Source organism: Sciurus carolinensis, chromosome 7, assembly GCF_902686445.1.
Source record: "Sciurus carolinensis chromosome 7, mSciCar1.2, whole genome shotgun sequence".
NCBI lineage: Eukaryota > Metazoa > Chordata > Mammalia > Rodentia > Sciuridae > Sciurus > Sciurus carolinensis.
In genome coordinates, this window is record NC_062219.1 from 113929875 (window position 1) to 113999003 (window position 69129).

At 54.7% G+C, this 69129-nt stretch overlaps 2 protein-coding genes across 3 annotated transcripts; both read left to right on the forward strand.

Annotated features, from left to right (window-relative positions):
* The first annotated feature begins 3131 nt into the window (after positions 1-3131).
* Positions 3132-9664, forward strand: LOC124988731 (gastricsin-like). The gene is made up of 9 exons (XM_047558460.1): positions 3132-3196; positions 4325-4475; positions 4811-4928; positions 5791-5909; positions 6261-6460; positions 7454-7576; positions 8060-8207; positions 8727-8825; positions 9474-9664. The coding sequence occupies exons 1-9, from the start codon at positions 3132-3134 to the stop codon at positions 9624-9626; spliced, it is 1176 nt and encodes a 391-aa protein (XP_047414416.1). The 3' UTR covers positions 9627-9664.
* Positions 9665-11304: 1640 nt separating this feature from the next.
* Positions 11305-58064, forward strand: Tfeb (transcription factor EB). Of its 2 annotated transcripts, XM_047558642.1 has the most exons (9): positions 11305-11471; positions 47689-47914; positions 47999-48253; positions 48941-49021; positions 50632-50752; positions 50848-50904; positions 51388-51463; positions 52031-52178; positions 53123-58062. In XM_047558642.1, exons 2-9 carry the CDS (start codon positions 47711-47713, stop codon positions 53600-53602), a joined length of 1422 nt encoding a protein of 473 aa, XP_047414598.1. In that variant the 5' UTR covers positions 11305-11471; positions 47689-47710; the 3' UTR covers positions 53603-58062. The 2 variants fall into 2 exon arrangements, with proteins under 2 accessions (XP_047414598.1, XP_047414597.1); XM_047558641.1 differs by lacking the exon at positions 48941-49021 and having other exon boundaries at positions 11352-11471; positions 53123-58064.
* The last annotated feature ends 11065 nt before the right edge of the window (positions 58065-69129 follow it).

Below are 69129 nucleotides of genomic sequence, written 5' to 3' on the forward strand. Positions count from 1 at the left end.
AGAAAACTATTTAGTTTGAATCTATCCCAGTTATTGATTTTTGCTTTTATTTCTTGTGCTATGGGAGTCCTGTTAAGGACGTCTGATCCTAAGCCGACATGTTGAAGATTTGGACCTACTTTTTCTTCTATAAGATGCAGGGTCTCTGGAATGATTTCAAGGTCCTTAATCCATTGTGAGTTGATTTTTGTGTGGGGTGAGAGATAAGGGTTTAGTTTCATTCTGTTGCATATGGATTTCCAATTCTCCCAGCACCATTTGTTGAAGAGGCTATCTTTTCTCCATTGCATATTTTTGGCACCTTTGTCTAGTATGAGAAAATTGTATTTATATGGGTTTGTGTCCGTGTCCTCTATTCTGTACCATTGATCTACCTGTCTATTTTGGTGCCAATACCATGCTGTTTTTGTTACTATTGCTTTGTAGTATAGTTGAAGTTCTGGTATTGCGATACCCCCTGTTTCATTCTTCCTGCTAAGGATTGCTTTAGCTATTCTGGGTTTCTTATTCTTCCAGATTGTAATTCTTATATAATATAAAATTGCTCTCTTTTTGGTTCCTACTTTTCTTGGACAATGTACAGTGTCAACAATGATTGTCTAGATGTTAGAAGTCATTCTTTAACTTGTACCCAACTAAGGTCCTTTGGAACCACTTCCCCTTCTGCTTATGATTTTACATCTCAGATGCTAGTGTGTGGTTTAAATCATAGCAACAGGCACTTGTGATTGATGGACTGACTGATGGTATAAAACCCCTGCAACCCACACTTGGGGCTGTTCTCCGAATGGCCCTTTTGGGCGTTGTGTGAGACAGTCAGCTGGCTGGCTGATGAAGACTCAAATTCGGACTTCACAGTGCTGATCAGTCCGTTCTTCAGTTGCACCCCACAACATGGGAAGAATCCGAGGATCTATGGCCTCTGTCCTCCTCTTCCAGAACTGGAGATGCCTGCCTCTGGGAACGTGCTCCCTACCCTGTCTTCTACTGCAGAGTCCCACAGGGCTGTGGGGACTGTAGGAGGAGGAGGTCTGAGTTGGCATCGCAACACCATCAAGCAGGGACCTCACTCTCTGGGATGGGCTGAGCAGACCCCAGTCCCTTCTCTGTCTGCCCCGTCATGGGGCCAGGGGAGGACCCACAGCTCTGGCTGGGCAGTGGGAGGTGGTGGCAGAGTGGAAAATCCCCTGCTGGCCAGATGCTTCTTTGGTTGGCAGGTGTGGTCCTGGCCTTCTGCCTGGGCCCACGGGCATGATAAATCTGTTTGGAGCCCTGAGTGCAGGGTACAAGGTGGCAGAAAGGTGCTGGCTTGGGGACTCTTTCCAGTCACCCCAATATGGAGAGTTTTCTGAGGCAGGTTGGCAGTCCCGGTTGAGGTCACCTCAGGCCTTGGGAAGTTTGTAGATGGGAAGTGGGGTAGGTGGTGGTGAGGGGGATGGGGAGTTGGGGGGATGGGTGTAGGACTGTGGATGATGGAGGGAGGGACAGGATAACCAGACCTAGGGGCCAGAGACGGGGCAGGCCAGAGCTCACCTGAAGGCCAGGGGGGCACAGAGTCCTTTCAGGAGCCGAGGTCAGGGCAGAGTTGTAAGTGGTGGAGAGGGACGAAATGAAGAAGGGGACAAGGACAGGAGTGGCCCTGTGGTCTCGCCTGCTCCAGGCTCCACTGCACTCTGCTGCCAGAGTGACAGCCACTGCCCAGGTGGCTTATCCCGTGAGTGTGTCCTGAGCATGTGGAGATGTTCAGAGATGGGTTCCCTGAGGGTGAGGACGAACCACGCCTACCCTACCTAGCCTCACCCGGCGGGCTCACTCAGGCTTCGGAGATCGAGCTCTGAAGGCACGGATCCAGTTTTATTTAGGGTTGTACAGGACATATATAGGCACATTATCCAAAATGTTAACACGCTCATTAAAGTATAACAGAGTCAGCTATAGGTGACCTGTACGTCCAGGGTCCAGGTAGTGTAAACAAACCAAGCATGCCCAAGCAATTCTGCCCCGTGACAGTCTGAGACCAAGGACTGGGGAATGGCAAGCTCCAGCACACAGCATGAGGGAAGGCAGAGCGGGCGAGCGCACATCACAGCTCTGTGCGATGCATGTCAGAACGAGGCCTCCCCTCAGCTCAAACTCAGCCTCAACAGCTGCAAAGACCTTCATTCCATGGCGAGTCTTCACCATGACCTCAGTTTCTCTGTCCAGACTCTTTGGCTGACTTAGACCATGGTGTCAGCGACTGCTGTCAGATAAGCCTGAGGAATGTTCCTGACGGACATGAACTAAGGTAGGATGAATATCTCCCCAAACACCCTATGGACCTTGAAAACCTCTGAAGACACCCCAAATCACAGTGACGCCACCACAAGCCTCCAGCCCCAGCTCCAGCACCAGGATTGCCTGGATCCCAACATGTCATAATCCCCACGTGAGCTACTGGCTTGGGACCCCGACACATACCTGATTCCCTCCCCTAAGAGATTGGGGTGCTGGGGACCAGGACCTGAGTCCCACCTCAGGGCATCACTTCAGCCCACAGTTCTCAATGATGTCACCCCTCCAGGGGACGTTCAGCAACCCCTGGAGACTTTCCTGATTGTCACAGCTCAGGGCTGCTCCTGGCACCTAGTGGGCTGCACCAGGGATGCTGTGGACCTGCCTGCAGTGAGGGGACAGTGCCCATGACAAAGAAGCATGGCTTCCCCCAGGTCAAGGCTGCTGCCGCTGCTGAGCAAGCTGCCTGGGGACCCTGTGCCCGTCTCTGTCTCCGCCGCGTTCTGGCCCTCACCCCAAACGCCCACAAAGCCTGTGGTTCCTGGCGGAGGAGCAGGCTTCGCCACCGCGTCCCCAGGACTTTGTTCTCCCTTATCGCCCGGACCTCCTGGCCTCTGGTGTTAGTTGAGAGGTCAACAAGTTGAGAAGTCTGCTGTGGCCGTGGTCCAGGGGAAAACACAGGAACAATGGCGCATGGTGTACCGGGACACCTGGCTTGGGGTCCTGCTTGCCAGGGCAGGGAGGCAGGGACTCGGCCACATGCAGGGAGTATAAAGGAGGAGTGCTGAGTCTCCAGTGCAGTGTGACTGAGGAGGTCAGAGTGGCGCTCCCTCAGTGACCAGCTGGCAGTCGGCATCATGAAGTGGATGGTGGTGGCCTTGCTCTGCCTCCAGGTCCTGGAGGTGTCAGCTTCAACTGTCAAGTGAGTGTGGGCCTGGCTGTGGGTGCAGGTCACTCAGGGAAGCCTGGAGGGCTGCAGGAGCAGCTGAGTCAGGGGACAGCAGCTGTGTGCAAGCTGGAATCCCTGCTGGGACCAGGGAAGGCTGCCCTTGCTGGTGCTGGGCAGGGCTCAGCGGGGAGCAGAGGAGCCTGGCCTCAGGGGCTTCTAGGGAAGGGAGAGGCACCATCCTCCCCGACTGAGGAGAGGAGGTGGTCCTGAGACAGAGTAGGGGGACTGTGCCCTCGCAGGCCCCTGCAAGGAGCGTGTGGTTTCTTCCTTCAGACAGAACCACCCTCTCCAGAGAAGGAGTAAGGCAACCCTCCTAGAAGTTTCCTGAAGACCCCAATTTACCAGCAGACACTCAAATCACATTAGCACCAACACCAATACCTGTAAATCTCTAGAAGAGGAGGTGGTGAAAATCAGGGTGGAGCAGGTGGGCTGGCTCAGGGGACAGCGGGACCCCAGCCTGCCACTCTGCCTGCTGTGCCACGGGGAAGGGTGCAGTGGGCCCTTCCTGTATGCAGCTTTATATCCACTCAGGCAGTCAACTCCGCATGGAAAATACTAGGGGCGATGCTGTTCCCTGGCTCCCTGGTGTGTCCTATGGGCTACCAGGCGCCAGAGTGTACCCGGGAAGGGACTCTCTTTGGGGTGAGCTTTGCTGACCCTGAGGTCTATTTCATTGTCCCATTTTCCTGGTTCTGGTGATGGCACCCAGGCCAGGCAAAAGGAAGGCAAAGGTCCTCCCACTGAGTCACATCCCAGACCTGAACCTGAAACAATGATACAACAAATATAACCAGAAGTCCTGGGAAGTGAAAGCCCCAGTGTCCAAGTCCCTCTCCCCTTCCTGGGTAGAATTTGCAGGCTGGTTGAGAGCAGAGGCTCAGGGCAGGAGAAGGACCCTGAGATGGGGTGAGGGCAGGCACTGGGGGAAGTTCCTTGTTCCCCGAATCTTGGGGCAGGCGCTGAGTGAGGTATGGAAGAAAGAGAGAGGGGAAGACAGAAGAGGAAATGGAAGAGAGGGGGCGGGGAACAGCGGGGAGAGAAGAAAGGAGACTGGAAGGTGGGAGGAGGAGGCCCAGCCCTGACACTCAGCCTCCCTAGGGTCCCCCTGAAGAAGCTGAAGACTATGCGTCAGACCATGAGGGAAAAGGGCTTGCTGGAGGAGTTCCTGAGGACCCACAAGCACGACCCGGCTCAGAAGTACCACTTCAGCGACTTCAGCGTGCTCTATGAGCCCATGACCTACATGGATGTGAGTGCTGGTGCTGCCAGGTGTCCCTGTTCCTGCTGCCCAGGGCTGTCCCTGTGCACCTACCCTGAAGCCACTCCCTTCTGCCAGTGCTGCCAGCCTGGGGGTCCCCACTGTGAGTGGCTCACTGGGCAGAGCATGGGGAGGGTCCCCTGGGGTCCTGGCAGCTGACTCACAGAGACCATGTGGCTGCCCTGGGCAGGCAGGCACCGAGGCCTGTGGGTTTGGGGCCTGGCTTGTGGTGCCACCCCAGGGCTGGGCTGTGCCTCCTGCTGTGCGCCAGGAGAAGCCTGGGCCTGCATCCCTCCCTTGCTACCAGCCTGCCCATGGCTCCCCAGGCTGCCTACTTTGGTGAGATCAGCATCGGGACTCCACCCCAGAACTTCCTGGTCCTGTTTGACACCGGCTCCTCCAACCTGTGGGTGCCCTCCATCTACTGCCAGAGCCTGGCCTGCAGTGAGTGCTGGGCTGGCCAGGGAGGGCCCGTGGGCAGGGCCGGGCACTGGCATCTGAGGGATGCAGGCAGGGAGGGCTGCTCACTCCTGCAGAGGACCAGGGACTTGTGCAGGACACAGGCCTCCACTAGCCAGAGGGAGGAGGCTGGCCCTGCCCTTGGGTGGCCCCCTGCCTTGCCCATGGTCAGGAAGCACCCCTTGCTCTCTGCCCCCACCTCACCCCTCCGGGTCACCCATCCTCCCTCTTGCTGGCTCAGGGACTGCTAGTCCCCTCCTGGAGACAACTTCCCCTGCAGGCCTCCCACTCCACTCTGCCATTCACTGAGTTCTCCCTGAGTGTCTCCCAGGGCCTGGACAGAGCTATGCTGGATCTGATCCCTGTCCCGGAGTCCTTTTGGGAGACAGAGGATCAGCATTTCCTAGCTGCCCTGGTTCCTGCCAAAGCCTTGTGGCAGACATCTCTGGTGCATGGGGACCCTCCTGGGGCACACCCATGCCACCTCCGCATCCAGTATGCCCATGGCCTGGGTGGATGGGGGTTGGGAATGGGTGGGTTCCTCTAGTTTCCACTGGGCTCTGTGCCAGGTTGTGGTGGGAAGAGACTGAGGAGCAGTGTGGGGTGCCCTGCCTCAGGCAGGTCATCATCCGGGCCTCCAAGGTATCTGTAAAACCTGGGCTTTGGGGCCAATGGCTTCCAGGTAGTATGAGCCAGGGGCCAAGATGTCAGCCCCTGCCTTGGTGACCCAGGTGGGTGCTGGAGCCTCAGGGTGGAGGACAAGGCAGAGGGACAGGTGGGGTGTGGCCGAGGAGCCTGAGAGCCAGGCAGCGTCGTCTCAGCTGGGACCTCCCTCCTCCCTCCGCAGCCACACACCCTCGCTTCAACCCCAGCCAGTCCTCCACCTTCTCCACCAACGGGCAGACCTTCTCCCTGCAGTACGGCAGTGGCAGCCTCACTGGCTTCTTCGGCTACGACACCCTGACTGTGAGTGCTCTGCCCGCCCCACCCTGGATGAGGGCTGAGAGGGCGGGCACTTCGGTGTGACTCCTCAGTCCCCTGGGGCCCTCCTGGGCCAGGCACGGGCGGCCTCCTGCACCAGACAGACGTGGCGCTCTGCAGTGGGAGCTGGACACCTGGATGCGGAGGTCTGGGCATGGTGGCAACAGCCAAGGAGGCTGCTCAGAAGAGAAGGCGGCTCAGGGAGCCTGTGGGATGTGGGGAGGGGCCAGAGGAGGAAGGACAAGGACCACGGAGGGGTGTCCGGGACATGGGGCTGGAGGACATGGAGGCAGTCAGGGGTGTCACCTCCCCTACACCTTGTCCTCTATCCCACAGGTGGAGAGCATCCAGGTCCCCAACCAGGAGTTCGGCCTGAGTGAGAAAGAGCCGGGGACGAATTTTGTCTATGCGCAGTTCGATGGCATCATGGGCCTGGCCTACCCTGCCCTGTCCATGGGGGGCGCCACCACAGCCTTGCAGGGCATGCTGCGGGTGGACGCCCTGTCCAGCCCCATCTTCAGCGTCTACCTCAGCAAGTGAGAGACGGCCCTGTGGGTCCCTACCTCCTGCCATGTCCCAACCTGGACACTTGAGGCCCAGTGCTGGGGGCGTGGAGGCTTCCCAGCAGTGGGTGCCTGGGCCTCACCTGTCCTAGAGCCTGGCCTCTGACTCTCCCGCCCCCTGCCCCTGTCCCAGCCCACTTGGACGTCCCTTTGCTCTTCTTGGCCAGGATGGTCCACACTTCTACATCCTGAACTTTCTTTTGTGTGTTGTTGCTCTGTTACCCCAGGTCTTGGGCCTGCCTCCTGCTCTGGGTCCTGAGAGCCCACTGCCTGTCCTGTGCTTCTCTCCATATGCTGACTTGCTGTCCCCTCTCCTCCATGTGTCTCTAGGTAGCCTGGAGTCTTCCTGTCTAGGCCCTCGTCTGGCACCTAACCAGTTTTCCTCCCTCCCAACAAGCAGGCCAGGTCATCAGTTTCCTGGACCTGACTTTTCTCCCTTCCAGTCCAGCATTCTTCCCCTTTACTGTCTGAGCCATTTCCATCTTCTTGCTGTGGCTTGGTGTCCTCACAGCAGTATGACCCTGTTACTCACACTCGGGACCCCTTGCTGGTGTACACTCCATGCGTAACCCCAGGAGTGCTCCCTTCTGCTACTGCTAAGAGGAAGCTCTGGAAGAATCCTGGCCTGCCTTGCCCTCCCCTCCACCAAGTCCTGCCCCTGTCCACTTCCAGCAGGAAAGGAACATGTTGGATTTGGGTGGGGCTCCTGGTGACAGGGTCCCCCATGTCATGAAATCAAAGGTAGAAGAGCCCAGTGTGTTGGGATGGGGCCGCAGGGAGAAGTTGCCCTTGAATAGTGTGTTGTGGGGTGCATCACTCAGGATTCTGGGGGGACACAGTGTCCTGTCCTCAGGGAACTCCCTCTGAATCCAGGGAAGGCTCTGTTTCCCTGTGAAGGTGACTGCTGAGCATGGACACCTTGTTCTTGGTCACTCCCTCACTTCCCCTTCCCTGTGTGTCCTGCAGCCAAGAGGGCTCCGAGGACGGTGGAGCGGTGATCTTCGGGGGCGTGGACGACAACCTGTACACGGGGGAGATCTCCTGGGCCCCTGTCACGCGGGAGCTCTACTGGCAGATCGGCATCGAGGAGTGAGTGTGGGGTGGGGGTCCCAGGGACTTTCTTGGACTGGGCTTCCTGGCACCCATGGCTCTCACATCCAAGTCTGCTGGGGTCTGGGACAGAGGACACCTGGGTCCTGCCCTTACCCAGATGTACAGGTGGTCTCTACAGAAGTACCAAAACTGGTCCATAGGAACGGGTGGGTGGGGGCACATCTGGAATCCCAGTCACCCGGGACCCCACAGATTAGAAACTGAGGTGTATGGGACAAGTAAGTTGTTCCACGTCCCCTTAACACACGATGGCCCTGGTGTAGAGTGCTTCTGGAAACTTCCTTCCCAGCCTATTTAGGGGGCCTTACATAGACTCAAAAGGAGTGTGAGGCAGGGGACTAGCTGCACTGGTGTCTGTGGTCCCCATCTGCATCGGGTGTGGCCGCCGCTCAGTGTGGGAAGATCTCCCCCGGCCGCCCTGACCTGGCTGGTTCAGGCTGCCTTCTTCTTGCCATTCAGGTTCTATGTTGGGGAGGAGGCTTCTGGCTGGTGCTCCCAGGGCTGCCAGGCCATGGTGGACACAGGAACCTCTCTGCTCACCGTGCCCCAGCAGTACCTGAGCTACCTTCTGCAAGCTATAGGGGCCAAGGAGGGCGAGTATGGACAGGTGGGTGTGGCACGGATGTCCCCTAGCCAGGAGAGGTCAGTCTAGTGGTGATATTGTTTCTGCAGTGTGGGCCCCTGTCAGTGTAATTTGGTGCCAAGCAAGCGAGCAACAAGGGACAACTCTTGTCTCCACATGGCCATGTCCTCTACCTCCCATGTGTCCTGGTGAAGGTAATGATCACATAATGTGCAGTAAGTGAGGAGTCCAGGTCCACTTTTCCTGTGTACATGGCTGCAGGTGTTTAAAGGACACCACGGGAAAGGGCAGTGTCCCCTCTCTCAGAAGGGCCAGGCAGGCAGGAGGAGCGTCCTTGATGTGGAACATTCCCAGGTCTCCCCACATGTCACCCACTCTAACTGCACATGTGGGACCCAGGAGGCGTCTACACAGCACCTGTCCTGAGCTGTGCCCTGTGGTCCAGAAGCAGGCCTGGGGCTCACGTGGGCCTGGGTGCTCAGCAGCTGCACAGCAGGTGCTCTTGGGAGGGAAATGAGGGACCTGGGCTGTTGTGCTCTGCAGTTTTTCGTGAACTGTGCTGACGTCCAGAACCTGCCCACCTTCACCTTCGTCATCAACGGTGTGCAGTTCCCTCTGCAGCCCTCCTCCTACATCCTCAACGTAAGTCCTGCTACCTGGGGCTGAGCCGCCTGGGCGGAGGACCAGGTGCAGAGAAACGCTCCCCTGGCCCTGTGCCATTCCTTGGATGTGCCACCTCGGATGATCCCCACTAGAAGAGCGTCCCCCATGATCACTCCGTATCTTAATTAGCGGTGAGGGGCTGTGTCTAGGGCTAGCCACTGTGTAGCCCGGGGCCTAGGGGCCTAGGCTGTCCCTCACGACGTCACAGCCTTTGATGAGGGAGATTCTCATTGTATTTGAGGAATGAAACCTTGGAGGTTCAGAGAGGTTAAATAGCTGATCCTGGGATGACAGATGATGAGGGGGAAGGGAAAGTTGCAATCCAAGTTAGCTTACTCTGAGCTTAACCTCCATTCTGAGTTGTTGCAAAGCAGGAACAGAAGGGAACTTTAGGAAGAAAAGGTACCCACCATGGGAACAGGTGATCCTGCAGAGGCCTCTGCATCCTGTATGTACCACTTGGAAATCCTTCCCAACCCCTGCTCTTGTGACAGACCAGCTGGTCTCTGAGTCCTCAGGGGCAGTCCTTGCCCTACGAATGTGTGACCCTGAACAGGACTCAGGTCTGAGCAGCGCTCAGGACAAATGTGATCAAATGAATGAGCACTCCCTTTGTGTGTTGAGCAGGAGGATGGCTACTGCTTCGTGGGCCTGGAGGCCACCTACGTGTCCTCAGGAAATGGCCAGCCCTTTTGGATTCTTGGGGACGTCTTCCTCAGGTCCTACTATTCCATCTTTGACATGGCCAACAACAGGGTGGGCTTCGCCACTGCTGCCTAGTGTTGCCCCTTGACATCTGCACTCCCGTCCTCCCTTGGCCCCACCTTGTCTGGGGCCCTCTGTCCTTCCTCTCTGCATTCTGCCTTCCTTTGTGGGCCTTCTCTACTAATAAATTGTATCCCATGTTGGTCAATCTGTTTTGTTTGGAGCTTTATTGTGGCCTGTAAGGTGTCCGTGGACTCAGGGAATGGTGAAAGTGGGAATATGGACATGTCTCACTGTGATAGATTGTGGGCCCACTAGGTTTCCTGGTGGGGTCACTGAAATTCTATTGGAAATGGGACCTACGGTCAGGCTTGGGGATTGTCACTGTGTCCCCCCACCCTCAATGGTTGGAGTGTCTTCACAGCTTCCCTCTAGAGAGGGTGACAGTGGTAAAGGGTCCCTAATCTAACAACCTGAAATGCTTGGTTGGTTCTCTTTACCACCTCCACAGCTGACTCTGACCCCAGGACCCACATGCACGTTCACTGGCAGTGTGACTGGGGGCACACTTCAAACTCGAGGCGTGTGTCTCCTCAGTTCTGAACCAACCTTGGGCAGAATTTTCTGAAGATTCTGGATACTCATGTGCACTTACAAACTTCATAGTGTCCTTGAGGGAGGAAGTTGAGCTTACTACTATTTCTAGGAGGGTTTCTGGAGGATGGGGACTGAGTTATGCTGACTGAATTTTACCGGGACTCCCATGTCCCAGGCCCTTCATTGGAATGAGTCCTCTCCTTTATCCACCTACATGATGGATATTTTATTGAGTTACATGGAATCAAGCCCACATGTCCTAATCAACTCGGGAAGAGGTGTTTCTCTCTGGACTTCATTCCTGTCACCCTTAGGAGTTTCCTAGCAAAACCCCAGATACCGGGGCAACAAAGTGTATGGAGGAGGGGCAGGGCAGGGTGGGAGAAGCAAGAAAAGTAGGGAGAGAAGGGGGAAGTAGGGAGGTAGACGGGAAAGAAGGAAAAAAAATCAAAGAATGATGGCTTAACATCCTCAATTTCCTAAAGAGTAAGGTGACGGACTTGACAGAAGGTCACAAAAATTTTTACCAGCACACCAGTAAGAACCAGCTGGTGATCTAGTGTAAATGGACATATAAGGCTGGCCAGGAATTGTGGAATCCGTTCTAGTCGTATTTCATCTCATTGAACCCAGACTTACCTCTTATGCTTAGGGACTAGTATAAAGGTCAAGATCCAGTTCCTGCAAACCCCTCCAAACCCGGAGGGGTGTGCCTTAGAAGGAGTTTCAGAGCAAAGTCACACCAACTGCATCCCCATCTCTCCTAGATTCGTGGAGAACCTACTGCAGGTCCCTCTTTGGGGATCAGACAGGTCATAGGATGTAATGCAGTGAGGTTTGGTTCGGGGCATCACTGAGCGTTGGAAGAAAACTGGTGAAAATGTAGACGAGGAACAGAAGTTCCAACTCTCCAACTTCCGCTCTGCGGAACTTCAAATCCCAGCATGCCTAGTAGATTGGCTGTAGCGAGGACTACGCTTCCCAGCGGGCGCCGCCGCAGGACGGCAGGGGGTGGGGCGGGGCGGGTGCAGGGCGGGTGCTGCCCTCTGCCGGGCGCGGCGGGAAGTGGGCGCGGAGTGACAGCCGGAGCCCGGGCGCCGGGCGCGGGGCTCGGTGACAGCGGAGGCGGCGGACGCGGGCGGGACGCAGGAGAGGCTGCGGCGCCGAGGGCGGCGGGAAGGGAGGGCGGGGCGGGCCTCCCTGGTGGCGCTTTGCCCGAGGAGTGCGGGAGCAGGCGGCGGGCGCAGCTCTCGGGCCGGGCACCCGAACTTGGGACAAGTTGCCGGAACCGCAGGCGGCGGACAGATTGACCTTCAGAGCGAGGTGAGCAGGGCCAAGGGGCAAGGGGCGCGTGGAGTGCGCGGGATCCCCTCCCCCGGCTCCTCAGCCCCCATCTCGTGGGCCAGGAGACAGGTGTTGGGGGGTGCGGGCTGGAGAAGGGAGCGGGACCGAGTGCGCCTCACCACCCCACCCAGCAGTTCGCCCAGTCCCGGGTGTTCGGCGTGTGGTCCGAGCGGCGCTGCCCGCTGAGTCGGGGAGCCCCTTCAGCCCCTCCCTTCGGGCTTGGGCCGGGGGCGGCTTCTCCGCGACCTTATGTAACCGGGCGGGAGGGGCCGGGGCGGGCATGGGCCTTCCCGGCCCGGGAGTAGGGAGTCGAAGTGGCGGGAGGCGTGGGAGTGAACTTGCAAGAAGTTTGAGGGACGCCTGGGCCCTGCACTCACCCCCCCACATACACTCCGGGCGACACCGTTGGGGCGGGTGATGCGGGGGAGGTGGTAGGAGGTAGGGGAGGTGTGCGGAGGCCGAGTCCGGCTCGGCCAGGCCCAGCCTGGATGGTCCGGGGGAGTGGGAGGGCCGGAGTGGCGCCACGCCCCGGGGGCTGGGCAGCTGCAGGGGGGCGGGTGGAAGTACCATCCCTCCTTCCCTTTCCGTCCCTTCCTCCCCCTTGGTCTCGAAGTCTCCCAGCCCCAATACCCTGGTGTCTCTGGGCAGTCCTTTTCTCCCCTTGCATTTTTTCCACTACCCTAGGGAACCCCAACCCCGGAGGGCACCGACCGCGCACCGCACTTTCTGCTTCCCTCGGAGCTCCCAGCCGTCCGTCCGCCTTCCTGAGCAGCGTCCCCCCTCCCCACTACCCCGACAGCGTCTCGGTCCCGAATCCCGGAAAGCACGTTCCCTTCCCTGTACCCCAGAGTCCGCGCCGCCCGCCCCCGGCTGTCCAGCCCCCCCGGGTCAGCGCTCCCATCTGCCCCTTCCAGTACCCCGAACAGATATTCCACCTAGCGCGTGCGCTTGCCTCCGCGAAGGGAGCGGATAGATGCCACCTTGGTACCCGCCCCTCGGCCCCCTCCCGGAGCGGGTTCTGGCTTCACGCACGGCTGCCCCGGGCTGCCCCGGGCTGCGCGAGCAGGTTCGCGCCGCAGCCGCCTGGCGCACCCCGGCCCCGCGCTCTGGGGAGGAAGGGAGGGCGCCCGGGCGGGGTTCGTCTGCGCCAGTGCCTGCTCTGCTCAGGCCCCCGCCTTCCATTCTCCTCCTGGGGCTTGACGCCGCGTCCTTTCCCGAACCCCCATCAGTTCTAGCCGTCGTCTTCTCACTTGTCTGTTCTTGGGGACCGTTCAGCGCCAACAGTTTCTTTCGGGATTAAACTTGAGCGCAGATTTTTTTTTTTTTTTTTTTTTTTTTTTGGGCTTAGTACTCGTTCCCTGGGGAATTGTCGGTTAATTACCGCCCGCTCCCACCCCTAACGCGTAGTGAGGGGGTGCTTGATCTTTCAGGGAAGGAAAAAAAAGGTCTCAGGGACTTGGCTTGAGGCCCCCGCACCCGCCCTGGCCAGATTCCGCTGGTCCAAATCTGGCAGTCTTGGGCAGTTGGGGTGAGGTGGAGGCTGTCTCTGGTTTCCACTAGCGTGGCCAGGTGCAGATGCACTGGGATCGAAGGCATAGGCCTGGCTCCTTGGCCTATTCCCTCTGAGACAGGTTTTTTCTCGCTTGAGAGACAGCCCCCAGGTCCTGCCCAGTCTGGGGAGAGGCAGCCAGCAATAGTTATTGGCAGTGGAAGGGGAAGTGCTGCCTTGGGAGCCCTGCCTGACAGTCTTGGGGTATGTTTTTATCATGCCTCAATTTCCCCAGTCCTGGGGAAAATAGCGACTCATCTGGCCTCTTTCTGCTGGCATCCTGGCTGAGACAGGAGAGCTGTGAACCAAAGGGTGTACTGAAGAACAGGGCTGTTTGGGGTGGACTCCATGCTCTGCTTCTTCTGGAGAGGAGTAAATTGTTGCTCACTGTTTACAAGGCCTGTTACAACTGCAGTGCTATTTTCCCCTAAACTCAGATCTGTTAGGTAGAGTCAAATGATGACCCAGCTTTGTAGGTTCTGGGTTCCATGGAAGGAGTATAGGGACAGGGCAGAGAATGTCTCAGGTGAGCCCTGAATCCAAGGGGAGCCAATTGGGCTTTTGAGGGCTAATGACCAGGCCATTAACAATCAGAGATTGGCCATGGGTTGTCCAGAGCAGGCAGGAACCCATTCAGGGTCCTGGGATGGTGGAGGTACCCGATGTGCATGCCCACTGCCAGTGAGGCCCCTCCTTTCATCTTCTTTTTGGGAAGTTGGGAAATAGGGGGGAAGGGACTCTACCCCTCTGGCCCAATTGCCCTTTGAGGGTATGACTTCTGGCCCTGATCCCTCCTGGGGCTCTGTTTATGGCTGTAATTGCATCATTAGCCAGAGTTTATAGAGTTACTTAGCACCTGCCCCCACAGGGAGTGGCCCAGCCACCCCCAGGCTTCTGTCTCTTCCTTTTCAAAGTCAACTCCATTTCTGCAGGCAGCAGGGGTTTCCCCAACTGAAGCTGGCATGAAAGCCAGGTTGGGCCTTTGTCCTGGGGATGGAGGGCAGTCAGCACTTGGGGCCCAGCTTGGGGCTGTCCTGGAGATGACAGTGGAAATTGGGTTGGCCTCCTCTGATTGGGGGTGGTGCAGGAGGGTGTTGAGGTTCCCAGAGCTGCCAGAAGTGTCCATATCACAGAATGCAGCAAGCCTATATGCAGATTATGCACCTCCTTATCTGAGAGGAGGGACTAGAAAGACCCTTACCTCCCAGGCTGTTGTAGGATTAAGGGCAGAGCAGTGAGTGAGGTGCACGGTGAGTACACACTGTTGCTCTTTAGGTTCCTGTGGGGTTTGTGCAAGGGATGCATGCTTGTATGTGTAGTTATGAGATTCTAGGTATTTAGGTCCCTCTGTGTAGATGAAGTGTGCATACATGTGTATGAGAGTATAACAATAACAATATTATATTAATAGGCTATTCATGTCTTCATGCTATGCTAGAGCAATATAACAAAATTTAGTTACAAATAATAGTTGCCAACATTTATTGTGTGTTAACTCTTTATATTGAGGTAGGAATTATTGTTTTTATTATACCAATTCAGAGATGTTAAGCAAGTTGCTGAAAGTCCTAACAGCCTGGGCATGGTGGGACTGGGATTCTAACCCAAGTCTGATTCCAAAGGGACCCTTAAAGAAAACCACTTCAGGGTTTCCCAGGAGTGCTTTCTTAAAAGGTTAGTATATGATAGTTTGAGAACCTTCTTTTTCCTGTCCAGGATGTATTTTCCTAGAACCACACCTGTCTCCTCACTTCTGTTCTAAGCTGCTGACACAGGTGACCAAAGATACCTGATGAGATCTTGTCCTGCCAGGCCAGGTGAGGAGATGGTTTCAGACTAAGCTATCTGGGACTCTTTGGAAACATCAGATGGCTCAGGATGGGAGCAGAGCATCCCATATTGACCCTTCTGGATGCCCAACTTTGTGCTATGGACTTCATGCCCATTAACCTACAGTGACGCCTTCAGAACTTTCTTGCTTAATCAAATATGGAGGAAAGGCTGTGGGACCTTTGAATGAGACCAGGACAGCAGTGAAAGTCATAGGGCACTGGACTGGGAGTCAGAGACTGCAGGCTGCCTCAGACTGGCCCTGTGGCTGGGGCAAATTTTGCTCTGCTCAGCCTCGGTTTCCATACCTGTGAACCCAGATTATCTGTGGGGTTCTCTCCAATGCGAATCCTTTACAGAACTTTTTCCAGTGTGCCAGGTCAGGCATCAGGGTTCAGAAATGGAGGAATATAGGGGTGTTTGGGGGGACTACTGGAATCCATGGGATGGAAATTAATGAAAGATTGCCCTGGTGAGGCAGTCAGGAGATATTTTGGGATCATAACTATAGCCACCATGTATTGAGCTCTGGCCCAGGTGTAACCTAGTCTCATGGAATTGTTCACACTGTGGACTCTGGGGCCTGGCTTGGAATCCCAACTCTGCCACTTACAATGTGTGACCCTGGGCAAGCTGCTTAGCCCCACTTTGCCTCAGTTTCCATACCTTAAAAAACAAAGATTATAGTAGCACCTACGTGGTAGTGCTCTAGTATACATATTGATGCATGAAGCACATTTAACACTTGGAGTAATATCTAATTACTCTTTTGGGTGGCAGAGATTGAACTCAGGGGCACTTTACCACCGAGTTACATCCCCAGGCCATTTTATTTCTTATTTTTCTGAGTTGCTGAGAGTCTCATTAAGTTGCTGAGTCTGGCCTTGAACTTGCGATTCTCCTGCCTTGGCCTTCCGAGTCGCTGGGATTACAGGTGTGCACCACTATGTTTGGCTATGATTAACTCTTAGAACTCATTTATTTCTTCACTTCTCATTTTTAAGTGAGGAAATAGAGGCATAGAGAACTCCAAGGAGGGAATAAAGACCTGTGGGTTCAGTCAGCTCTTCCTGTGTGTCTAATGCCTTCATATGTAATGTTGAACATGGAAACTTGCAGGCTCAGTGGCTAGAGTCCCATTCCCTGTGGACCACCCCAGCCCAGTTTCATGTAATCAGATGGTAGGAGCCTTGGCTTTGCCTGCAGCATCTCTGCCACCCACACATTGCCCCTTGGGCTTCCTTGGAGAGCATCCAGCCTAACCACTTACTACCCCCTCTGAGGTAGGACTCTCCCCTGGCCTCCTGGTGCCTCCCCCTCCTCCATCCCCTTGCCTCTGATGACACTGAGGACAAAGATAAAATCTCAGTGATAGAGGAGGCTCTGGAACTTATGGTACCCACAGGAGATGCTTTGCTGTGGGCTGACAGGCAGTGGGTGAGATCAGAGGGCAACAGACAGGGGCAGAAGCAACAGGCAGGGTCTTCACCAGCTTTCTGTCCTGGCTCTTAAATGGGAGCATAAGGAGGAGAAGAAATGAGGTGTGGTCATCCCCAGGCCTTGTGCAGCGTAGTCAGGGGCAGGCAACTTTATTGGGTCTTATGCAGACTGTGGAGGTCCCAAAGTTAGATATGCTGCTAGGAAGAGTGATCCAGGAATTCCTGCTGACTCTGTCTGGAAACCCAGGTCCACATCCCTCCTCCCAGCCCTTGTTCCTGCAGGTGCCTTCTGCCTCACCTGCCCCTGCCCCTGCCCCTAGCCAAATCTTTCTCTATCAAGACACCTTTCCATCTCACTGCAGCCTGGCTGTATGTTAGGATTACCTGGGAGCTCTTAGAAAATACCACTGCATCCAAACCTCGGTGGGAGGGACCTAGGCATCAATATTTTAAAAAGCCCCAGATGATTCTGATGCCATTTCTCTAGGCAGTGATTTTCACATGTGAGTGCATGAGAATCCCCAGGAGGAGTTGTTAAATCCCAGATTGATGTCCCCACCCCAGCGTGTCTCTTCCAGCAGGTCTGCTAGTCTAGGAGGTCTGGAATTGGAATTTCTAACAAGTTCTCGGGTGATGCCAATGTTCCTGGTCCCCAGAGCATGCTTAGAGAACCATTGCCTTAGGGACCTCTTGTCTTGCCCCTGCCCAGGCATCCTGGCCATGGTGCTGTGGACTGCTTTGGGCCAGTTAGGTCTGTGTCCATTTTGAAGGCAGGGACCATTTCTGAGACCATTTAGTGTCGCTCCCTCCCCCCAACTCTTACCCCCAAATCCCATGTAGTAGCCTATTTCATATTACTCTAACAAAATACCAGAGGCTGGATAGCTTTATAAAGAAAAAGTGTTTATTTAGCTCATAGTTCTGGTCAAAGGCCAAGAGACCACATCTGGTTATGGACTTCTTGCTGGTAGGGGTGGTACAGGGCATGGTAAGAGACACTGAGCACATGTGTGTCCCTTCTGGACTCTATCCCTCTTCTTATAAAACCATCAGTATTCAATCATGAGGGCCCCACCCTGATGACCTTATCCTAAGCACCTCCCAAATACCCCTGTCTCAACACAATAGTTTCTACCTTCTTCATACCTCAGAGCGGGGATTAAATATCAACATCTGAACCCTTAGATAACACTCAACCCATATCCCGACCTCTGCATCCCCTTAAACTGGCTGCTGCTTCCTTACATGGTTCTTGGTCCCATTCTTTAAGACAGTGCTTAAGAAGTGTGTGCTGGTTGATGAAGGCCAAGTAAGATGGACAAAGAAGGCTGATGCTAACCAGAGGGCATCCGAACCTGTGGCAGGAGCTGAAGCTGCTGCTCAGGCACTTGGGGCTGCAGGAGCCTTGTTGGAATAGGGGGCAGGTTCCAAAGCAAGCCTTCAGATCACTGGAAGGCCGCTGCTGAAAGACCTATTGGGTTTCCCTCTCACCCACAGAGGGCAAGTATTTTATCACTGTTTGAATTGCATTTCTTATTAATAGCACAAATAATAAAACACACACACACAAAAGCCATTCTCTTCTTTTCTTGCCCACACATAGGTTGGGAGGGTGGATGGAGGATCCCTGTTGGAGGTAGCTGTGTCTCCATCATCTTCTAGGAGGTCCTGGGCCTGGAGGGCATCAAATGGTCAGGAGGGCCTGGCAGCTCACCCTGGAGTTTGTGGGGGTAGAGCCTTGGAAACTGGAGGGAGTGAGGGTGAAACCCTGTGGGGGTGAGGAGGGTGGGGACAGGAGATTGGAGGGAAAGCTGGGAGTCTAAGCCAGTAGGTACATGGAACACTCCTCTGTCCACCCTGAGGTCAGAACTCTGGCCCTTTTTGCTCCATGCAGTATCACCTGGAGCCTGGAAGAGAGCCTTGAATATGGTGGCTACTCAGTGTATATTTGTGGAATGAATGAGTGAATGTAAGTCAAGGCACTATCATGTGCCCAGAAATGAGGACCCAAAAATGCTTGACCCACAATCTCCACCCTGCAGATGCTTCCCCATCTAATACCCAGGACCTTGTCCACAGCCGGACAAGGTCCTGAGCTTTCTGCCTCTGCCCTGCCCCCTGCTGCCCAGATGCAGGCCCAGGCTTCCTGGCTTAGGGCTCAGTCTGTTCCTCCCCACAGAGATTGCCAGCAGCCCCTCCACCCCTGCCACCCAGTTCTCCCAGTGGGTCTGTGGGGCGGGGCTCTGGTTTGTTGGCTCCTGTTTGCCAAGGGAAGTCACAGCCTGTCCTCTGCCTTGTTTATAATTGGTTTGGGGACAACACCTGCTCAGCCCCCTATAGTCCCTGAGGGGTGTGGAGTGGCCAGGAGGTGACACACTATACTGTCCACCCCCCTGCTGTCTCTCATCTCCTCCCTGCCCTGGCCAGGTGCGTTCAGCTGCTCTGATGGCAGCGCTGACTGGCTTTGCTGGGGTTGATTGGAGCGGTAGAATTGAAGCCCTAGCAGCCAACCGGTGCTGTCCCTATGTTGTTGAGAGGAGCGAATTGAGGCCAGCAACCCAGTACCTCATGGATCAGCACCATTTGGATCAACAAGTGTGTCCTGAGCAGCTCCTCGGGTGGAGAGGAGCAGGAACTGGGCTCTGCCTCTCCAGGGAATCTCAGTCACTGCAAAGGACAGAGATAGGTGGAATGACAGAAGGTAGAGTCAGAAGAATGTTCCAAGGGAACACAAACGGGTGAACATAAGCATGGCAGTGACTAGCCCTTTGCTCCCAAGTGCTTGCTTCCTCTGGGCTCTTGCCAACACAGGGAACTTGACTGTACCCTTCCTCTGTCTGGACCCCAGAAAGGGCAGCTCGACAGCTCCCTGGGTCCTTTCATCTGGGGACACCTCTGCAGGCCCAAGGGACTTTCTTCCTGGACAGAGTCCTTTCTTCCAGGAGTTCTGGAGGCTGCCGATTGGGAGGGAAGGTCCCTGAGCCACAGGCCTGCCATTTGGAAACCCTGAGACAGAGGGGTTTGTGGACCTGCCCATTGCTGAGTCCTAAGACTTGGACCTGGGCCCTGTTTCCTGCACCTCCAGCACCTTCTCTGATCCCTTCTTTCCTTTGCCCCATCCCCACCCTCAACCCTCTGCCCCTCCACCAAGTTCCACAGTATCTGGAACATCAGTCCTTAATGTATGTGTCTCTCTCCTGCTCTCTGTTCTCCCTTTTCTCCATTCGCTATTATTTCTTTTTCTCCTTCCTTCTTTTAATGTGTTCAGGGGGTGGCTCAGATGCCTTTCCCAGAGTGCACCTCCAGGTTTCACTCTCAGGGGCCCAGAGGTAGGATGAGGTGGCCTGCAGGTGCCCAGACTACTGCAACTTCAGGCCTTTGGCCCGGAAGGGGTTGATGGTGGCTGGGACATCCTGAGTGGGGTGGTAGGTGAAAGAGGCTGTGGTAGCCAGGTCCTGGAGGCTGAGGCACAGCCAGTAACCTGGGCCAACTAGTGGAGGGCAGCCTCACAGACAACCCCAAACATCACTGTATACTGCAGCCCTGTGATCCACTGGAGGCTCCTGACCAGTTGGGGTGCCTAATTACGGTGTTCTTCAAAAACCAGGCGCGGGAAGAAATTAGAACTTCTGTTTATTTATATCTCATCCTTTTCTTTATTATGAAATATAATATAGTTGCCAAAAAGTGAACCCCTAGGAAACCACCACCCAGATGAAGAAGCAGAATGCGGCTTGAACTCCAAGATCAACATATTCCCCTCCCCAGGGATGGCCACTATCCTGACTTTTATGATTATCATCTCTGTGCGTCTCTTTATCATGTAACCAGCAGTAACCACTATCCTGACCTTTATGATAATCGGCTCCTTGATTCTCTTTATCATCTACCCTCCTGTGTCTGCAGCCCTTAGCAATGGGGCTTGGCTTTGCGTGACTTTGAATTGAATACAGATGAGTGACCCTGGATATGTTCCTGCCAGTTCAGATGCTTTTCCCACTCAATAGTGTATTGGAGAGAATCATCTGTGTGTGTTGCCCTAGAGTGTTCTTTTTCCTTGCTGCACAGTATCCATCCTGCCATTGATAGACATTTGGGTGGCTTTTCTTTCTTGGCACTAAGAACAATAGTGTAGGAAAACCCTTGTCTGTGCTTCCTAGTGCATTGGTACATAGATTTCTTCAGCATGTATCTAACTGGGAGTGGGATTGTTCAAGCACAGGGCACACAATGCATGGTTCAGCTTCGGTCAACATTTTAAGTGGTTGTATCAATCTGCTCACTGGCAGCTCCCTCGAGTTCCTGTTGCTCTGGATCCTTGTCAACACTTGGTGTTGTTGGACTGTTGAATTTCTGCCATGCCGGGGGGGTGGATAACAGTAGCTCACCATGGGTTTAATTTACATTTCCATTGTCATCTGTTTTATAGATCTATTTTTGTTTATGTTTGCTCACGTGCCTAATATATTTAAACATTCATGGATATACATTTGGTCCTCTATATGTATGGGTTCAGCATCTGTGGATTCAATCAACCTCAGATAAAAATTATTTGAAAAAAAGTTATCTTTTCTGAACATGGACAGATTTTTTTTCTTGTCATTATTCCCTATGTGATATAATATTACAACTATTTTATATCATTAACATTGTAGTAGGTATTATAAGTAATCTAGAGACGATTTAAAGTATACGGGAAAGTGTATATAGGTTGTATGCAAATGCTGGACCATTTTATATAAGGGGCTTGAGCATCTGCAGATTTTACTATCCAAGGGGAATCAGTGTTTCAGGGATACCAAGCGATGGACTGTATAAGCAATTTCTAAAGGTGTATATTGAGAGTCCTAAAATTTTTTACTGATAGGAGTCTATGATCAAAATAATTGAAAGACCTCTGTAATACTGACTACCACAAAAGGGGCTGGTGTGTTGCTTGAGAATGGGAGCGAGACGAAGTGGCAGTGTCTCCCGGGGCAGCTTCTTCCCAGAGATCCAGAGCTCACAAAGTACCCAGCAACCTTCAGGCCCGCCTGCCTGAACATCTGGCAGGGGAGCTGGGGAGACTCCAGGGCTCGAGCCTTCCGCACATGTAACCTTCCACTGAGAATTGGCAGGTGTCTGTCTTAACTGCTTCTAGGGTAGTAGTTCTCAACAGGGGTGATTTGGTACCCCCAGGGGATATTTGGCAATGTCTGATGACAGTGGCTAGGGATACTACTAAACATTCTAAAATTCACAGGGCATCCCCCACAACAAAGGATTATCTGGCCCAAGCATCGGTGATGTTAAAGTTGAGAAACTGATCTAGGAAAAGAGGCAGGAAACCGAGATTTGCCATAAACTTGATGCATGGCCTCAGAGGAGTCATTTAAGTGCTTTAAGCCTCAGACTCCTTATCTGAAAAATGGGAGTAGCAAGGGTAGCTGCCTCTCCCCGTAATGGGGCTGTCATCAGGATGGGGAGATGGTGGGTGCACTGGCATTCGGGAAGCATTCCTGCAGGGGCCCCGTTCCAGGGGAGGAGGCTTCCCAACTCTGACTATTTCCTTGTCTGCCGAGCTAGAGGCCTCAGGTGATGAGCTGCGAGCCTTGGCCCTGGATCTTCCTGCTCCGGGGGCTGTAGGAAGCCACCCTGAGGGCCCCTGCCTTTTGATGAGGACTGCAGAAACGAAGGTCTCTCTGGGAACCCTGGGGCCCAGGCAGAACCACTTCTGACTCTGTCCTTAGCTGGACAGGAGTCCAAGGTTGTGGGGTGATAAGAGGTGTTTATCATGTTCCTTATCTGAGGCCTCATTGCAGGTCCAGGGCTGCGAGGGGTGGGAGTCAGAGGTCAGCACTGGGGGCTCTGTATACCCAGGCCAGGCTCCTGCTCACCTTTTATATCCTTCCAGAGTTTGCTATCCCAGGGAGGGCCCAGATTGGACCAGAGTTGGGGCTGGTCCTCTCCAGGCCTCGCTGAGCTCCCTGTTCTGGGACTTGCCTCACCTTGTTGGAACTTTTGCCTTCTCCAGGAGCCATGGCCTACTCTTCCCCTGCTGCACTCTTCCTTCCCGAAGCATGCTCTCCCAAAAGGGCCTAGTAAATCCATCCACTCGGAGATGTAGATGACTGATAACAGTTTAATGGCTGCCCGCCTTCTCAGCACTAAAGATGGGAAAGCCTTACCCATCTTACCACCAGAAAGAAGCACTAAATGCAGCCTCTGTCACATCTCTTTGACAGTGCATTTGAGAAATGTTTTGTGGGTCAAGGAAGCATGGAAATCACATATACAGCAAGAGTTTCCAAGTGAAAAACTCATGGCAGCTTGGATCTTCCCAGAGCCTCACAGAGTGACATTTGGTCTCCCATTTCAAAGGGGTCTAGAGAAAGACCATGAACGGGTGCCCAGAGCCAAAGGTGGTAGGTGTGTGGTCAGCCAGGAAGGTGGTGAACTGTGGTGTTCTCTGGGAGGGACTGGCAGGAGACGTAGGTTAGGGTTGGACCATTCTAGGTCTGGTGGGATTCTGACTCCAGTAAAATCATGGCCCCTCTGTGTCTCTCCCTCTCCATGACTGGGGACCTTGAGGCCAGGCTGAGGTGGAGCAGCTGTGAGAGGCTTCATCTGGGAGGTGGGCTTGCTCTGAAGCCTGGAGCACCCAGCTGGTGAGATTGGAGCCATCCGCCTCGGGTAGGCTTGGGGTGTGTGTGAGAGGCCTTGGGGCGTGCGGTTCCCTCTGTACTGTGAGTAATCCTCGGCCACATTTGCAGCTCCCAGGGGATTGAGCAACTTCCTCTCGGGCTGAGGTGTAGGGGGCTGGGTAAGAAACAGTACCGGGGAAAATGAGGAAACTGGGGCCGAGGCCTGGGCTGGGGTAGGGACGTGGCCCTTGGCTCTGCCCTGCCCCCCCAGAGCCGAACCTCCTTCCAGGGGCCTCCTTGTAGGACCCTGCCCTCTCCCAGGTATGTGCAAATGTGTGTGGTCTTCAGGGAGGTGGGTGAGTGGGACCAGGCCTGCCGGTTGCACTGGCATCAGTGAGTCTTTCCCCGCTGGCAGGAGAGGCCCTGGCAGGAGTACGGCTGGGAGTAGGTAGGGACGAATGGAAGAGCAGGAGGTCCAAGTGCGCAGCCTCAGAGAGGAGCACAGGGCGGTGCAAAGCACGGGAAATTGGGAGGAGGCCAGAGCCTGCCTCAGCTTCCTTACCTCCCCAGCTTGTTTCAAGGGTCAGGTGGAAAGGTCACTTAGCATGGCCAGGCCAGGCCACAGCAGATCCCACTTCCATGGGGCTGGGAACAGACCCTGTGAGGAGTTGGCGATCATCGTGCCTACCTAGTGGATTCTTCCTGTGATTGGAAGACAGCTTACAGGAAGTGCCTAGAACAGAGCCTGATCTCCGCTAGGTAAGCACTCTACCCAGGTTGACATTTTACCTACACGGAGTATGCTGGTGTGCAGGTGGCAAAAACCACCCAGGCTCTTGGCAATTCCTTTTTTTTTTTCTTGCAGTGCTGGGGATGGAACTCAGGTAGGCAAGTGCTAGAATGTAGGTAGACAATTACTCTGCCCTGAGTGACATCCCCAGCCTGGAAACTTTGGTGGTGGGGGTCTGAGTTGGAGCTGGGAATCATGGTACTAGGTTCTGTCCCATGCCAAGTGCTGTGCCAAGTGCTTCACCTGTGTCAGCTCCTCCCTGCCTCACAGTTGCCCTTGAGGTGGGTACCATCACCCCTAGTTTACACAAGGGGACAAGGAGGCACAGAGGGGTCCAGCAGCTTGCCCCAGGACAGCAATGTCAGTGAGGAGGAATGGAAAATGGTGCTCTAGGCCCTCCTTGTGGACCCCCCACCTTGCCCCTCTCTGGGTTTAGCTGGAGTTGGCGGGTTGGGGAGCAGGGCTAGCAGAGGGGAAGGGAGACTGGCCTGGAAGCCCTGGGATTTATGTGGCCAGCAGTGAATATGATTTAGCTCACAGTGAATATGGGTAGGAACCAGGGCCCAGGGCTCAGCCATTTCCTCCTATTGCCACAGCTCTGGGAGCCTCTTGAACTTTCTCCTGTCCTCCAGAACTGCTGCCCCTGCTCTGGTGGGTCTGGCCTGTGACCCGGCTCTAAGGCCTGAGCCCTGTCCAGGAGCCAGGAACCTTTCTACCACATGGGTCCTTGCCCTGGCAAGTGCTTACTTCAGTCACGGCCTCAATTTCTCCATCTGTAAAGTGGCCAACCACCCTCTGGGTGGCAATGCGCAGCTGTGACCTAATGTGAGTGAACCCGCTGCAGGAAGTGGTGTGGAGAGCTCTGAGTGGGTTATTATTGTCGTCTCTAAGTCTGGGAGGGCTGGGGAAGGTCATGAGGACATCAGCTGCCTGACTGGAGAGCCCCCCTGTCTCCCCACCCGGTGACCTAGGGCAGTGGGAGGAGCAGTAGGGAGAGGCCTATGACCTGTGGCAGGCTGGGGATGTCCCTGATTCTAAGAAGAGGTGGCCTAGAAAGAACTTCAGAGGATGACATTCAGGTCTGGCCTCGGTCTGGCCTAGGTGTGGGAACTCCCAACCTCCAGAGCTGCACCCTGCATTGAATCCCTACAGAACCCAGCTTGGGGGCCTGTGCTGTGTGGTGCAGGGCAGTGCTCCAGCACTGATTGGCAGGGGCCTGTTTCCAGGAAGCCGCGGGTGGCTTCCAACCGGCAGGGCACTGCACCCAGAGGCTCAGGCATGACCTCCTACCATATAACGCGGTGCTGAATGAAAGGTCAGGTATACTGAGAACCTACTGTGTGCTAGGCACTCTGCTAAGCTCTTTTGTATATTTGCAAATTTTAAACTGAAGCCCAGAGAGGCCAAGTTCTCAACCAAGTTTACTTAGCTAGTGAGTGGTGAAGCTGGGCTGAGTCTGGAGTTTGGGATTCAGACTACCAAAGTTCAAATCTGGATGATTATTAGCTATGGGACCCTTGAACAATGACTGAGTTTCTGACTCTTAGTTTCTTCCTCTGTGCCTTCTTCAAAGGTTGGTTGTGAATAGTCAATGAGATGAGGTCTGTCAAGTACTTCAGTCATAATAAGGGCCTAATAAATGGGACCCACTTTATTTCTCTCCTGTAGCAACAGCCTGCTGTGGAACTCTGGGCGGGTTGTCTGCCTGCCAGGCCCCAGCTTTCTTAGTTGTGTGATATTGGGTGCTGACCCTTTCCTTGTTCCTCTTAGTAGGGTTATTAAGGATCAGATGAGATCAAAGTCCTGGAAGGGCCTGGGGGGGAGTCCTTCAGTAGGACCAAAGAACTAGACTGCTTGAACCCCCGGGGCTGCTAGGAACTTTCCAGGGCTTGCAGCGAACTGCAGGTCCCAATGCCCTTTGTTTGGACCTGTTTCAAGCTTTCTTATCTCCTCTTAACCCCTGCAGGCATTTGAATTAGTGACCCTAAATCCACTCCAGGGTTCCCAAGAATTTTCTATGTAAGGGTTTGGTGGTTAAATAGGTACAGGAAGGTGGCAATCACCAAATCCAAACCCAAAATGGAAAATAGGGGTGGGAGGAATGGGGAGGACAATGGTCAAGGTGCAAAGCCCTCAGTTAGGAGAAATAGTTCTTTTTTCTTTTGAGCTATATTGCACAGCATAGTGAATGTAATAAACAGTGTGTTGTGCATTTCACAATTGCTTGAGAGTAAATTTTGAATGTTCTAACTACCAACAATGATAAGCATTTGAGGTGCTGGATATGTTAATTAGCTTGTATCTGATATTAATTACATCGTATCCATATATTGTAACATTCCTTTGTACCCCATAAACATATACAACTATTTTTAAAAAGCAAAATGAAATCTGGGGTATATAGCTCAGTGTTGGGGTGCTTCCTGAGGGTTCTGTATCTCTTTTCTGGCCCCCTTCCTCCATGTCCTGATCCCTCGGGCATTGCTGGGAGGTGGAGCTATGCCCAGTGCGTGGCCCCTGGAAGACACTAAGGCTTCATCCCAGTAGCAGAGCCACAAGCAAGTTACTTCTGTGTTCTGGGCGGGGTCTCTTCGCTTGTAGAAGAAAGCCCATCCTGGTGTGTGTCTGCTCTAGCCTTTGGGAGGCGTGTCTCTGACACCATGTGTGAACACTCTGTTACTTTTCCACCCCTGTACAGGTGTCTGTTAGGCTAACAATTCTTGTAACTTCTGGGGGCTGTGAGGACATGCAAAAATGCTGGAGGCCCCGACCATGGGATCTAGTGTATTAAGACTCCTATTTTGGATTCACCCCCACGTTTGACGTATATTGCTGCCCCTCTCTGGTCTCTCTTGCCTTGATCACCTCTGGGGTGGCCCAGTCAGGCTGGCTCTGGGGACTTGTTCCACATGTGAGATGTGAGGCGTGATGTTGAGCTTGTTCTCTGCTGAGAGCTGGTGTTAAGAGGCGGGAGGAAGCTCGTGTCCTGGTGCCTCAGCTCAGCTCTGCTGTGAGAGGGTGGTCTTCAGCTTCCGCTTCTGGTGCTCCCACCCTTCATGGAGGGGTGCTGGCTGCTGGCTATACCAAGAGTGCCCCATGCCCCTGGGGTAGGACTGCTCCAGACCTTCTGCTGGCTGTGGCTGGTGGCCGGGGGGCGCTCCCAGGGAAAGGCCAGGAGGTGCCAGGCTGGGTGGGGAGGTGGGAGGAGGTGGTGCCTCCCTGGCAGAGACTGTCCTCTCCCGGAAGGCTGTTTGCCCACGTTATTCTTAGCACTGACTCATTATAGAGTCTATTTTTAGTTCTGTTTCTAAGTGTCACCAACATCTGGTGCAGCCAGTACTGATGGGGATGGGGTGGCAGGGAGACCCCTTTGGGTATTTCTGGGGACTGAAGGAGAGTGGGGACAGAGTCTTCTACTTCTTGCACCTGCCACAACTTGAAGCTCAGCATGCAAGAGGTGCCCTGTCCATGCTTGGGTGTTGATGGCTCCCTCATGAGCTTGTCACTCCAGCTGCAGCTCCTGAGTGGGGGAGGAGATGCCGTCCAGCTGGAGAGCCTGGGCCAAAGGTGTTCACCCGATAGGCTTTCCCATGTCCTGCCCGCTTCCTTAGGTGCAAGGCAGAGATTACAGCCCTAGGCCATAGGCAGGATGTACACTGGACCTGAACTCATGAGGTTTATTGGGAGAGCGCTCTTGCGTCCCTTTTCCACATGTGAGCTGGGTGCCATTGCCTTGGGAGTTGTCAAGGACAGCTTGGCCTGAAAGTTTGGAGGGGCCAGGCTGTGGCTGGCCCTGCTCTAACTCACCCCTGCGAACCACAGGCCTTACGTGCTCCCTCTGGGCCTCTGAAACTTCAGGAAGCCTGAGAAAACTGTGGTCTTCAGACTCTCCCTCAGAACCCCAGGAGGTGACTTGATGACTGTCTGGGAGTGAGAAGAGGTCCCACCTGGGGTCTCGGTGGTCTGGCCCTCCATGGAGCTGCTTCATTCTTGTGTCTTACATATCAAGGTTCCCGGTACATTTTGACTGAGAACAAGGTTCTGCTGCTGGAACCAGCCTGGGATTCTGGTGGGTGACTTCCCATTCTCTTTGTCATTCTGTTCTGTGCCCTCCCCCTGAACACTGACTGGATCGTGTGTGGGCACTGAGTGCTCGGAGTGCCAGGCCCCCTCGGGGTGTGGAGGCCTGGAGGAGGCTACTCCGGGATAAAGCTTTGAGTGTGGCCCCTGTCCTCACTGCACTCTGGGGACTGGGCTGCCCTGAAGACAGCAATCGTCCCAGAAGCCAGGTCTTACACGAGGAGGGGTGAGACCATCACATCCAGCATGTGGATGGTGCCCAAGAAGTATTTGAAATAAATGAACGCAGTGGAGCCAGGTGTGGTGGTGCACGCCTATAATCCTTGCTGCTCGGGTGGCTGAGGCAGGAGGATCTCTAGTTCAAGGCCAACCTGGACCACTTATCAAGACCCTGTCTAAAAATATAAAATAAAAAGATTGGGGGATGTAGCTCAGTGGCAGGATACCCTGGGTTCAATCCCCAGCCCTGCAAAAGAAAAGTAAAAAGGATAAAGTGATACCAGCTCAGCATGCCTGGACGCAGTTCCTCTGAGCCGGTGGCATCTGCCCCGCCTGCCTCCTCTCCCCTCCCGACCCCTCCCTCCTCCCCTGTCGCCGCTTTGTTGGACTAGCCTGAAGCTCACTCAGTTCTGGGTTCTGGACTCGGCCTTGGTCACAACCCTGAACAATGACCCTTCCCCAGTCTGAGTCTCAGCTTGTTCACCTGTGACATGAGCTTCTGAAGGCTCCTGCAGCCTCCCACAACCTCTGTTCTCAGGGCACAGGGTGATTTCTGAGGGTGGATGTGGACACAGTCCTGGCCTGACTGGTCCTCTTCTCCTGACGGAGCAGGTGCCCTCAGAGCCAAGGCATTCTGAGACTGCACCGCTCGGTGCCTGCAGGATAGAGCATGGCCCGTTGTGACTGGGGAGCTGGGGTTGTGGGTGTCAGGGGATGGGTGGCCATTCATCTGTGTCCACTGAACTGAAGTCACCACTATGACGTTTAAGTGTGGCCTTCAGGGAGCATGGGCAACAGCCTGTAGTGCCACACAGTTATGTCGCTATGACTGGGTATAAGGGAGTGTATGAAATGTCATCAAGCCAACAAGAGAGCAAGGCTGTTAGCTCCTGTTGCCAGGTGCTTCCCCGAGCTCTGAGGAGAATGGAAAGTGATTTCAGCAGAGGGGCCTTCCCCGCCTGGGCCACAGTCTGAGGAACGAGTTGGCTCTGCTCCTCTGTTTCCCTGTCCTCCTCCTCCTTTGCCTCAGACCAGCCTCTCACTTGGGGTGAGGGGCTGCCTTTACCTGGAATTGGATGCCCCTCAAGGGCATTTCAGAGGGTTGGGCTGACCCCACCTGCAGCCAAAGGAGTCAGTATGGGGACCAAGAAGGCATCAAGCCCCCAGATCCTGAGACAGGGCAATCCCTGCCCCAGCGGAAGTGGCTCACTGGAGCCCAGGCCGGGACGCTGTGCTCAGCACCAGATACCAGTCCAGTGGTTTTCCAGCTTGAGAAGATCTGCCAAGGAGGGGTGAGGACAGCTCCACCTGCCCACCGATCAGCCGCCATCCTGGCTACAGCCGTCTGGTGACTCATTCCCCTGGGGAGTGAGCCAGAACCCTCCTGGGGCACCCAGGGTCCCCGTGCAGGCCGGCTGGCTAGAAGTCCTGGGTGCCTCAGAAAACCTGTCCTGAGCCCAGGGCCTGCTGGGGAGAGAGGAGGGAGGCCCTTTGTTCAGGGGGCAGGGGCCGGGAGTCTCAGCCAGGCTCCTCGTATCTTTTCATGCCCCTGCAGCCTTCACCCTCCCTCTGGTCACCTGGGAGGCTGCAACCCCAGATTATGTAATGGGTCCAAAATGCCTCTCTAGTGAGCAGCCATGGGCCGCTAGACTCAGGAGTCCCCATTCCCCGGTGGCTGCCTTCAGGGCAAGTTCCTGTCCCTCTCCTCAGGCGCAGAGGAGGAGTGGGTAGTGCTTGCCCACCCTTGGCCTGCCTGTGCTGCCTGGGAAGGGGTGGGAGGCTCTCTCCAGGGAAATGAATTCTTGGCCTGACCCCAGATGCCAGCCTGCCCAGCCCCGCTCCAGGGTAACACTGGGTGCACACACAGCCCCATTGTGTGCCTGGGCCCTGTGCCCGCCGCAGGCCTGGCACCAGCTCTATCAACAGCAGTGGCTCCGACAACTCCTCAGCAACCCCTGCCAGGGACTGAGCCCTTGAGCCCCTGGTGAGGAGGAAGGAAGGAGACCGGTGACTGGGGGGGAGTGTCCTGGGTGAGGGGCCAGGACCACTAGGATAGTTAAGAAACTACCAGCTTGAGAGGTAAGAGCAGGGAGACTCACCCTCATCCACAGAGGGGGAAACTGAGGTATCAGGGCTTTAGGAACTTGCCTGGGCCTTGCAACTAGCAGAAGAGCTGGGGCGGGACCCCGGCTGCCTTGAGCTCGGTGCCCGGGCTCAGACGCCATCCTGCTCACTCAGCCTGCAGGCCAGCGCTCCTGAGAAGGCAGGGCTCCTTCTTCCCAACAGTGGAAGCAAGTCAGGCTTCTTTCTGGGATGTCCGCATCCCCAGGGCAGAAGGGGACAGAGGAATGTAGGGTCTGATGTCCCCGTGTGCCTGTGTGAGTGAGGTAATCAATGTTCACGCATGGTACTATGACTGAGCAGGCAGGGCAGACCTCCACAGCAGATCAGCCTCTGTGCCTGTTTCCCTGCTCTACCCACACTGTGTATTCCCTGTGCCTCCTGGAAAGAATCGGAAGGTAGAGGTGTGGTCAGGGCGGGGGCTGAACCCCTTGCCTAAGCTCCACAGGCTGGCCAGGAAGCCCCCTTCTCCAGCTCCAGTGCCCCAGGCAGGAGCGTGAGGTTCCTGATGCTTCTGCACTGAGAGCTTTGCCTGAGCTGCCCCGCCTCCTCAGCCTGAAGGGGTCTCTGTGTCAGTGAGTCTGCCAGCGGGCAGCCCAGCTACCAGCTGCAAGGATCCCACCTTTGTCTACTGCCCTGGGCCAAGGAGAGGGTGCCAGGCATGACCCTGGTGGGGTTTGCCCTGATTTTCCACTTTCCAGGCCTGACCTACTCCAATAGCCCTGACTCTCTAGGACTCGGCGGAGCTGATGGACTCCTCCCGCATCTCACCTTGCCATCCTGCCCACCCGAGGACTGAGGCCTGGCTCCCTCCTTCAGCACCACCTGAGCCCTCTTAGCACAGGGACGGGGCATTCTGTAGAGACCACAGGATTGTGAAATGCTGGGGCTGGGCCAAGGGAGTGGTGGGGAAGAGAGAAGCTGGAAGGGGACACCAAGGCTGGCTCCTTCTTAGCCCATCCTGGAGCCTCATCTCCTCCTCCAGGTGACCCGGCTCATCTTCCTCCAACAGCCAGTCAGTACCTCTTCCACCAAGGCCATGGGTGTGGGCATGGTGAGCCCAGAAAGGGCCCAGAAAGGTCACATGTGAGTGCCCTCTGCCTGAGGCTGGTGGGAGGTGCCCAGGAGAAAAAGCAGGGACAGTTTGCTAGCTAGAAATCCAGACGGGCACTCCCTGTGCCTCCGTTTTCATCTGCAGCATGGACACTCTAATTGAGTTTCCTCCTCCCAGGCTCGTTGGGAAGGCACATGAATTAATCCACGGTGCCCGCAGGAACCGTTCCTGACAGACAGCTAAGGGGTCAGTGCAGGCTTCAGCGGTTGTCGTGGCAGGAAGAGTGGCCCAGGGTAGAAGGACAATGTGTGATGTGGGTTAAGGATGTTTTTCCAAACTGAGGCAGCGGCTGCCTTTCTCCTTCTGTATTCCTGTGCCAGGACAGAGCCTGGCTTAGAGCAGATGAAGCAATGTTCCCGATCAGAGGAGGGGGAAGTCGGGGTAGCTGCCTGTGCAGGAGCAGGTCCTGGAGCAGCACTGCAGGGAGGAGAAGCCTGGACGGCCTGGGGAGGGCCAGGCTGGTGGGCTGAGAGTGAGAGGGTCCTTGGCTGTGCCCAGGGCTTGCTGGGGGAGGCTCCTGGACACCCGAAAGGCTCGCCTCAGGAGTGAGGCCTTCGACTGGAGAGTGGTGGGGAGCCGTGGGGGTGATAAAGCAGGGAATGACCTCTCCTTGTTGCTTGGTCCATTTTGTTTCTTGGTCTTCCAGGGCTATTTTTTCTCCATTTCTCCCAAGACAACACATCCTTCTCTGTAGTCTTCTTCCCTTCCATCTGAGGCTTGCTCCCACCCAAAGGCCCCCCTCACTTCTACCCCTGCTCTCTTGGCTTCCTCTCCTTGCCGGTGTGGCCTGTCCTGCTTTCATCTGGCACCTCATTCCTCTCCTGGCTCCCGACCCACCTCTGAAGTTGGAGTTGGGGTGGAGCTGGACTGGAGAGGAGGGGAGTCTGGCGTGACGTCACCACATGCTGGGAACTGGTGCAGTGGAGTCACAGCCAGGAAGATCCCCATTCTAACATAGCCCTGCATATCCTTTAGGGAGGGACCCTCCCCCAACAGCATGACTAAGCTCATTAGAAGGATCTTGCTTTACATTTGTCATCCTGATAAATGAAAATATAAGTTTCTGTAACAGATAAATTAAGAAGTCATGGAATGTCATTTTTTGCTTATAACTTTAGTGGAAAGGAATATTGAACCAGATAGAAAGCAGACTGTAGACGATGAATGTGTCACTTCCTTTTCCTTTGAGACATCCACCTATCTATGCATCCGTTATTCATTCATCCATTATATACGAGCACCCATCCATCACTACATTCATCCACCCAGTGTATATAGCCATCCATTCATGCATCCATCCATTATTTGATATCCTCAAATAATTTTTGACCACCTATCCCATGCCAGACACTGGATTAGATAATTTACATTTAATCACAAAGAAACTCTCCAAGATGACCATTGTTCTCATTTTACACATGAGGATACTGAGATCTTATGAATTTAAGTAAGTTGTTGAGGGTGACACATCTAGTAAGTGACAGATCAGAGATGGAGCTCTACCTTCAGAACATGTGCTCTTAGTGTTGAGTCAGAGGACCTCTGTTGATGTCCCCAGTACCTCCTTCTGAGTGTGAAGCACAATAGGTGTGTAATAAAATGAATGGGGAATGCTGGGATTCTGTAGCTCTGCTCCGGAGCAGCCCCGGGGTTGAGGCCAGGCGGGCCTTCGAATCCTGGTCAAACCCTGGTAGCATTTGGTTTCTTCTCCACACTACTTGCAGCCCTGGCAAGTCCTGTTTCTTCTCCCCACTTCCCCAGCTCTTCTTCTGAGGGCAGACTTCCCTTCCCACAGGCAGGAAAGTTCTGGGTGCATATTTGGGCCCTACATCCAGCACCCCCATCTCTCCTTATGATTGCTCCCATGCTGCCTCTCAGCTTCCCCACAGGTGGGCCAGCTCCTCTTCCCCTACCCCCCTTTTAATGGGGGGGTACCAGGAATTGAACTCAGGGGCACTCAACCACTGCGCCACATCCCCAGCCCTATTTTGTATTTTATTTAGAGACAGGGACTCACGGAGTTGCTTAGTGCCTCGCTAGTTGCTGAGGCTGGCTTTGAACTCACAATCCTCTTTCCCCAGCCTCCTGAGCTGCTGGGATTACAGGCGTGTGCCACCATGCCTGGCTCCCCTGTCCCTTTTATAGGCTGTTCTCTAAGCTGTTAGTGTTAGCTACTCAAATGGGCATTGCCTGCTCTGCCCCCAGTGGCCAACACAAGGATGTGAGAGCAAATAGTTTATTTGGGGGTTCCCCCAGGGAGCACCTGCTATAGCAGGATCTGTGAGACAAGGCAGGGGAGGGAGCCATGAACTGCATGTTGAGGAGAAGGTAACTGCTGTGGGCACCCTTGGCTCCTTCTCCCTGGGGGTCTCACAGGACATGCTTTAGAGTTCCCAGCAGGATTGGGATCTTTGCATAGGGGGTCCAGGGTGGTATTCCATCAGCCTGGCAGGTAGAAGTGCTGTGGTAGGCAGACTTGGGACAGTGTGTCCCGGGGATGTGTGTGTGTGTATGTGTGTGTGTGTGTGTGTGTGTGTGGCGGGGGCTCTGATGGCTTCTACTGTCCTCAGCAAGCCCCAGCCTAGTGGTCTGACCAGCCCTCTCCCTACAGCCCCCTCTGTCTGTGTACAGAAGAAGGCTTCCCCAGGCAGACCTTCCTCTCTGGCCAGTCACCAGGCCCACAGTTATGTGTTCAACAGATAAGGGAGCATCTCCCAGGTGCCTCGGACAAAAAGAGGAAGCCATAGGACCTTCCTCAGTGTGTGAATGTGGTGCTCCCTGCCTGCCCGGCGCCACTGCCCTTCCAGGCCGCTGTGCTCCTTCCTCTCCTAGGAGGTGCCCACGTGCTGGGTGCACAGCCTGGAGCTATCGGTCCTGTCCAACTCCAGCGTCCTGATACCGTGATTGCAGCGGTTTTCTGACTTCCTTTCCTTTATCTCACTGCCCATTTCTTCCCCCGGCCCCGTGGCTACCATGTGGCTGCCCATTACTCAGTCGGGAGCTGAACCTTCCGGTGCCCTCCCTCTGTGTCTCCATCGGAACCTGGTGCAGTTCACAGCATCCTGGGGGTCAGCTTATGCTAAGACACCCCTGTTTGTCCCCAACGGGAGCTCTGCCAATGCCTGCTTCCTGGAGAGGGGCCTCCTTCTTCCCTCCGGCTCCACCTGCTTCCCCCCAGACCTCCTAGCCTCATACCACAGGTCTCCCACCTTCTGGGGCGGAGGGAACAGCAAGAGTTAAAAAAGAGGGAAGTGGTGTAGGTAGGGCCCCTGTGTGAGGGCGGGTGCGGGGGTGGGCCAGAGCCCCTGCGTGGGCTCTGGTGGCATAGTCCCACTGGAAACTGCCCTGGGCAGGGGCAGTCATGCTGGATCCCAGTTGCTATGACTTGTCTCTCCAGCTGCCACCTGCTGCCTTTCCCCTTGACACTTCTACTGCCATACCAGGTTTGGGCAGGGCGCGTGTACCAGGGTGGCAGGGCAGGAGGGTGTGCCTATTCTGGCCAACCCCATCGCTTCTGACGTTCTCTGCAGCTGACTAGGAGCATCCACTCCCACCCAGGTGGCAGGGCCAGCATGCCACCTGTCTCTTGCACCCCACTTGCATAAAAAGGTGGCTGTACTTATTGCAAGGTGGGATGTTGGTGCGACCGTGGGAGGGACAGAAAGCTGGGGCTGTCCATTCTTGCAGGTTCAAACTTAGGCATCTAGATCCAGGAAGGAGGTCCGAGGCACCTGCTGCCCGAGTTTCACCACTGTGGGGGAAAGTAGAGCAGCTTTGAGCCTTGGAGCTGGGGAGACAGAGGGCATGCAGATAAAGGTAATTACAGGGGAGAGCAGAGTTACTGACTCTCTGCCCCCATCCAGCACGCGCGCTCCAGGTCCTGGACTCTTCTCTCTGTCTTGGTAAGGGCGAAGGTTTCTTGTGGTATTTAAGAACAAAAGTGGGGGGATGTGGAAGGGTCCACAGGAATTTTGGGGAAAGACCTTCATGTTCCTCTCGTACCTGTGTGTGCCCTGAGGAGGTGGTGGCAGGTGGTTGGCCGGGATAGATCGCTGGAATGTTGCCCTAGGAGGTCAGTTCTCTGGGGGGTGGGGCAGGGGGTGACTTTCAGGGCAGGTGTCCTCAGGCTTCTCTGGCTGATGGGGTGGAGAAGCCAGCTGAGTGTCCCCAGCAGGGCAGGAGCTGAGCAGAGTTCTGGGTCTGGGGGACGGACCTCCCTGGAGCTGGGCGTGCTAGGCCTGGGATGGCACCCAGGCACTGCAGCCCTCTGGGCTTGGTGCTGCTGTTGACCTCTCTCAGATCCCAGCTCCTGGGGGGCAGGGCAGGGAAGAGGCCCCGTGGGGCAGGGGTGCCCAGGGAGGGGAGAGAGCTCCTCAGCGGGGAGTTCTGGGCTACTGCCTGTGGTCGTCTGATGGCCTCAGCCTGCTCTGGCCGCCCAGGCCTGCCCCCACCAGGCGTGAGTCACATCGAAAGCAGAAGCTGCCAGACACTGCGCGGGGTGAAGCGAGGCAGAACCAACTGTGCTATTTTGGAAGCTGGTTAATTCCCCTCCTGTCCCTCCGCCTCCCTGTTCTCAGGGCTCCCACCCTCTCCTGTTCTCTGCATTCGCCGTCCTTTGGGGACAGTTGGGATGGGACTCAATTTCCCTAGCATGTATGTGGAGAGGGCACTAAAATCTCCCCTTGCCATACCCTCCTCCCTGGCCAGCAGGTGCCTGCTTCTCGGGGAGCAGCCCCTGGCGGGTGTTGGGGGGCAGAGTGCCCCCTCCCGGTGAGAGCTGGCGGGCAGGGTGGCCCTGGCAGATGATGTCCTGCCTCTGAGCACCACCCCTCCCCCTGGCCATCTTTGGCCACCCTCGGACCAGCTGTCAGCTGTTTCTACCAGAGTGTGAGCTATAAGAGCTTCAGGTGCTCCCAGCAGTGAACCTCAGAGGGTTAAGAGGGATTTCCGGACCTTGAGGGGAGATATTTTGGGGCCCAAGGGCCTTTCCAGAACCTGTGAAATCATATGCCCTACAACAGCCACAGTAGATCCCCTAGTTAATGACTCTTTCTGGGGCATCCTAGACCTGCCTGGGGTTCTGGCCTCACATTTTAGGGTTTCTTTGGCACCCACATGAGCCTGGGGGCCTTGCAGAGCAGCCTGCAGCAGTGACAGGGTGACAGAGGCCCATGGGTGTGTGTTCCTGAGCTGGAGATGGGATGTTGGAGATGTTGGAGAGCCACCACTTGTCCAAGGGCAGCGTGGACAAGGGTCCCTGCCTCTCCTGCAGTTGTGTCGTTGGGGATAGGGAGGGCTTTACCAGTGTTGGGTGGGAGTGTTCTTGAGAGTTGGGCACAGCCTCTGCTGTGTGTGGCCGTGTCTCAGGGCACCCTAGAGTCAGAGCACTACCTGGTCGTTTGTACCCCTGTGATGTAGTAGGTGTCTGTTCATGCACTGAGAAGGAGGAGTCATCACCTGGTGACCAATTAAAATCGGGTCCTTGCCAGCCTCAGGTGAGTGGGCCTTGGACTTCTCATTGCTTGGATGGAGTTGGGGGTATAGCAAGTGGGAGGGAAGGGGAAAGCAGTGTGGAGAAGAGCCTGTCACAGGGGCTTCGGTGTCCCTGAGCCTCCTGTGTGTCCCCCACACACTGTCCTTGAGGTTGGCAGACCTCCCTGGGAGCTGTTCTGTGGAAGGCAAGCCCAGGAAGATGTACATGTGACAGGGAGCATCTCTACGTGCAAGAGATGGTGTGAGAGTGGGTGTGTCTCACTTGGCCATCTGGGTGACTTTTCCAGTGGTAGCCATCCCAGCTTTTAGGCTGTTCTGCATAGACATCGACTGCTTCCTCCCTCTGCATGGGCAACAGCCCGGTGCCCAGTGAGGCCACCAAGCACAGAGCCAGCATGCAGCCCTTCACTCCAGTCTCCACTTAGCTCTTCTTGGGCCCGAGAGGCAGGGCTCTTTGCTCAAGTTCACTATGGGGTTCAGAGTACCTTGTCTGTCCTTTAAAGTAGCTCTATCCTCCTGGGGCCTGCATCTCCCTGCTGTCTCCTCCCACACGTCACCAATTTCATGCTTGGAACCAAGTCCCCCAGCAGGCAATAAGTAGTTTCTTTATGGTGCCCACAAGTCTCATGGGTGATTTGTTCAAGTTGGTCTTCTGACTCGGTCGGCCTGGGCTGGGGCCTGGGAGAATTCCCAGTCGGCACCTAGCAGCTGTGATGCCTGTAGATCATGCTTTGAGTAGAAAGTACTTAAAAGGTCCCTGCCATCTAAACTCCAAACAGGTGGACAGGGTCACCAGGCAGGGAGCTAACACTCGCAGGCCAGGCCTATCATACACTTTCACTCCTCTTACCTCCTCTCTCACCCTGAGAAAGGTGGAATGACTGCCATCTATTGTACCGGCGGGGAAACTGAGACTCTAAGAGTTTAAGCACCTGCCTTTTAGTTGCAGCACATCTCTGGTAAGAGGCAAAGCCAGATTTGGACTCTGGGGCCTCAGTGTCCGTAGGGGCTGACCTACCTATCATCCTTGAAAACATAGCGCCCTTTGCTCACAGCGGGAGGGGGCAGGCTCAGTTGCGGAGAGAATACCTACAGTCCCAGCCTCTGAGTCCTTCCCGTCCTCAGCCCCCTTCCTGTCTGAGGAGCCACCTGTGAGCTGGACCCTCTCCCTCCATGCTCTCTGAACAGTGTTCCAGTGCCAGATCATCAGAGATGACAACTTGATAGAATTCCCCCAGGCCCTCTCGTGGCCCATGTTAACTGCCTCAGTGAAATCAGATGTATGGTCCCCAGGGCTCCTGTGCATGGATCCCCTTGGAGATTTAGCAGAGAAGATGTCTGCAGGTAGGGATGCCCTTGTCCTGGGGCATCTGGAAGGGCTGAGGGGTGCTTGGGCTTCTCTGGGACCTTCAGTAGGGTTCACTGAGGGTGGCATAATATGGGAGTGGGGCAGGCTTGGGGTGCAGGAGATAGTAATTCATCTACATGGGGGTCTTTCCTGTGTCCCCTGGTTTCTTCTCTTGCTGGAGTTGGTGGTGGTCACACACCCAGGAGAGGCCTGGACTCAAATCCCCACTTCACCATTTTTGAAGTGTGACCTTGAATAAGACATTTAACCTTTCTGAGTCTCAGTTTCCCCTCTGCCAGTGTTGTTGTTTGTCCATGAGGCATTTGTGGGGTTGCATGAGGTCTAACAGGGGCCACATATTTAGCCAGTGCTGGACACACAGTACGGGGTGCTTGCTGAACGAGTGACCCTGGATGAGAGAGTGTGTCTATCAGAGAGCATGGCCAATGGTCCTGTGTCTGCCCTAATGGGGGAGGGGGATGGACGCTCCAATGAAAAAGATAATTTCTCTGGAAGCTTCCTGGTAGCTGGGGAGCCCCTGGTAGGTGGCCAGGAAACAACTAGAGAACAAAGCAGAGTAGACATGGGCAGGACCCCGGAGTGGGTGCTACAGGAGTAGGGTGTGGGGGTAAGGAAGCGGGTTCCAGTCTCCTGGTCCCACTCCAATGCAGGAGAAGGGGCTGCCTGCTAGGGGGAACCTAAGACTGCAAGATGTGGGTAGACATGGGTGAGGGATTCAGCAACCTGTGTGTGTGAGAGAGACAGAGACAACAGACCAGCAGGAGGCAGAGACAAAGGGCATACGTGGTGTCTTGGCTGGATTCCAGGCATGTTGTGTCACAAGAATGGAGCACCCCAGGACCTTTCCAGCCCCTGCCCCACACCTACATGTCCCCCCGCCCTCGACTCCCTGTTCTGCCACTCGTGACAGTCCTCCTGGGTAGGCCTCGTGCACAGTTCCTGTGGTACAGGACGGGCGCCTTGCTGGTCTGGAGCGGCCTTTGAAGCTGCCTTCTGAGCCGCACAGTGGTCCCGCCTTGCCCTAGGCAGACAGTCTGGTCAGGCAGAGGCGCCGGCTCCCACCCTTTCTTGTGGGATGTGAGCTGGGACTTGAGGTTGATGGACCTGGGCTATGGGACCTGGAGGCCACTAAGCTGCTGCCTCTCCCTCCCCTCTCCTTCCTCTCCCTCCTCCCCAGTCCCTTAAGGGCTCAGAGGGTTGAAAGCAAGCCTCAGATTGCGCCCACCCCGCCCTGCAGCTCCTGCAGTGGACGGAGCATGTCCCAGGTCCCAGGGTTGCTCTGCTACACTGGTGCCATATGCAGGCCCCTTCTGGAGCCTTGGCTTCTCGTGTCATTCACTGTTTTCTGATCTTTATTCATCACAAACAGGAGTTGGAGCAACCCGTGCCAAGTGTTCCTACTTGGCAGAGCGATTCTATTGCATGAAAGACACAGAAGCCCACCCACATCTTGCATGGCAGCCTCTATGTGCTGTTGGAGATAGTGACATGGTGCTGGAGTCAGACTACAACTGCCTCTGGGTGGGGTCCCTGGGGGGAGGGGCAGCCTTCCAGGGTCCCGGGATGTTGTCTATCTCCACTAGGTGGCTGTAAAAAGGCAGCCAGCAGACTCCTCAGATCTATGCATTTTGCTGGGATCATTTGTACCTCAGCAAATCAGAAAAAGACCAAAACTATGAATTAAAAATGTTAAAAGCATGTACCACTGACCTCATTTCTGCTTCCCATACAAGAACCTTCCAAATCAAAAGTGCACACTTAACCCGGGGACTTCAGGTTGCTGTTTTTCAATATTGGAAGAAGCCGAAGGGCCCGTTGCCACCTTTCATAACCTCTAGGGAGCCACTGGACCAGATAATAAAACAACTTGTATTATTAAGTGTCTCCAATGTGCTAGGCACTGGGCTAAGTAGCCTGCCGACTCGGCATCCCTTTAGAATCCAAAGAACTGAATATAGTTCTTCTCATTTTCCCAGGTCCACTGCTGCACGGTCTGTAAAAACCCACGGCTTCGGGAGAGGCCTTTCTGCCCCTGTCCAGTGAGGATGGGTAGAGACCACGCTGCACCTGCCTGGGGCCCTCAGATGGGTGTGTGGATAGACACGGGTGGATGAATGGAGTCTCTTCCAAAAGGAATTAAAAGGAGCAGAAAGAGGGGGCTTGTGTAGGGATATTCCCAGTGGGCCTGGATGGAGTGACAGTGAACAGGGGCCACACAGAAGACACGTGGCTCTGCCCACACTTTTACCCTTGCAGAGGGTCCCACACCCAGCATCCCCATGTAGGGTACAGCAGTCTTGTGGGAGAGGCAGACCCAGCTGTCAAGCTCTGTGGACTGATGAGGAGACGGAGGCCATGCCAGACATTGAGGTTCAAGGCCTGCACTTGAACCCAAGTGCTTTGGTCCCAAGTCCTCTGCCCTTCCCATGGAATCTTATGGGCAGGACTAAGGGGCCCTGGGAGTTGTAGGAGACCTCTCAACCCCAGCTCCATTGAGACTGGGGCCAAGCCAATGTCCCCCAGGCCCCATGGGGCCCCATGACTGCCTTTGGGATTTGGAGTGGCCTTCCTCTGCTACCTCCTCTGCCAGAGGGAGCTCAGAGAAAAACAGAACCAACCCTGAACCTGGAATCCTTCCCCCTCTTCCCTTCCCAAGGCTGAGAGGCTCCCAGGAGGTCACAGGGTCCTGCCCACCTGGGCACTATTCAGGAGGCCTCCCTTGGTGGTCCATGTATTCGCCTGGAACGGACTAGCAGCTCCTGCACGATGGGAAGTTTGGAACAGATTCATTAGCGGGAAACCTCTTCCGACCACGGAGGCACAGAACCTAACAGGCGCCTGCCACTGGGCTCGCAGGCTTTGTTTCTTCCTTCAGCCGCCAGACGTGCTTTTCTGGGGACACAGGAAATTATTTCTGCCCTTTGAGGAGGGGTAGTTTTCTCTTCTCTGTTTGAGGGTTCCAGACAGTTCCATCATCTTGCACACCCGCTGGCCTGGGGCTGGATGGAAGAGATCAGCTGCTGAAACCTTCTGGTGGCTGGGGACTTCTTCAGAGGGAATCCCTAAAACAAAATGTGCAACCTTCCGCCCAAGCGCGGGACGGAAGCCAAACTCCTAGCTCAGGGTTAGGGCGGGGAGCCAGACAGCAGGACCAGCCCCCTCCACGCATCAGCTCTGGGACCTGGAGCAATAGCCTTTGCACTTGTGTTTCCTCATCAGTGAAGTGGGGACAGTCATGAAACTCATATTGCAAAGGACTGTGAAAATCAAATATGGCACTTCCCTCACAACCTGGCACGTGAGAACTCCATTAGCATGAACTGTTAGAAAAAAAGACAGTGCATTCATTATAGAAAAGAACACCGTCCCCAAAGATTGAAACACGCACACACACCCCCTCCTAACTGCATCATCCAAAGAAGTCAGTGATCATTTTGTGTATTTTCTCCCAAGAGTTTCTTCTACTTATTTTTACAGTGATGAGTGGATTTCGTATAAAATTTTGCATATTAATATTTGTCACTTGAAATATCCTCATAGTGTTTATTGTAAGCACAGCACCATTGGGGGGAACACACCAACTTATTTTACTATCCTTTTGCTGGGACATTGGAATTAAAAATTTTTTTTTCTCTATATAACGTGAAGTGCATCTGTTTGCATGAAAGCGTTTTGTGGGATCACTCTCTCCGGTGAGCAAATACAAATACATATTGCCAAAGTGTTTTATTCAAAGACATTGTACCGGAGAGAGGGACACACTAGCCATCTGTTGGAGGGCATTGTAAAGTCCTGAACACATATGTGGGTGGTAGGAGTGAAAGTAATTTGCGAAACTATGTAAGGTCTGCCTTCACTCTTAGGTGATTTTAAAAAATGAAACAAATTGTAAGTGAGCTGCTGGCTAAAGATCTCAAACAAGACACCAACACCTGCAACAAATTACAGAACATTCCGAGCCCCCCCCCCACCCGTCGGGGTCCTCCCTAGCAGCCACTCCCCCAAGGCTACGTGAGGATCCTGACTTCTAACACAGTAGATGCATTTTGGCTGTTTTTGAACCTTATATGTGCAGATCGTGCTGTACGCATTTTTGTGTCTGGCTTCTATTGCAACACGGTGTCTGTGAGAGCCGTTGGTGTCGTGTGTGACAATAGTTGTTTGCTCTCCTTGCCCAGCAGCATTCTGTTGTGTCACTGTGCCACACTTCTTTATCCATTTTTCTTTAATGGCTATTGGGTGGATTCTAGTTTGGGCTCCTATCCATGGTGCTGCTGGGAACATTCTAGCAGATGTCCTTTGGTGAACACATGGGTGCTTTTCTGGCGGGCATATAAGTAAGACTGGATTCGGCAGATCACGGGGTCTGGGTCTATGTGCTTCAGCTTCCTGCTCCAATTTTTAAAGGATCACGTGGAAAGCAGAAAAATCCCCCAATAGTTCAGGCCCCATAAGCGATCGGGGGACATGACTCAGCTAAAAGCAGCTTGAGAGACACTGCATGAAGACTGTGCCCCTCAGAAGGTTTATGTCTGGGGCTGCAATGAAAACCCAGCTGGGCCCTGTGTCCCTGCCTTGCAGCCGCAGCTGGCAGGGGGGTGCTAACCCTGATCCCGGTCTCTGCTGGCTCCTCTGGCTTCCCGGCTGGCCTGAACAACCACTGCACTGAGCAGAGTAGGACTTGGGCCAGACAGGGTGAGCTGGGGGCACCCCTTCTCCTTTGAAATGATTGGTAGCAGGTTGGACCCCACGCAGACCCCCAGAAGCTGTCCTGCCTCCTTCCCCTTCATTAAGACTCACCAGAGCCACACCTGTGCACATCGGAAGTCAAGCGCTTTGCATGTGGAAAGAGAAACTGTATAAACCTGTTCCCGTTGGCCACCCCTTTTTGTTGCCCTCCTCAACAGTTTAGGGTGCTGGGGAGCCCAGAATATTAATGAAAGGATGGGGCTCTGAGCCAGGCTGCCTTGATCACCTCTCCTTGCTGCTATTCACCTGCTGGACAACTTTGGGCAGGTCCCTTCACCTCTCTGCGCTTCAATTTCTTCCCTGAAAAAATGGAGACAGTGGTAGAAGTCCTCACTGGGTTGTTGTGGAGAATAATGTTGTGGAGAATAAATGAGTTAATGTTTGAAAAGCACATGGATAGCTCCAGCCCATGGCAAGCATTCTGTAAGCATGTCGCTCCCAGTATGAAGATCCTTCTAGTCTTTTCTACACATGTAACCATTTTCTGCCTAACTGGGCTCACGCTGTTTTATACTACAGTCTGTTTCTTCCATTCATGCTAACTGTTTGCTGTCTTCTTTGGATGGCTGTGATGTTCCTCTTTGGGGTCTTCTTTCTCCTTGCCTTTCCTTCATGGGGTCCAGTGACTTCTCCCATGCCCTCACCCCCATCCTGCCCACATATCTTAGGGAAGATTCTGACCTGGTTGTTCATACTGAGGTTTAAATGGCTGATGGGGAAGCCCACACACAGACTGGATGAAACCAGCTCTGGCACCCACCAGAGAAGACCAGGACCCCCCTCCAATTATCCAATGCCCGAGGGCCTCTGGGACTAGTTCCACACACTGTGTCTCCTTGAATCCTCATAGTGGCCCCAGGAGGCAGGTGCTTTTCTTGGCCCCACTTACAGAGATGAGGAAGGTAAGGCCCAGAGAGGTTCAGTCGTTTTCCAGGGTCACCGGGTCAGTGCAGGCCGTCTGTGGGCCACTCGTGGCTAAGCTGGAACTGAGCACCGGCTGAGGCAGAGAGGTCCCGGGCGAGCAGCAGCGGGAAACAACTGGTGGGTCTTGAGGGTGCCCGTGGGGGTGGCCAGGCCACTGGGAAGGGCGGGAATTCTCTGAGGTGACAGGCCTCTCCCTTTGGGAAGAAGTGTTACCTGGGGCGGGGACCGAAGAGAAGGTTCTATCCTTGGTGTCTGAGTGTGGTAGATCCACCAGGCTCTGGTGTCCTGAACATGTGCATGTGGACCCTCACCAGGCCTGGAGGACGTTGACTTCTCTGTCCCTTGTCCTGGCTCTGCTGGGTGCTAGGGAAGGCAGTGAGTGGCCCCCCAGGGTTGGAGAGTGAGCGAGCTGGCAGAGGGTAGGGGGTTAGCATGTCAGGGTATCTCCTGGACTACCCATATGCCCTAGAAGCCTCCCAAGTCCCTGCCTGCATCCCAGACCACAGCCACAGCAACCCAGGCTGGGAACCAGAATAGGAAAGAAGACTGGAACTTCGCACGCTCGGAGGGATGTGACAGGTTTGTCAAAGAGGCAGGCAGAGCAGGGGAAAGCTTTGTCTACTGGTGTGCAGACTCTCCTCACTGTTCTCTCCCATTCTCCCCCAGGAGGGTCACACAGATCCCTGGCAGGTGGGGGAAGAGAGGGGTCAGGGATTCATGTGTCCATTTTACAGACGAGGGAACTGAGGTCAGCCCAGCCAGGGAGAGACTGAGCAGGGCCCAGCAGAGTTCTCACCACAAGTCAGCTCCTGCCGGGCAGGGCCAGGCACCCAGCTCTTTGTCAGGGAAACAAGGATCTCGTTCTCCCCCAGCTCCCCCTGAGTCGGCTGGCACGGCCAGGCCCGGTGCCCCCACCCCCAGGGCCAACTGAAGTCAGATTGTCCTGGGAGGGGCAGCCCAGTGCAGCCCGGTGCAGCTGCAGGGAGCCGAATGGGCTGGGGTCAGAGCTGCAGGTCTGTAGGGCTAGTGTGCATGGTGGGCATGGGGATGTGAGGACAGGGATACCCCTCTGTAGGAGCGCAGGGAAGGGGGGTGAGCCCCAGAGGAGGCTGCAGCTGTGTGGCTGCCTCAGGATGAGGAGGTGGAGAGGCCTCTGCTTCCTCCTCCAGGGGCTGCCCTGCTGGGAGCTGGGCAGAGACCCGGGGCTGAGGAGGCCTCTTCGTTGATTAATGGCCTAAAGGGAAGAGAAGGAAGGAGGGCGAGGTGCTGGACACTGCGCTTTCAACCTCCAGGGTGGGAAGCCGCCTGTGGTGGTAGAGGGAGCTCTGGTTGGGAGTCAGGTGGCTTGGGCTCCATTCCTGGCTCTGGTCAACCAGCTGTGTAACCAGGGACGAGCTCCCTCCCCAGCATGGACCCAGAGCCACATTGCGTGGGACTGGGTCCCAGCACTGCCCCTTCTGCAAGACCCATTCCCGCCTATGCCTCCGCCTCTCCTCTATCTCACAGGGCCTCTGAGGTGCGCATGCTCAGAACCTGACCCAGTCTATAGTAAATGCTCCTAAGAACCCTAATCACTATTATTTCCATGATCCAGTGATTTTCACTGGATATTTGCCAGTACTTTCTGCTGACGTTGACTTGGTACAATATCTGTGTTGCTGCTTTCCTTTGTCTCTCCCCGAGGTCGGCTCATTCTTAGGAGCTTGGGAGGCAGCTCTGGCCTTCGGTCTACAGAGCGCAGCGCACCCTGCCAATCTTGTGCTGATCTGTATCTCACCGATTCAGCCTGGCAGGTACTTGCACTGACACATTGTTTTCATTTAATACTCTCCCCAGTCTTCTGAATTAGAAACTGTTTACAAATGAGGAAACTGAGACTCAGAGAGATTGACTTGTCCAGGGTCACACAGCAAAGAAGTGACAGAACTGGGACTCGACTCGAGCCTGTGTCTGCCCTAATTGAAAGCCCTTGCTCAACCACAAAGTGATTCTGCCTCTGGCAGAATCCCCAAGATGAAGACCCTCCAGCCTCTCCCAGTACCTTCCTGGAGTCTGGGGTATCTCCCAGAATGTCTCAGCCCAGGGCAGCTGGGTCCACCTGGCATGGTAGTTCACACCTGTCATCCCAACTACTTGGGAGGCTAAGGTAGGAGGATCACAAGTTTCAGGCCAACTTGGATGAGACCTTGTCTCAAAATAAAAAGGGCTGGGGATGTATCCCAGTAACACACACACATGCACACACACAAATTAATTTTAAAAAATCAAATAAATCACTGGGCATGGTGGTGCAGCCTGTAATCCCAGGGGCTTGGGAGGCTGAGGCAGGAGGATCTCAAGTTCAAAGCCAGCCTCAGCAACTTAGTGAGACCCTGTCTCAAAATAAAATACAAAAAAGGGCTGGGGATGTGGGGCAGTGGTTAAGCATCCCTGGGTTCAATCCCTGGTTTAAAAAAAAAAAGAAAAAGAAAAAGAGAAATCACTGGGTCCTACGACCAAGTTTTCATTTTGTGCACAGGGAGATGAAGGCTCAGTGAGAGGAAGCGACTTGCCTAGGGTTACTAGGTGAGCTAGGGACGGAGTGGGCCCAGCTGCAGGGTTCATTCTGTCCCATCCTCCTGCCTTCCAGACTCTGCTTGGGGGCCTGTCACATCTGCCCCGCAGTAGATCAGGGCTGATGTGTGTGAGGGCAGAGAAGTGTTCTCCGGGCCTCACAGCAGCTGGTGCCCTAAAGTGGCCCTTTCCTAGTGGGATTTTGCACTCTCTGTGAGCTCAGAGACTACATTTGCGTCTCCAGTGGCTGGTTCATATGTAATATCCATTGATTTAGCAGCTACTGAGTCCTAGGCTCCAGGCTAGAGGCTGAAGGTATAGCAGTAAACAAAACAGACTGAATGCCTGCCCTTGGGGGAGTTCGCATTCCTAGTAAGTAAGGGACAGACAATGAATGAAATAACTAAGCAAAAATGCATAGGATTTAAGATGGCGATAACTGATACGGAGAAAAAATAAGAGGGAAGGGCCGTGGGGAGTGTGGGGGTAGCTGGGGCTAGGGAGGTTGCAGTTTTAATACAGTGGTCATGGAGCATCACTGGAAGGTGATGTTTGAGCCTTGGAGGAGGTGAAGGAGTGAACCATTATGGTATCTGTGGAAAGAGCATTACAGGCAGAGGGAACAGCAAGTGCAAAGGCCCTGAGGTGGGAACATGCCTGGGGTGTTTGAGGATTGCAGAGGTTGGAGGTGTGGCCAGAGCAGATGGGAGAAGGGGGCGGGAGGTGACATCCAAGGGGAATATGCAGTGGCGGCAGATCATAGATGGCCTTTCAGGCCATGGTAAGGACTTCAGCTTTTACTGTGAACAAAGTAGGGGCCATGGAGAGCGCTGAACAGGAGACAAGGAAGGAGCTGACTTCGGTTTTAACAAGAGCTGTGTAATGGCTGAGTTGTGAGCAGAATATGGTGGGGAAGGACAGAAGGAGGGCGTTGACCTCAGGAAGCTACTCAGGGGAGGCGTGGCGCAGGTCGGCCCAGGGTGGGGGGAGCAGAGGTGTTGACAGATGAGGAAGTGACTGAGGCCAGATCTTATGGGATCGGGACACAGACCAGCGAAAGAGGAGTCAAGGTGGACTCCAAGTTTTGGGGGCCAACCAGCTGCAACAAATGAAGAAGAGAGCAACTTCGGTTCTAGTCTAGCAACCAGGAAACTCGGCTTCATGTCCCAGCTCGCTGGCCAGCTTGCTCAGGGGCCTTGGACAAATCCCTTCCCCTCTCTGGACTCAGTTTCTTCTCCTGTACCATGGGAACAAGCCCACTGGCACTGGCACTGGCCCCGCTCTGAGCCCCAGGGCTATGAGGAAGACGAGTGCGTCATAGGCCTGTCTCCCCTCATCTGCAGGGAGCCGGTGCCCACGGCCACCATGGCATCGCGCATCGGGCTGCGCATGCAGCTTATGCGGGAGCAGGCGCAGCAGGAGGAGCAGCGGGAGCGCATGCAGCAGCAGGCTGTCATGCATTACATGCAGCAGCAGCAGCAGCAGCAGCTGGGGGGACCTCCCACCCCAGCCATCAACACCCCCGTCCACTTCCAGTCGCCGCCACCTGTGCCTGGGGAGGTGCTGAAGGTAGGCCCTGCTCTGCTGCCCCTGCCCCCCACCCCTGGTCCCAGCCTCCATGGGAGCCGTGGCCTCTCCCTCTCCCTCTCCCAGGTGCAGTCCTACCTGGAGAATCCCACCTCCTACCACCTGCAACAGTCCCAGCACCAGAAGGTGCGGGAGTACCTGTCGGAGACCTACGGGAACAAGTTTGCCGCCCACATCAGCCCGGCTCAGGGCTCCCCGAAGCCCCCGCCAGCCGCCTCCCCCGGAGTACGGGCCGGACATGTGCTGTCCACCTCGGCCAGCAACAGTGCGCCCAACAGTCCCATGGCCATGCTGCACATCAGCTCCAACCCTGAGAAGGAGGTGAGTGAGGGCTGGCCAGCGGCCACCGTGCTGGCAGAGCCAGTGCCGAGGCTGTGCTCTGGGGACTCCTGGTCCCATGGCAGAAGCAGGGTGTCTCCTCAGAGCCCCAGTCTGAGGAGACACAGCTCTGCTCTTGGGGCGCTCCAGTCTGAGGGGAAAGTACCATTCTTACTTTTGAAAACTCTGCTATGGAAAAACATAAGGCACATCCAGGAAAGCCCAGCACCCCTGCAGAGCCCAGGTAGAAGGTATATGAAGAATCTCGCCGGGCGAGGTGGCGCAGCCTGTAGTCCCAGCGACTCAGGACCCTGAGGCAGCGGGATTGCAAGTTCAAGGCTATCTCAGCAACTTAGCAAGACCCTGACTCAAAATAAAAAATAAAGAGAGGTCTAGGGATGTACTCGGTGGCAGAGCTGGGATTTTGGTACTGGGATTCCCAGTCTCCACACACACAAAAAGAAAACAATCTCCCTGGGCTGGTGAGCTGCTAGGGAAGAATCCTTCCTGGCCTTGGGGTTCGTTGTGGGACCTGGACAGCTCATCCTTTCTCTGGGCCTGTTTCCTCCTCTTCTAGATAACTGGATGAGGTGGCTCCAAGATCCTTCTGGGTCAGCCCTGTCCCAGTGCCCTTTCCCTCTGTCCTTCTGCAGATGGGCCCTCCTCAGACTGACTTTTCTTATTTTCCAGTTTGATGATGTCATTGACAACATTATGCGTCTGGACAATGTGCTGGGCTACATCAATCCTGAAATGCAGATGCCCAACACGGTATTCCTGGGCGGGCTGGGGCGGGTTGCATGCACTGGGGAGGGTGGCACACAGGACACATGGAGACTTAGTCTGCAGAGAGCTCGCCAAGGTAGAGCCGGCATCTTGGTAGAGATGAAACTTACCTCCCTCAAATAATGTGACCAGGGGCAAGCAGAATTTTGAATCAAGAAAGATGTACCTCAGCTTGGGTGTATCATGGGGCTTCAGAAGGGAGCAAGGAGGCTGGGACAGTTTCTGGAGGATTCTTGGGAACTTGAGGAAGAAGGAAGTCAGGGGGATCTTATGGGAGGGCAATGTGTGTTCACACAAGGTCCTGGAGTTGATGAGTTCCTTTTGCACTCTGGGGCTCCACTCCTCTACCAAACCCAGGGCCCAGAGAACACAGACCCATGTCCCTCACTCTGGGGCTGATCTTGTCCCCAACCAGACAACCTCTCTCTCTGACAGCATCTGGAAGTGTGACCACACTCTGGATGTCCCAGGCAGGGCTGAGGAGGCCAGTGGGAAGTAGCTGGGCTTGGAATCCAGAGGCCTGGCTCTGCCATGATGTTAGGAAGTTCCTCAACCATCCTGAGCCCATTTTCTCAGCTGCACAATGGGAGTGAGGCCGTCCAATCAAGGATTGGGGGAAGATCAGATAAGGCAAAAAATTTCAAGAGCAGATTCTGCCCAAGAGGGACAAGCGTTTAGGCTGAGTGGGTGGCACTGCCAGAGCCCAGCCACTCTTTTTGAGATCCTGAACCTTAGCTGGGTAGTCCTGCTCCTTGGACCTGAGCCTATTCTTGCCCAGAGTCCACACCTCGGAGGGAGAGTTCCCAGTTCCTGCAGTGGGAGGTCAAGGAGTCAGTCCAGGATCCCTACTGCTCAGTGACATTGCTGAGTGGCTTAGCAGGAGCTGGCCAGGACCAGTTGGGTCTAAACCTGCAGCTAGCAGTAGGGCTGAGGAGGGAGGTGGCCGAGGAGAGGTGCAATGGTCTGTTCCCTTCAGTAGGTGCTGCGTGCATGGCAGAGTGTCTGGCCTGTGTTTTGCTCTGTACTCCTGCAGCAGGAGCTGGGAGATTGCCCCAGAACTCACTCTGTCCCTGTCAGACCCCTGCTTAAGCCTTCACTGGTTGCCCATTCTAGAATCCCAGGGACTTTGCAAGTCAAACAGGCAACCAGGACCAACTGCATCGCCTGCCCCTGCCCATCACACCCAACTCCTTGACCTTGAGCTCTTGGGAACGGCTGTCCTCAGCTCACTGACTGGTGCCACCCCCTGCCTGTAGCACCTTCCCTTCCTCACCCCTCTGCTCAGGACTCAGCTGAGCTCCACACACTCCAGGAAACCATCCAGAAACTCAGAATTGATTAGGCCCCTCCCTAGGGCTTCCATAGTGTCCTGCCTAATCCCATCACTGCTTAGCCACTGGCCCGGGGCTGCTCAGGGGCCCCTGCTCAGCTCGGACTCTGCAGACATCCAGGCTGAGTTGCTGGAGGAGGGGCCCGTGGTGAACTCTGATGCCCCTGGTGTCCCTGGGAACAGCTGCTCCTGGGACCATGGGCCCTGAAGGGGACTCCCCACAGAGAAGGGCTGCTCCCTGAGCCCCCCTCTCCCCTTCCAACAGCTGCCCCTCTCCAGCAGCCACCTGAACGTGTACAGCAGCGACCCCCAGGTCACACCCTCCCTGGTGGGTGTCACCAGCAGCTCCTGCCCTGCGGACCTGACCCAAAAGCGAGAACTCACAGGTACTGCCACCCTCCCTCCTAGAGCCCCGGCCAGCCCCGGCGCCTCCCTTCTTTTCTCCTCCCTCCCAGCAACACTCTCCTACCCTGGCCTCCAGATGCTGAGAGCCGGGCCCTGGCCAAGGAGCGGCAGAAGAAGGACAATCACAACCTAAGTAAGTCCTGCCTGCCCTGTCCAGCGCTCTCGCCTGACCTACACACTCTAGCCCGCCTCCCAGGCCACCTCTCCTGCTCTCCACTGTGGAGTCCCCACAGTGGGCGTGGTCCTGATTACCTTCTTTCCACCTCCTTTTTTAGGAGAGGGAGGGAGATGGCTCCTGGAAAGGGATGTCATGAAATCCCCAGTTGATCAGATTGCGTCCTCTAGGTCTGGAGCCTGGGGCCACCCAGGGGGTTGGGGAGAGCTAACCCCATGCAGCTTGCTGTGCTAGAGTCGACAGGCGGGCTCTTCCTCATGGCGCCCCTTAATTGTGTCTGCTCTGGGCCCTGACCCCCTCTACCTGTAGAGGTGTTGGTCACCCCTTACTTCCTAGAAGGCTACCCCTAACCCTAAGCCGCAGGTTGCTCCTGGGTGCCCCTCCCTGGGAGGTTCCCTACCCATCTTTCTAATGGCTTCCTCTGCAAATCTGCTACTGTAGTTGAGCGGAGACGGAGGTTCAACATCAATGACCGCATCAAGGAGCTGGGAATGCTGATCCCCAAGGCCAATGACCTGTGAGCAGATTTCTTGGGGGAGGGAAGAGGTCTGGGGGCAGGTGGCAGCCAAGAGGTATCGTCTGCCCCCACCCCACAAGGTTCCCAGGGGGAGTGATGGGAGAGACTGCCTCCTAAGAGCTCCTTGTCTGTTTGAGAAAAGAAGGTTCCTTCCTCTCTCAAGTCAGGAAAGCTCAAGACAGATGCGTCTCTGAGGGAAGCGAGGCTGGGAAGGAGGGAGGCTTCCTGAAGGAGGTATCTAGTTGCAGAGGTCTCTTGAGGGCACTGGACTGGGGGAAAGAAGAAAGGTGCGGACAGTGGGGGTAGTGAGGGCCAAGGCGGGCTTGGTTTTGGCAAGAGGAATGGAAGAGTTTGGCAAGGAGGCTGTTCGAGATTCCTTGGTTCCTTGGGATTAGCGAAGTGGGCCATGGTAACAGAAGTCACCTAGGAGGGCCCTTCTGTGCAGCCTCCTCCACACAGGGGATGGCCAGGTGTGGGTTGGTGGTTCAGGCTGGATCTGACAGGGTCTGAAACCAGCTCAGGGCAAGCACATGGCTGCCCCTCTGACGGCTCGCCCCACCGCTGCAGGGACGTGCGCTGGAACAAGGGCACCATCCTCAAGGCCTCGGTGGACTACATCCGGAGGATGCAGAAGGACCTGCAGAAGTCCAGGGAGTTGGAGAACCACTCTCGGCGCCTGGAGATGACCAACAAGCAGCTCTGGCTCCGCATCCAGGTCTGGCCCTGAACGTGGACATCTGGGCAGCTCTGACCCCTGTCCCCGATGGGCTCCCTGACCCTGGGGCAGGGCTTACACTCCTGAAATTGGAGACAGTGGAATGATGCCCCTGAGGAAGGAAGCCATTATGAGTCAGGTCATTATGCTGTGGTGACAAACAGACCCCAGTACCTCGAAGCAACAAATACCAACTGCAGGCTTTGCTCTGTGAGCCCCTCATTCTGGGGCCCAGGTTGGGGGTTGGGGGCATTTAGAGCGGGCTCTTAAAGCCACGGGTCCCTCTTAAGTACCAGCGTGTTATTTCTGCTCACGTGTGCTTGGCCAAGTACCCTCCACACCTAACCTGAGGGGATGGGAAAGTACACACCCACTAGGAGCCTGGAAGGTAGAGGGGTGAAAGCATTTGGTGGAGGAGCTAGGAATCACCACAGGGGAATAAGGAACAGGGCTGGACAGGGACCCAGCTGCTGGAACCTTGAGTTCCAGCCCTGTCCTGACTGTGGAGGTTCTCGTGTCCCCTTTGGACCTGAGACTGGTCCTCTGTATGTACAGGGAGGATCTGGCTGCAGCTTCTATGTCTCACGGTGAGTAATATAGTCTACATTAAAATCCAGCGCACACAGATGCACTCAGTGAAAAATTGACATTTATGAAAGAAAACTCATCCTTAATAGATGCAGTGCATTCTGATAATTTCTATTCCGGTCTAGTTTAGACAAGTCTATTTCAATTTAAAAAATGGAAAGAGAGCTGGTCAAGACTCACCATGGTGGTTTCACAACCCACTAATGAGTTACGACTTGTAGTTTGGTCTAGACTCCAGAGCCGCACTCTGCTTTCCTCCAGCTGAGACGTCCCGTGGCGGGGGTGCAGGGAGGGGCGGTCTGGCGCTGGTGCCAGGGTGTGTGCCCCAGCCTTCTGTCTGTGCCCCAACCCTGCAGGAGCTGGAGATGCAGGCCCGAGTCCACGGCCTCCCCACCACCTCTCCATCAGGCGTGAACATGGCCGAGCTGGCCCAGCAGGTGGTGAAGCAGGAGCTGCCCAGCGAGGAGGGCCCAGGGGAGGCGCTCATGCTGGGGGCAGAGGTCCCCGACCCCGAGGCGCTGCCAGCTCTGCCCCCCCAGGCCCCGCTGCCCCCACCTGCCCAGCCACCATCCCCATTCCATCACCTGGACTTCAGCCACAGCCTGGGCTTTGGGGGCGGGAGTGACGAGGGGTCCACAGGCTACTCTGATCCCCTGGGGCCAGAGCATGGCTCCCCATTCCCCAACCTGTCCAAGAAGGATCTGGACCTCATGCTCCTGGACGACTCCCTGCTGCCGCTGGCCTCTGACCCCCTCTTCTCCACCATGTCCCCCGAGGCCTCCAAGGCCAGCAGCCGCCGGAGCAGCTTCAGCATGGAGGAGGGCGACGTGCTGTGACGCCGGCTGCCCCTGTGCCAGGGGACAGGGGCAGGCCTGGGGGCTGGGAGGGCAGGGTTTCCTCCCTCCCACCCTTCAGGCTGCTCTCGTGTGTGAAGTAGCCACCTGCCCTGCCTCACTCCTCCCTGTTGGCCCCCTGTTTGGACATAGTGCCAGCCTGGCAGCCTGTGGGGTCGGGAAAAGCCCCCACTGTCTCAGTGCCCCCCCCAGAGGCAGCCCAGCTCTGGGCTGGATGGGAATAGGCTCCTGGGGGTGCGATCATGGGGGAACGGAGGGGACAGGGGGGACTAGAGGCAAGAAGAGAGCCTGGCAGGGGAGGTCCTGTCTTCTGAGGCTGAGCGCCCCCTCCAATGGAGGACATGTTGAGCAGGGGTTCAGGAAACTCCTCTGTGGAAGGAACTGGCCAGGGTGCCCAGGCCTGCCTTTCTGGGACTTGAGTGGCAACAAGCCCATCCCCCAGCCTGGTACTGCCCCCCACAGGTGGGGCACCCACCCCCCTTTGGTGCTAACAACTCTCCCCAGGGTGGTATGAGGGTGGGGTGGCCAGAAGAGGGGGCTGGGCTCAGGGTGGAGCACCGGGTCCCTGCTAGAAGAGCAGCTCCCCTCCGGACCTCCCACTTTGTGCCTTTAGTAAACACTGTGCTTTGTACCTGCTTGTCCTATCTCTTTGGCATGGCCTACGGCTGACATGAAAGGGAGCCAGGAAAGGGTACTGAGAGGAGGAGGCGACCTGGATTCTCCCAGCGCCTCGGCTCTGCCCCCCAGTGAACCCAGAGAAGCAAGCTAACTTACTGGGTTTGGGTGCTGATGGGGGCACTGTGTCTTCTTAAGGCCACGAGGTGGCACTGCAGCCACGCTGTCCCACACCTCCAGCTGTGGCCTGAGAGCCAGGAGCCACCTTGTCTGACCGCCTTATCTACCATCCTCAGCTGCTTCCCGGGGGCACCTCAGCCCTGGACTGCCTGCCCTGGTCTAGTGAGGCCTCACCAGCTTCTCCCCCTCCCTGGGTGGTGAGAGACCCAGCTTTAGACTCCTAACAGGATGTCTGGGGACAAGGCCCCTCTTCTCTCCGACTTAGTGTCTCTAAGGACAGGCTTCTGTGGGCTGTGTCCTTCTATGGGTTTAGAGAAAGGGACCTGTGTGAGCTATTTTGGGAGCACAGGACACTGGGTGTGAGTCAATGATACGGTTCTGCTCCCACTCTGCTCTGGCACTGCCTGGCGATGAGGCGTCTGCAAATCCCCACAGTCCTCTCACCATGCAGTGGTTCCCCAAGGCCTTGCTTGGAGATTCCGGATGTTGAGAACTCATCCAGGCTGAGGAAATGAGCTTGGGGCAGTGAGGGGTCCAAGGTGTGTTGGGAGGAGAGAAGAGCGGGTCTTCTCAAGCTTTGCCCAGCGCCTTCCCACTTTCCAGTCTCTTCAGACAGAGACCAAACGGGCTGAAGAGGCCTAATTAAAAAAAAAAAATTCCACGATGAAAATGGCTAAGCGGGCAATTTCCTCCTTGTGGAATGGGAGATCAGATCAACGCTGGAGCAATTAATGTGCTAGGGGAGAGAGGGAAAGGAGGCCCAGCGGCCTGGGCAGTAGGGCGGCTGAGCTGGTGGAAGCTGTCGGATTAATCTCAAGGTCAGATGGAGCCATGGATGACCTTGTGGAGTCTGTGCCAGTCTGGGCATTGGCACCTCCTGGTTCCAGGTCCCACCCCATTGCCTGAATCGGCCTGTGCTCTGGGAGCCCCACTCTGAACCCACGGGGCAAGCCCTGGGCTCCGGCTGGGGTACACCTGAAGACACAGGCCTGGCTTCCTTGGCACTGGAAGGGTTGCAGGTCTGGGGAGTCTCAGGGCTGGTCCTTCGGGTGATTGAGAAATCTCACCCTGCCCTGCTTGGTCTTCTCCTTCCCTCTAGGGGTTCGTTCATTGGAGTGGAGACCTATTCCCCTGCTTCCTCACAGAGCTCCTCAAAAACACCCTATCCCGCTTCCCACCTACCTGCTGGCCTCCTGGCCCCTGGGCTCCTGCCTCTTGGCCACCACCTGCGACCTGGAGAAGTGGGTCTAAACAGCCCATTGGACAGCATCCAGGGAGTTGGTGGGGTTCTTTCCACAAGAGGGCGCTCTGAGCCAGGACCAGGCCTCTTGCCTGCCAGGGTGGAGGAGTCTCAGACAAACTGAATGTTCCAAGCTGTCTGCTGGGGTGGTTTCCACTCTGCCTAGGGGTCCCATCTTCCTGTCAGTTTGGTTAAGGATGGCCCAGATCATTTCAACCAGCCACCAGGATGTGTATCTGAGACGGGCCTGTGCAACCTTTACCTGTGACTGGAATGGAGTTAGGCAGTCGGCTTTGGCTGGTGGTCTTGAATGTCCCTGATTAAATAAGGGGAATGCAGGCCTCACCCTTGCTCTTTACAGTCGACCACACCTTTGCAGGTGTGGGATCCACAAAGGGGGCATTTATTTTTTAAATGCAGACAGGGGAAATGGGCTGTGAAGGCAGGGTGGCCTGTTCGGCCCTCTCCCCCTTCCTTTCAGTGAGGAAGTGACCCCCCTCCCCGCCCCCAGAACAAACTGAAGTGTAATGTTGTGTCTGGGGAAGGGATCCAAGCTAGGTAGGAAAGGACAAGCAGCTGTAGCTCCCTTGGAGCTCCTGGGGCCCCAATGCAGGAGTCAGTACCCTTCCCAAAGGTGGGGAGAATGGCCCCACTGTCCTCAGCTCCAGGTCCTGTGTCTGCCTGTCTGTCCACACCAGCACTCTCTTCCTTAGTACCTACCTCGTCTACATTAGGCAGTTCTGAATGTCTGCATGTGCCCTGCCAGCTGGAGGGCAGCCTGGGAAAAAAGAGCAGAAGCTCAGAATGTCCTGCTTGGAATTCTGCACACATGATTCTTTTAAATCAGAGATTGTCGCTTTATTATTTGGGGCCATTAACTTGGATGAGGCTGATACATACTATGGATCTTCTCTCCACGTGCACACACAGCCTCCTAAAAACTAGCTCCAAGTTCAACACTCCCTCTCTCTCTCAACCCATTCTCCCTGCCCCAACTCAAAGCCTATTCCCCTCTTCCACCCCTCCAAGTCCCCTGCCTGGTCAGCTAGGGCAGCTAGAGAGAGCCCTTTGATGCCGTCCTGTCCCCACCTCCCAGGGCCCCCCGGCTCCCAGGGTCCAGCCCCATCCCCCTCTCAGTCTCCTCCAGCCTCATCTTTTTTCTTTGCTCTCTCTTTTCCGAGGGGGGCAGTGGAATTTATACAATATTTAAGCAGCCAGAGCCGAGTCCGGGAAGATATTATTAATGTAAAAGGGACGGGCTGCAAATGCTTTTGGACCTGGTTACAATTAGAGGGTGATTTTTCTAAAGGTCAATGAATTCAGATAATATCCACAGGGGGGAGAGAAATTTAATACCTTTTTAGTGAATTAATTAATTATAATATTATATCGGCTTGGGGTTCTTTTCCAGAGTGATTAAGGGAGCGATCCGTCTTCTGTGAGTCCGGGGAGCAGCGCTTGCTGCCGGAGAGGACCCTGTCTCAGGGCTCTGGGCTGGGGGCCCTCCTTTCTCTTCTCACCCTGGCAGTGGCCAGGTTGCTGGAGGGGCCATGGGGCAGGAGGCCCTGGCTGGGGTGACAGGCACAGTGATTGGCAGTGCCCCTTCCCCTCAGCTCGTGCGCCCCCAGTCCCAGGCCTGGCCCTCCTCCTGCGGCCAGGTCACCAAACCTCTCATCATGGTGGTCTGAAGAACACAAGGGACATGACCTTCTTCTTTGCACTTGGAGAACCTGAGGCCCACAGGCTTCAGGGTCTTTCTTGGCTCCACTGTGAATTAGGACAGACTGGCAGAGCCGCGTGGAAATACTGAGAAAATAGGAGGAACCCCACATACTTCTCTCCAATCGGGCTTTCCAAACACTCCCTCACCAGCCAGAGGTCTATGGGGCTCCTTTGAGGGTCCACCCTCTCAGAAAGGTAATTTCAGGGCATAGAGTGTGCCCAGGCTCTGCTTCACCACACCAGTACTGATGCGTCAAGTGGCTACAAGGCCCAGGGAGGAACTAGTCTAGATTTCTGTTGCTGCAGGGACCTGAGCAAGGCGGGGGAGAGGTGCTTTCCATCACTGGTTCATTCGCTCCTGGGCTCAGTCATACATTCATTCTACAAACATTTGTGGCATACCGGCTCTTGTCATCAAGAACCTGAAACAGCCCTTCCTGAGCTCTCCTAGAACCTCAGCGGCTCACCCAACAATGGAGGGAGAGATGGGAGGCACCACTCCTTGCGGTTCCTCTGTGCCCAGACAAGTACTCACTCAACCTGGGGGCATAAACACTGGTGGGCTGGAGTGGCATAGCACCTGACAAGGTCAAGCACCCACTTAGGAGCTGGCCCAGTGCTGGCTTCTGGGAATTCTTGAATGGATAAGGCCTAGTCTAGGTCTTCAAGAGCTGGAGTGGGCATGGGGGACACAGGTACACAAACCTAAGGCAATGAGTCGGGGTGGGTTTAGAGAAAGGGGCAGGGGTGACATCAAGCTGAGTCCCGAGGGTCCAGGCTGAGGAGGAGAGCAGCATGGAGGGCGGTGGAGGGGTGTTCCAGGCATGGGACACAGAATGTGTGAAGGTCTGATGGAGGAGGGACAGACCCTGCTGCAGATGAGAGTCATGCCCGGACTGGTGGCAGGGGAGGCAGGGTGGGTGGCCACCCCTGCTGGCCCGCAGTCTCTGGCTTGTTGAAGGGGAGGCTATTCCACAGGTCACAGGTTGAGTCCAGGAAGGCAGGGAGCAGCAAAGCCAAACAGACCTGCACTTACAGGTGGGCTCTCCTTGGCTTGCTGTGTGGCGAGCTGTCCAGGGCCTCAGTTTCCTCATCTGTAATGGGGATTGCAATATTCACCTACCAAGGTGGTTGTGGAATCACAGCAATGACCAAAGGGAAGAGCCAAGCACTGCAATTCCCTGATGCCTGTGGCCCCTGACACCCCAGCCTCCTCATGGCTCTCTCCCCGGGAGGGTCAGGCCCCCTTGTGCCCTCCAGGGGGTGCCAGTGGAGGATCCAGCCTGGGGTCCTTTCTTGTGGGGGAGAGGGACCTTTCCTGTCCTCCCCTCGATGGCTCATCACTCGTCCCCACCTCCCCAGCTCCTGCCCTGTGCCCCCAGCCGGCTCCCAGCGCCCCTCCCCCAGCCCTCTCCGTGTGCGGCGGCCCGGGGAGGGCCTTCCCATTGTACTATCTTTGGGCCCTAAATTAAAATTGATGACATCTTGAAATGAGCAGTGAGGGTAATTTTGCTTCTGAGCCGGGATGCTAATGAGGCCCCTTAATGGCGCAAACGCCGAGCTGATGGGTCGTGTGTCACGCGCAGCGGCGAGGGGGGTAATGGCCGCGGTAAGTGCCGGTAATTACACCCTGTCTCGCTGTATTTTGGCAGGCCTGGTGGGAGAGCGGGGGCTCAATCACCGCCGGTGGGGCGCCCCCCACCCACCACGGGGCTGACAGCCAGAGATACCCCCTGGGCCAGCCAGGCGCAACTCCAGCCACACCTAGAGAGGGTCTGGGCCCAGCCCCCCACCGCACACAATGGGCGACACACATAGTCACACATACCCAGTGACACCACTGCGCACCCCTCACCCCATACATAATTCACCTCCACGGCCCTGGCACCCCCCGTGTGCACAGAGGGCATGCACAGACGCACGTATAGGGCACATGCAGCCCAGTCCCCTGCTCCCGCAGCTCCATACGGGTACTTACGAATACATTCTCACATTGTCCACATTCATCCAGGGCCCACCGTGTTTCATATCTGCAGGCTCTAATCCTCCCAGTTCTCTTCCCAGACAGGTAATATTATTACTCTCATTTTATGATGCAGAAGCTGGGCAACTTGTCCTAGATCACACAGCTGGGTAGTGACAGGGGCAGAACTGGAATTCAGATCTGTTTTACTTTGCAATTTTCCCACCCCCACACTTCCTCTTCCATTTGCCTGCATATATATGCTGCTCACTGTATCAACATGCGCACACACGTGCATGTGCACACACTTATTACACACACATCACTTATATCCTCTGTGCACCCAAAGACACATATAAACCTGCTGTGCAAATATTCACTTGCATGATGTTCACACATACATGCAATGTGTGCATACGTGTAGGGCATGCTCAGGTCACGTATGTTCCCCCTCCAAGCACACAAAGCATGCAGTGTGTTGCAGAGAAGGAAGCCTGGTGGCGCTGGTGTGGTCAGGCTGTCTCTTCAGGCTTTTTTTTGCAGAGCTGGGATGGAACAGTGCTTCACCTATGCTCTACCACTGAGCTCTATCCCCAGCCCTCCACTCATTTTTTTTTTTTTTTCGTGATGCTGGGGGTCAAACCCAGAGCCTTGAGCATGCTGAGCTCACTCTCCACCACTGAGCCGCAGCCCCATCCCTCACTGTTGCTAAGGTAGAATGACACAGCCACACAAAGGAGCGTGCTGTGCCCTCCCGCAAACCCCTGCAGAATCACACACTGGGTGCACACGCACACATTCATCCTATGTGTGTGCACACGTGCCCGTGTGGTGTCTAAGCCCCGGCACATGCAGCATGCTTTTTTTTTTCCTTTTGGCATTGGGGGTTGAACCCAGGAGCATTTTATCACTGAGTTACCCCCCAAATCCCTCCCCTTTTATTTATTTTTAATATTTGTATATTTTTGAGACAGACAGGGTCTGGCTAAGTTGCTGAGGCTGGCCTTGAACTTGCAATCCTCCTGCCTCAACTTCCTGAGTTGCTGGGACTACAGGTGTGCACCACCACGCCAGCACAACACTTATCTCTACACACACGCTGACCACAGCTGTCAACACATAGCAATAGTGTAGAGCCCAGGCGTGCCTGCCTGTGACACTGGAAACCCACAAAGCCCGTGGGTATTTGTCATGGGTGTGTCCTGCAAGCGTTTAGCAATCCTACATTTGCAGGGGGTTCAAAGTTGAACTCCCTGGGCTCTCAGTCTAGGCCCATCACTATCTGCTGTGCTACTAACCCTCTGCCTCATTTTCCTCCTCTGTAAAATGGGGCTAATAATAGTGTACCTGCCCCACAAAGATGTCAGGAGGATTAAATGAGCTAACAGATGTGAAGCATGTAGTATCTGGCACCATGGTAAGCCTAATAAACGTGGGGGCAAGGTGTAAGTCATGCCATAGGACACCCCTCAAGTGTGACATGCGCAGTAGGAGGCTGAGAAGGGAAAGGTCACCTAAGGCTGGAGTGGTCCTGGAGAGCCTCCTGGAGGAAGAGGGCTTTGGGTGGGGCCTTGAAGGACTAGCCAGTGTTTGCCAAGCACCTCTGTGTACGAGATCCTGAGCGTAGTGTTTTGTACGAATTATCCCTGGGCCTCTGTGAACCTCAGGAGGGGAGACTGACAAGTCCACATTACAGATGAGAAGTGGGGAGAGGCTTGCAACGTGTCCAAGGACAGGAAGGAGGGCATGGGAATTCCACGAGGGATGCCTGGCAAGCATTAGAAGTAGAGCAAGAGGCCAGGCGTGGTGGAGCACCCCTGTAATCCAAGCGGCTCGGGAGGCTGAGGCAGGAAGATCACAAGTTCAGAGCCAGCCTCAGCAACTCAGTAACTTATAGAGGCCCTAGGCAACTCAGCAAGACCCTGTCTCTAAATAAAATAAAATCTTAAAAAGGGCTGAGAATGTGGCTCAGTGGTGCAGTGGTTAATCACCCCAGGATCAATCCCCTGTACCAAAACAAGATAGAAAGGAAGAAACAGAGCAAGAGCCAAGCGAGCACACCTACAGGGCCTGCCCCATGCAGGCCTCCCCAGACTCAGCAGCTTAAACCTCTGGACTGGCTGACTTAATTGCTGCACTCCTACAGTGAAACCAGGGACCCGGTGGGGTTGGGGGCTAGCCCTGCCCACAGCATTCTGGAGCAGGGCCAGAGCTGGGTCTTTACCTCCCCTGTCCCCCATCAGGGGTGGGGACCAGGCCCACTTAGCAGTGGGGTGGGCCATCCTGCTCAGGCATCGGTGCCTGGAGTCCAGCCTGGCTCTCTGGGAAGGGACCTGAAGAGGACTGGGGGTGGGGGAGTATGGGAGGAGGTGGCAAGGGGACAGTGGACGAATCCCTACCCACCCCCGGGCTGCTTCCCTGGATTCCGCATCGGGAGTAAACTGCGAGCTAGGGCACCAAGGCCCTCCTCAAACCAGACATAACGTCCCCTGGGGTCTCATGTCCATGAACTGTCCCAGGACCTGGCATGCTGATCCGCTCACTCCTCCTGGAAGAGACCACGGCGTCCCCCTTGGTGTCCGCGCAGTGAGCTTTCCAATACGCAATCGAGTGACCTCCATCTCCCCGCCACAGGAACCCTCCAGCTTCTCATCCCACAGTTCTTCATAGGTCCTCCTGCTGACAGAGGTGGGGGCACATTGCGGCAGGAGGAGGGACAATGCTCCTGAGACCACTGGCTTTTCCAGTGTTGGAAACCTGGGAAAGTCCTCTGCCCACATTGCCTTGCTCCTTGGTCTGGTGGGACAACACCCCAACCTCCCAGGTTGAGGATTCTCTGGGACCAGAGGGTATTATTCCAGTTTATTATTTCCATCTTACAGAGGAAGAAAACAAGGCACAGAGAGGTTGAGGGACTCACTTGGTACCACACAGCTAGGAGGGACAGAGCCGGGATTTGAACCCAGGAGGCCCACCCCTTCCCCTGGAGGGTCTACAGAGAAGTTAAGCTGTGTTGTTGGGGGACAAATGGCTCCATGAGAAGGGACAAGTCCCCTTCCAGCCCACGGCCCAGTTTGGAGCACTGTGGGGTCTGGGGAACTTTGCAGGAGCCAATGGGGAACAGCTTGGCTTTGAAGTCAGTCAGGTCCCGGGTTTATTTCTCGCCTTCATGGAACCTCAGTCTTCTCTTCTGGAAAAGGCCTGTTCTGTTGGGTATCAGCCAGTTCAACATCCTAAGCTGTAGGCGGTGAGTGGCACAGGGGTGCCTGCTCACTCTGCACCCCTGGCCGGCCCCGGGCTCCCCCGCCACAGGGAGGCAGGAGCTCAGAGCTCCAGAGCTCTGACTTGCGCAGGGGTTTTAGAGGAGGCAGGCTGCAGACGCTCAGGTCTCAGGGACTCAGAATAGTACAAGTTGTTATTACAGCCGCGCCCAACTTAGGACGAGGTCACGTCCCTCCAGATAAACACATCATATGGGGAAAATATCAAAAGTGGAAAAGCGCTTAATTCACCTAGCATATGGAACATCACAGCCCAGCCTGGCTTGTCTTAAATTGCTCAGAACCTTACATAAGCTACAACTTCGACCAGCCTCCTTTACAGTTCGCGTGCATGGTGGTGCTAGGGATCAAACTCAAACCCAGGGCCTTGCTCGTGCCATGCAAGCAAACAGCTTGTTTTACACTAAAAACACAACATCCGGAAAATGCTGGCACGGCTCTTGTACACTGGAGTCTCCGGGGCTGGCTGGAAACTGTCACTCCTTGTTGCTACCCAGCATCCAGGAGGCTATCAAACTGCCTATCACGAGCTCAGGAGAGGATCAGAATTCTAAATTCAAAGTGCAGTTTCTACTGAATGCATTTCACTTTTGTACCAACTCAAAGTCAAAAAAATCATAAGTGGGTGGCCAGGTACGTTGGCACATGTCTAGAGTTCCAGGGACCCAGGAGGATGAGGCAGGAGGACCGATAGAGCCCATGAGTTTGAGCTGGGCACTGTCTGTACTTACATTATTACAGGAAAGGTCACCTAGCTTCAGGCCAGGACAGTGTGCTGTGCCAGATGATTCTCTAGAGTCCGGCTGGGGGCAGGGCTGGGCTTGGGCGTGGGGCTGCCTGTCATGGCCCCTCAGCTGCCTTAGCTAGGAGGTCCTGGGAAAGGGAGGGAGAGAGAGGAACTGTTTTCTAATGAACAATCGGTGTCTGCTGCGTGGCTAATCATGTGGTTCCATGTAATTAAGAAGTTAATTAGTGCTGTGTCAATTAAGGTTTAATTAGTCCCCTCTTTGGAGGAACCTGGAAGACCCTCATGCTAGAAGCTTCTGGAAAGGAAGATGGAGGAATGGGAAGGCGGATGCAAGGACAACTGGTATGGAGGTGGGTAGTCCCACTTCCTCTTGGGCTCCCTCCAGTTCTGGGATCAGTGACTTACTGCCTTTCTAAACCCACCCCATTGAACTGGTCATGGAGACTTTGGGGGTCCCCTGAGCCTCCCCCCATCCCCAGTTTGCTTACTCCAGAGCGATGGTACCCTGCACAGCTCCCATGGCGGGGTGACCTTGTGTCATTGCACCCTGACTTTTACACCTGCAATCAGGGTAACTTTCAGTTGCTTCCCTTGTGAAAGATGAGCAAACTGGGACCCAGAGAGGGTAAGTAATTCACTCAGGTCACACAGTCAGGTAAGTGGCAAATCTGAGATTCAACCCCAGGACTGTCAGACCCCATGACATGCTGTGAAAATCTAAGCCAGAGAAAGCAAACGCTCTTCATAAAGGCAGACACCATGATCCTCAGGACTTGGCTTTTGCTGTTCTGTTTGGAATGCGCCACTTCCCCCAGCCTCTGTGAGGATGCTTCTCTCGTTCATTCATGTCTGTGCCCAAATGTCACCTCATATCAAAGAGGCCTTCTGTGGTCCGCATAAGAAACGGCACCACACTCCCTGTCCGCTGTTGCCCACAGCAAGGATCATGTCTGACATACTGTGTTTATTGCTTATTTGCTTGTGACTCAAGAATGAACACTTTATGTGGGTAGGGACTTCGTGGCTTCATCTCCAGTGCCTGGTATTTAATAGGTGCTCAGTGAGTATCTGTTGAGTGAATGAGTGGACAGACCTGCTGTCAGCCTGCAGTGAGACTTAAACAAGACACTTGGAGAGCTGGGTGCAAAGGTGATGGAGAAGCACTTCCTTCTTCCTCTTTCCCTTGGGACTCCCTGGCCCCTGCCCCTGGGGATGTAGGACCTAAGCCCAAGGGAACTCCTGGCCCCAGCCTGCAGAGCCTTCTGTCCTCCATCGGGGCTCTTGTGGCCTACCCGTAACCTCCTCTCTTGCTCAGCCAGGGCCTGGCCTAGTGGCTACGGATGAACCAAAGCCCCGTGACCTCAGGCGACTGTAGGCAGAGAGGTCTGTGCCACAGCGGACCTCGGGGTTCATCAGCTTCCGCAAAGAGGACACCTGAGTGGCGGGGTGAGCTCGTAGTGAAGTGCTCGCCCAGCAAACACGAGGCCTCGGCCTCCACCCCCTGCACAGCACAAAAATAAAGTAACATAACATAATAAAGCACTTGAGATGGCAGGGCCACACCCAGTGGGTTTCCCTTCCCCTCAGCTCCCAGCCAGCCGCCCCCGAGGCCCCCTGTCCTGCTTGTGGGTTCTCCCTTCACGCGGGCACTCCCCTTCCATGGGGCAGCGTCCTTCTCTGTGTGGTCCAGGACTGCCTCGCATCCTGCAGAAACCACTTTCCGTCCAACGCACAGAATTTTTCTGCCCTGTTTAAAAATGTTCGTGGTTTTATTGAGATACATTGACAAACTGTGAAGTTCACCCTTTTACCATATTTTACCGTCACCATCACATGAACACATGTAGATGAGCACCCTAATCTTGCACCAGAGACAGTTGAGTAATAAATGACTTTTAAGTAATACTGGCACAATGATAAAGAAATAAGCTTCACATAATGGGCGCATCCCATTGCAAAAAATGGTGTAAAATTTGCAATGAAATACACTAAGTGTCCCACGGTCTGATTTTTTAGTATATTTGCAGAGTTGTGTGGTCATCACCATAGTCTAATTTTATTTTTATTGATTGATTTTGGGGTGGTACTGGGGATGGAACCCAGGGGTGCTCTACCACTAAGCTACACCCCCAGGCCTTTTTATTTCTTTACTTTGTGACAGGGTCTCACTACGTTGCCAAGGTTGGCCTTGAACTTGGGATCTTCCTGCCTCAACTTCCAGACTTGCTGGGGTTGTAGGCTTGTGCCATCGTACCTGGCTTCAGAATCTAGTTTTAGAGCGTTTTCATCATTCCCAAATGACCCCCGAATCCATCAGCAGTCACTCCCTGCTCCACCCCACCCTCACCCCTGCCTGGCAACCGCACCTCTGTGTTGTCTCTGCAGAGTGGCCTGTAATCTATGTAATACGTAGACTCTGGTCTTTTAGGAGGCGCGCTCTTGTGCCATAATGTTGGCCTACTCTTCCTTACTCTCTACTCCACGGCCGACCTCTTTGAGCCTAAGGCTTTCCAGTGCATCATGGGTGATTTCTGTGGGGCGGCTTAGACACCACTTCCCGCCTGTACCGCCAGCCTCTTTTCTCCAGCCTTGGGGCCCCCTGCAGTCACCCAGCCTCCCTTCTCTGCCTCTCCTCCCTGCATGTGCCATGAGCTCAGAGGATGAAGCCCACGCTCCTCGCGCCTCGGTGGGCCTTCGAGAGTCATCACAGCCCCAGCCTCATCTCTGCCCGCGTCCCTGTGTTCTCCCAGCGACCCGCCCTCACTGGCTGGAGTGGCCGCCCCTGGCCTTCTCTCATTGCTTCTGTGGCCTTTCCTCTTCACTCCAAATTTCCCAAACCAGAGGAGAGCTGTCCCATAAGCCTCGCTTGGTCCCTCAACTCAAAGCGACTGTGCCAACCTCAGAGCAGCAGCGTGCAGGAGGCTGGTGGAGAGGATGGCCCCTGGAGACCTCAGGGGTCTGGCATGTCCGGGCTCTGACAGGGCGTGGTGAGTGAGGGTCCTGCGGGAAGCTCCCTGCTCTGCAAGATGGAGCTTTTGGCACCATCGTTCAGGCCCAGAGTCGCCCTGGCAGCTCAATGGCCATTTCCAAGCATTTCTGGACGCCAGCTCCTGGCCTCCAGAGCACAGGCCCTTAGAAAAGCAACTGGTGCGTGCAAGGGACTCCTGAGAACTGAGGAGAGGCCCCTGGCACCACCTTCGCGGGCTGGGGCTAGTGCTGGTGACAGACGCAGGCCTCTGTCTTCCCCTCCTCCCAGCAGGAGAAGCTGGAAAGTCCAGTGGGGGAGGGGAGCCCAGAGATTTGGCTTGAGGAGGGGAGGAAATGAAATGGAGAACAGAGATAATTGTTCCCGTTTGACAACTTTTTCTAATTAGGGACCAATTATGTCTTCAGGTACCTAATTGGGGTCCTGGTAGATTCTCTAATTTGCTAGGTAATTACTGGCCAGTAATTCTACCAGCATGAAATTTGGAGAAGAACTGTGTTATCACAACATTTAGGTTTTCTCCTGGGGGCGGGGGCCTTGCCCGGAACACATGCTGGGTGCGCCAGGGCCTCCCCAACCCGCCCAGCCCAGCCTGTTCCTCCTCATTCTCCCCTGCTCTGCAGCCCCTTCCTGATCCCTGAGCTTCAGGAGATGGTAATCTCCACGGAAACCATGGGCCATCATCACAAAGACATGGGGACATCTGTGTTTTTGCCTCCCTAGCACCCACCCAGCTCTTGGTAACCTAGAATTGCTAGGTGCTGGGAAACTGGCCTAAGCAACACACACATCCATGCACACGTCGATACACACACCCATTTAATTCTGTAACTCAATGATATGTATAACATTGTTCTCCCCATTTTACAGATGGGAAAACTGAGATGCTGAGAAATTTAATAAGATGGAAGCAATTACCCTAAGGAAATTATTGGAGATGTGTTGAAGGTAGTGCGTTTGAGGACACTGGTCCCAGTGTCATCTATAGTGTCCTGTGCAGCTAGTAAGCGGTGCAGCCAGACGGGATGCCAGCTGGACTGGCCATCAAAGTCAGTGTGATCAGGCACTAACTACCCTGTCTGGCCCCTACTTGCTCTGCCTCAGTTGTCTTCTGCAAAATCATTCCTTCTTACTTTATTACAATGACTTATTTAAGGTACAGTGACAGTTACCTGGAGGGCACTTGGAAGATTTGATATCTGGATCCACCTGTGGAGCCATCACCTCCAAAAGGTTCCCCCTGATCCTGTAACCCCTCCCTCATGCTCCCCACCCACCCGATGCATCCCCAGGCAAACACTGAGGTGCTCTCTGGGCTACAGATTGGCTGGCACTCTGAGTTTTTACATGAATGGAATCAGAGAGTCTGCATCCTTTTTTCTCTAGCTTCTTTCCATAGGCAGAATCAGATTCACCCATGAATCTACTGAGATTCATAATTGAGATCTGTTCACATTGTTGCATGTATATTACTTTATGGCCAAGTAATATTTTATTATATGGAAGTACCACAAGTTGTTTATCCATTCAACTTTTGATAGACAATGGGTTCTTGAGAAATTTGGCTATTGTGAGCCAGATGTGATGGCACATGCCTGCAATTCCAGAGACTCGGAAGGCTGAGGAGGAGGATCTAAAGTTCAAGTCCAGTCCCAGCAATTTAGAGCAATTTAGTGAGACCCTGTCTCAAATTAAAAGGGCAGCTAGGCACAGTGGTGCATGTCTGTAATTCAAGCAACTTGGGAGGCTGAGGCAGGAGGATCTTGAGTTCAAAGCCAGCCTCAGCAACTTAGTGAGACCCTGTCTCTAAATAAAAAATAAAAAGGATTGGGGATGTGGCTCAGTGGTTAAGCACCCCTGAGTTCAATTCCTGGTGCCAAAAAAATAATAATAAATAAAATAATAAAGATAAATAAAAAGGGCTGAGGATGTAGCTCAGGGGTAAAGCAGTCCTGGGTTCACTTCCCAGTTCCAGGATAATAATAATAATAATAATACTTCTATGAATATATCTTTGTAGGGATCTGTGCTTTCGTTTCTCTTGGGTAAATACCTAGGCATGGAATGACTAGGTCATGTGGTAGGGTGAATGTTCAACTTTTTAAGAAATTGCCAAACTGTCCCAAGTGACTATATCATTTTACCTTCTCACTACATGAGAACTCCAATTCTTTTTTTTTTTTTCTTTTTCTTTCTTTCTTTTTTTCTTTTTTGAATTGGGGATGAACCCAGAGGTGCCTTACCACTAAGCTACACCTCCAGCCCCTTTTATTTTTATTTTGAGACAGGATCTCTCTAAGTGGTTAGGGCCACTTTAAGTTGCTGAAACTGGTCTTGATCTTCAGAGCCTCCTGCCTCAGCCCCACAAGTGAGTCACTGGGATTACAGGTGTGTGCCACCTTGTGGGGCTAAGAATTCCAATTCTTCCGTAGCCTCAATAATATTTGGAATGGTCAGTCTTAAATTCTGGCATACTAAAAAGACGTGTAGTAATACCTCATTGTAGTTTTAATTTCCCTAATGACTAAGGATAAACATCTTTTCATGTTTATTTGCCATCTATTTTTTTCCCTTTAGTGAAGTATCTGTTCAAATCTTTTGTCCATTTTTATTGGGTTTCTTGTTTCCTTTACTGAGTTTTGAAAGTTCCTTATATATTCTACATACAAGCCCTTTATTACCTATGTTATTTATAAATATGTACTAGTTTGTGACTTGTCTTTTTATTGTCCTAACAGTATCTTTGGGGGAGAAGTTTTTAATTTTGATAAAGT

Excerpts from the sequence above, each read along its gene's own strand:
- LOC124988731 (XM_047558460.1), top strand. The coding sequence starts at position 3,132 with ATGAAGTGGATGGTGGTGGCCTTGCTCTGCCTCCAGGTCCTGGAGGTG. Across the intron at positions 4,929-5,790 it reads CTGCCAGAGCCTGGCCTGCA|CCACACACCCTCGCTTCAAC; the intron begins GTGAGTGCTGGG and ends CTCCCTCCGCAG. Across the intron at positions 7,577-8,059 it reads TGGCAGATCGGCATCGAGGA|GTTCTATGTTGGGGAGGAGG; the intron begins GTGAGTGTGGGG and ends CTTGCCATTCAG.
- Tfeb (XM_047558642.1), top strand. The coding sequence starts at position 47,711 with ATGGCATCGCGCATCGGGCTGCGCATGCAGCTTATGCGGGAGCAGGCG. Across the intron at positions 49,022-50,631 it reads AAATGCAGATGCCCAACACG|CTGCCCCTCTCCAGCAGCCA; the intron begins GTATTCCTGGGC and ends CCCTTCCAACAG. Across the intron at positions 50,905-51,387 it reads GAAGGACAATCACAACCTAA|TTGAGCGGAGACGGAGGTTC; the intron begins GTAAGTCCTGCC and ends CTGCTACTGTAG.